At 35.1% G+C, this 72089-nt stretch overlaps 3 protein-coding genes across 3 annotated transcripts; all 3 read right to left on the bottom strand.

Annotated features, from left to right (window-relative positions):
- Positions 1–27538: 27538 nt before the first annotated feature.
- On the bottom strand, positions 27539–31306 carry LOC137735467 (protein TILLER ANGLE CONTROL 1-like). Its single transcript, XM_068474894.1, has 5 exons — positions 31237–31306; positions 31062–31098; positions 30161–30867; positions 29685–29838; positions 27539–27854 (listed from the first exon to the last, which is right to left on the bottom strand). Exons 1-5 carry the CDS (start codon positions 31240–31242, stop codon positions 27832–27834), a joined length of 927 nt encoding a protein of 308 aa, XP_068330995.1. The 5' UTR covers positions 31243–31306; the 3' UTR covers positions 27539–27831.
- Positions 31307–49720: 18414 nt separating this feature from the next.
- LOC137734362 (proline-rich receptor-like protein kinase PERK10) lies at positions 49721–51118 on the bottom strand. The gene has a single exon (XM_068473639.1). It carries the CDS (start codon positions 51116–51118, stop codon positions 49721–49723), a length of 1398 nt encoding a protein of 465 aa, XP_068329740.1.
- A 5484-nt stretch (positions 51119–56602) lies between these two features.
- On the bottom strand, positions 56603–58312 carry LOC137734361 (uncharacterized). The gene is made up of 4 exons (XM_068473638.1): positions 58103–58312; positions 57653–57913; positions 57112–57271; positions 56603–56993 (listed from the first exon to the last, which is right to left on the bottom strand). The coding sequence occupies exons 1-4, from the start codon at positions 58310–58312 to the stop codon at positions 56815–56817; spliced, it is 810 nt and encodes a 269-aa protein (XP_068329739.1). The 3' UTR covers positions 56603–56814.
- Between the last annotated feature and the right edge of the window lie 13777 nt (positions 58313–72089).

Below are 72089 nucleotides of genomic sequence, written 5' to 3'. Positions count from 1 at the left end.
CTGAGGCAAACGTTGGAAGGTTTAGGTTATGTTTTGTTTGTTTTGTTTCGTTTTGTTTAGTTTTGTTTTGTTTTGCTCGAGGACTAGCAAAAGTTAAATGTGGGGGAATTTGATAGGAGCATATTCATGCGACTTAATTAGCTTGTTCTCGTGCATTTATGTTGTGTTTACTTAGTTATTTTAGTGTTTAAGGCCACTTTTGTGTATTTTCAGATTATAAGGCCAAAGTGTGCAAGAAGATGCAAATTGGAGTATTTTGGAGCGAAAGAGGAATGAATGAGTTGAAGACTTGAAGAAACGACGAATTCCTACTCCAACGATGAATTCCTACCAAAATGAGGAATCCTACTCAAACAAGGTTTCCTACTTGAAGTCCCGTTTTGGTAACCTTTCCTAAACTTAAACGTCCGTATTTTCTAGCCACTTTGAAGGTCTTGTATGCACTTTAGGACATAAAACTATGGCCCTAGCCCACTTTAAAGCCCAAGCCGTGCCTTTGCACTTTATTTTCTTACCTTTGCCGTGCATTCTAGAATAATGCACCCTAATCTCTCCCATTTTTCCACCATAAGCCGTGGCCCCCCCATATTTTTATTTCACCCTAATAAACAATTCAAACCACAGCCGTCACTCCACACATTCACCATAATAAACTATTAACCATTCACCCTCAAAGACAAAAGATGGACTCTTGCCGCATCCACCACATAGCCCATTATTCTAATTAGCCATTCACCCTAATAATCCCATTATTCTTTTCAGCCAAAAAGACATCTCATTGCAGCCAATTCCCATTAATTGTCGTGCCTTCCACCATATTATATTTCTCTCCTAATTTCCAACCTTGCAGCCACCTTATCCACCATCCATTCAAGCCGTCCCATTATTCATTGACCCTAATAAACCCTAATTCATTCTTGCCGCAGCACTAGATCCCATTTATTTGATATTTTAATCGGCCAATCATGCTAATTATTCTCCAAAAAGCCGTGACCCCCATGATCATTCATTATTATTCAGCCATTAACCCTAATACACCTCCATTCCTCCTATAAAAACCCTTGCATTCTCATTCATTTGTCAATTTGATTCACTCCCCACTCCAACTCTTCCATTTCAGAAAATCATCCATTCACACACACAAACTCCCTTTTGTGCCGTGCCTTCCCCATCAATCCATTCTTCCATCTCCAACCACTCCCCACTCCATTCCACATACACCTAAAGCCCTAAACATCTCCTTAGACCTTGTGCCACAACGAAGAGGAAGAGAAGAGTGCCTAAACGTTCATACAATTCAAGTTTGAGTTGTTGGAATGTTTGGGTGTTTCTTTGATTTCAAAGTTATGAGGAACTAAACCCCCCCTTTAGCTAGGGGGTGATTCAAAATACATGTTTATGCTTGCAATATGAATTGATTACTTTTGGTTGGAATTTCATAAGTTGTGGATTCAATTTGTTTAACCGTTTGAATGAATACGACACTAGAATATAAGTGAGTTTCACCTAATAGTTACGAACTTATATTCACAAGTAGTGGAGGTTGCTTATAAACAATCGCGTTAAACGAATTCTTGGCATAAGTTTCATGCGTATTCCATAGTAACAAATGCCTCGTCAACACTTATAATTTTCATTGAACTTAATGATCTTTGTTGAATGTCTCTATCATGCGTATTCCATAGTTAGGGACTTTGATTAAGAATAATTTGGTTGTAATGCGTATTCCATTCAATTCAACGAATCTAGGGAAATCTGAAAGTTAATTTAAGCGGACCTAATTAACTTGGAGCATTGAGTTTCATAATTTATCAAAAGACCAACCGAAAATCAATCTTGTATGCAAGTGTAACATGTGTGGAGAAGAACCCCTTAGCTATTCCATCATCCATATTTTCATCACATTCATCTTTACTATCTGTTTTAAATTATAATCTATCCGTTTAATTTAATCTCGTCCAACCACAATCCCCCCCCCTATTTTGTTAAGTCTTAATCATTTGATTTGTCTTATTTTATGTTTTTAAGTATTTGGAGTCTTTTGAACTTGTTTTGAGTCTTTTAGTTTTTCTTAGTGTTTTAAAAGTTAGTTTTATTTATTTGAGTCAAGTGTTTAGCATCCCTAGTTAATCCCCGGTTAGAACGATCCCTACTTACATCATTACTACAATTGTCACAAATAGGGTTTAGTTTGTGTGCGTATAAATATCGCATCAATATCATAGGATCATTTAATGAAAAAAAAGAAGGTTGGAGGATTGGGGTTTAAAGACATTCAGTGCTTCAACCTAGCCTTCCTTGCCAAGATTGGGTGATGCTTGATCCAAAATCCGTTATCCCTTCTAGTGACAGTATTGAGAGATAAATATTTTCCAGGGAAAACCTTCAAGGAAGCTGGCATTGGAAAGAAAACATCATGAGGTTGTAAAGGCATTTTTGAAGCCCGTAAGGTCCTATAGCAAGGCTTAAGGTGGGTGGTGGGAGATTAAGCTTGTATCAACATCAAGGAGGACCCATGGTTCCCTAAGCCTTCCACCTTCAAAATCAAGCCAAAGGAATGCCTAGAAGGAACTATGGTCAGTGACTTAATTAACCCAACAACTAAGTTTTGGTTGGTTGACACGATTTCAAATGGCTTCAATCGGGAAGATGTGAAAATTATACGCACACAAATTAAACCCTCTTTTCGTCAAATTGTAGTATATGTATAAGTAGGGATCGTTCTGGACCGGGGATTAGGAGGGATTGTTAATCACGTGGATTTGGCTCAAAAACGTAAAAACAAAGTTAAAAACGTTCACAAAGACTCAAAGGACTCAAAACAAGTTCAATAGACTCAAAACTGCCTAAAAACACAAACTAGGCAGTTTCTGACCTTAAACTCAATGTTGGACGAATGGCTTGATTCAAACGTAAAAACACAATATGAAACACTATACTAGACTCAAAGAATGCAAAACTAAACTTTAAAACACTAAACCAAACCAAAAGACTCAAAACAACACAAACACACTCAAATCTGCCTAAAAACCACTTTCTGGGCAGATTTGAGCACAAACACAAATTTGGACGAATTTGTGTAACAAAATGAATTAAAACACTTAGAAACATAAACTAAGACACTTTCTAACTAAATTGGACAATAAAGTAAAGGGGGATTTAGTTTTGGACGAAATTAACTAAAATGACAGATTTTAAATTAAAGCATAAGGAAATAAAGTAAACACAAGATGAATGAATCAACAATTAATGTAATAGGATAGTATCAATGGAAATGAAACTAGGGATTCGATTTCACCATTGCTCAATTAAATCCATGTTTGTCAAGTTAGTTTATACTCATCCCTCTACTTATTTCTTGAGTTTGTTTCACTTAGATATGATCAGCCATATGATGTGTGGACTTGATCAAATGTCCCTAATCATGAACCTAATTGTGATGTGCAACTTTGGTTCCTAATCAAGAATATGTAATGCATAAGAAACTTTCACAAAACCAAAGGGAACACTCGGCAGGATGTTTGCAAAACATTCCCTTCATTCATTCCCATATCCACCAAGATTATGCATGATGTGTGCTTTAATCTTGGCTAAACAACCTGTGGTTAATTCAAATGATGATCAAGCACTAAAATCAACACACTAAGTCACAATTAAATTGGAGAATGAAACAGGAAATAGATAGATTAAATGAGCATTCTAACTTGATTACATGACAAACTTTGCAAGGCTAATATAAAACATGAATGAACATAGAATTAATAAGGGACCCTATTCTGAAATCAAAGAAACACCTAAACATTCCAACAACTCAAACTTGAATTGTATGAACGTTTAGGCACTCTTCTCTTCCATCCCTCATACGTACAAGCAAAGAGAATTGAATTTAAACTCTGAAATCAAAGAAACATCTAAACATTCCAACAACTCAAACTTGAATTGTATGAACGTTTAGGCACTCTTCTCTTCCTCGTTGTTGTAGCACAAGGTTTAAGGGATGTTGTTGGCGTGTTGAATGGATTGGGGAATTATGGAAATGGATGAGGAGTGATGGAAATGGAAGAATGGTGTTTGGATTGTAAGGGAGAGCCACGGCAAGGGTGGTTTATGGTCTACATTTCTGCAAATGGATGAGTGATGAATGGAATGGATGGACTTGCGAAGGGCACGGCCCCAAGGGACCAATTTCTGTTGTGAATCAATTCTCCCCTTCATTTGTGAAGTGTGCCTAGTTTTATAGGAAGGAATGTGGCTGCCAACATTCAGATTGGATCTTAGCTTTGTTTAACTCAGATGGCAGAGCTTAAGTGATGGAAATGATTGTGTTTCTGAGATGGTAGACTCACGGCCTGGACATGATCTGCAAGGAAATGTTAATGTATTCAAAGAAGCACATGCTCTTGCTGCCACAAGTGAGTGGAACCTGCAAAGATGACTTGGACCACCAGAAAATGCTTTGTAAAAATCTGGAAAGGAGAAGGGATCACACGGCATGGACTAAGAATGATTGATTTTCTGGAATAATGGGTGAATAACAAAAGGGAAAGGTGCAAGCATGGGTTTTATTTAATTGAAGTGCATGTGTAGTGGCTTTGTGGCTGAAATGATGAAGTGAGATGCATGTGAATGCAAAGGGAGGCCACGGCAATGAGTGGTGTGAATGATTGAATGTGTATGTGAATGGTGGAAATCTGAAAATGGCATAAAACAACTAGGCTAAGGGAAAGGCACGGCAAAGAGATGTTTGTTGATGTAAATGTGCAATGGTTGCAATGATGAAATGGATGGGAGTGCATGTGGATTAAAGGGGTGTGAATGGTTGTGGTAATGATAAGTGATAAGTGAATGGTTTTGATCTTCAATTTCGTCCATCTACGTGGCTTTAAGCATATGCAATCCAATCCAATCTCTAATTTGCTCCAAAAGGCTCCAAAAGGCATCCTTTTGCATACTTTGCCCTTAGAACCTGAAAACACACAAAAGAAGCATAAAGGACTAAAATAACTGTGAATTAACAACATAGATGCACGAAAACAAGCTAAGTAAGTCGCCTAAATATGCTCCTATCAAACTCCCCCACACTTAACTTTTGCTAGTCCTCGAGCAAAACAGAATAAAAACAAATAAACAAACCGACACTAAACACGTAAAACACAACCTAAACCTTCCAACAACTGTCTTAGGGATTTCCAATGCACATGACATGTTAAAAATCATCATTCTCACAGATTTTAGTCATCTTCACACTTAAGTACATTCTTACTCATAGTCACCACATACTAGTTCTCATTTAATCAATTTAAAACAACATTTGAATGTAGTAACATGCCTTAGAGGATTCACTTAATTCCTTACAAGATACTCTCTTATTTTCACACAGAATTTCTGATTACACACCCTACACTAAGTATATGTGAGAAGATTGATGTAAATATGAAACTAAACACTCACATATATTTATAACAAGGAAAGCACTTTTCTGGAATGTATACGAATATGATCTCATGAAAGGAATGCTACTAATTAGATGCGAGAACCAGGGACACCATATGCTTACATCAATTCCAAACTCCACATTATTGAAAACATAATGATCAAGATAGAAGCATAAGGGTTGTAACGGGTTAAGGGTGATTGGCTAACAATAAAAGGTAAGGATAACAAACGTTCTTTAGGCAATAACAAGCAAAGTAATGAAATTTGACACTTAGACTCACTCTTGATTGCAGAAACTCACTTAGACACACAAGGGGAAAATTCACACAACTCTTAGGGCCATATTCAACGTTTTGGACCCTTTCTTCAACTACCACAAACATGTGAGCTTATTTTCACTTATTTCATACTCTTTTTCTTTCTTTTCACAACTTTTTCTTTTCTTTTTCTTTTTCCACGAAATTTTTTTCTTTTTATTCTCACTCATGCCTTATTTCTTTTTTTTTTTAATGGCATATCAACACACACACACAAATTCCCCCACACTTGTTGTTTTGCATAATCGAAAGGATTCCCTCTAAATCATGCTTACTATGCTTCAAGAACAAGGGTATGGGTGGTCCTAATCTAGGTAGGGATGATATGGAAAAACAAATAACAAAGGCTAACAATGGCTCAATGGGGGTTATGACCTACAATATATAGTGCATGGGTTGGCTGTTTGGTTGATGGCTTCACTACACACTTCATCTTGATATATATTATGCACTCAATATCATGCTTTGAATGGAATGGATGCAATTTCTAGCATTTGGAACTAAGTGATGAAACGCCTTCTAATTAGCAACCAAGCAAGAATAATGAGATCATGCAACGAGTTTGAAAACAAGAATCACAGATTAATACTCTCCAAAGAATGTTTAAAGCTCAAGTCTCTCAGGGTTGTAATGTTATTCTAAGTTCCTTCCTTCAAGCATGTTACAAAAACGAATTTTTCTTTTATGATTGCATGTGAAGTCATATATTATAACCATAACCAAGCATATACCAAGAGTAAATCAAACTTTTCTCTATGTTTATAACTCTTTTTAACAGTCATGCAATTTACAAACCAAATCCTTATCATTGTGTTGGAAGGTACCCTAAGACACAAACACACTAAAACGACTCAAAACACTCTTTTTAGGCTTTTCAAAACATTTTCTTCAAATTTTTAAGTGATTTTCGGAGTTATAAAACAAAACACACTAAAACACTCTAAAACAATTTAAAAACACCTTAAAACAGCAAGGAACAACATTTGAAGTTATGGGTGATAAAATCCCACGAATTTGCATTAACAACATTAGTTACCCCCCCATACTTAAATCAAACATTGTCCTCAATGTTTTAGGCATAGATTCACACAAAACATAAGTAAACACACAAAAAACACTTAAACATACTAAACATGGCAAAATGTAATTAACAAAGAGGAGAGTTTAGAGACGCAAATCTGGTTGTGGAATGTAAATTCCATCTTCTCCTTGTTGATTGCATTGAGGCTTGATGTTGTTGACTCCACAGGGGTTCCTCCCATCGTTGATTTTCCTTTGTGCTACTCTTGAACTGGGCAGCAGGATTCTTTTGGTCTCCCCCGAAGGTCTGAGCTTACTCCTTTGGTCTGTTTCTTTGTTCAATCTTTCCAATTCGTATTGAAAAGGGTTGGAGGATAACTCAGCCTATGTTTGTCTCCACATGCTTCAATGTATCCTTTTCCTTGCCTTGCTTGCTCCCCTTGCAGAAGTGGTCGAGAGCAACGCTAGGTAAGCAATCAGGAATGGATTCCAGGCAGTCGGTTCCAGAACAGAAGACTGACTCCAAGTGCCTCTGATTGCTTTCGTTTTACTTTGCCATGCGAGTAATAACAAGGACAAAGGAAAGGACAGGGAAAGAGCATGATATGAGATACTTTTGCTTTAGACCTTGATGATATGAGATACCTTTGCTTTTGAAGAAACGGTGAATGAAGCAGCACATGTATTTGTTGTGGTTGTCTCCACATGCTTCGATCGACCGTTTCCTTCTGCCTTATTTGTACTCCAGGTTTCTGGTATCTTCTTTGGGGGAGAAAAAATTGAGTATTTCAAAAGGCGTTGCTGGGAGTGCGCCCTCAGAGGTGCGGAAGAGTTGGACATTTTCTTCAGGTTTGCCTTGCCATAAGAGACGAAGGTCGACATATATAGAGATAATATCAAGTGGTGGTATTGTTCTTTTACCCGTGTCGACAAACGTCTCTTCAATTTCTGAGCAAAATGGCTCTTCGATTTCTGAACGGACGCCCCTTCGATTTCTGCACAGGCGCCCTTTCGCTTTCTGAACGACACGTGGTAGTGCGGATGCGGCTCTGTCAGAGCTCTTTTGACAAAGTCGCACGCGTTTTCTGAAAAGCAGAGAAAGCGTCGCCGAAATTTACGCTTGTCGGCAAAAGTGTAGCTGCGATGATGACCTCCACGTGAACTTTTGACAAAGTTGAACGCGCCTTCTGAAAAGCCGAGAAAGCGTCGCCTAAATTACGCCGGAAATTCCGGCTTCTTGAATCGGTGGACGCGTCGCTTTGGCTTTTTATAGAGCTATCGATCACCACAACAAACATACTCTGAAGATTTCCCATTCTTGAAAATCGACTCCGGCCCTTTGAAATTTAACTCCATCCCTTCTCTTTGAACACTTAAAAAAAAAATGGCAAACCCATCGAACCTTAGCTTGGAATTGAGCCTTAGCAGTGATACGGGCGTGCCGCGTCAAGGTAACGTATGGCGCCCTTCTTTCTTATCTTCTAACGGTCCTCTTACAGGTGAAGACTCTGTGATGCAGGACGCCACAACAGCTACAATAGTAGCTAAGAACCTCCTCACTCCAAAAGATAGTCGGCTGCTGTCAGGACGGTCCGATGAGTTGGCCGTTCAAGAGTCCCTCGCACTTAGTGTTCAGTGTGCGAGTTCTGTGTCCAACATGGGCCAACGCCTGCTTGCCCGCTCCCGTCAGGTGGAATCATTGATGGCAGAGGTGGAAAGTCTCAAGCAGGAAATCAAACTTCTTAAGCACGAGAATAGAAGTTTGCTCGTGCTTGCCAACAACTATTCGACGGGTATGAAGAGGAAGCTTGATGAGCTGCAAGAATCCAATGGTCGGATGCAAAGTGACCGTCAAAGGCTTGCGGCTTACTTCCAGAGGCACATTTTTCCTGGCTCGTCCAGCGTTTGGCCAAGTATTGAGGCCTGGAATGCTCTAGCTCCGATGCCTCCTGCTCCGATGCCTCCCGCTTCTATGCCTCCCGCATCTATGCCTTCCGCATCTATGCCTTCCGCTTCTAGAGTTTTGCCCAGTAGTGGGGCTTCAAGCAAACAACCTCTGTGAAGGCTCCATCTTTCTCCATGTTTAGTATAAACTCTTTTTTCTTTTTTCTTTTTTTTTTTTTTTTTTTTTTTTTTTTTTTTTTTTTACTGAACATGCTTTGTTTTTATTCAGTGCATTGGGTTACCTCCCAAGTAGCGCTTTCTTTTACGTCTTGCAGCCGGACGACGAACCCAATCACCCCAGGATATGTTCACGAATCGGATGAGAACTCCGAGTCATGAACTAGTGCCTAAAACAAAAAAAACAAAACAAGATTAAGAATCTGGAATAAAATAAAAACAAACGAAAATAAAACAATCCAAGGGATTAGCAAATTTTCTAATCCCCGGCAACGGCGCCAAAATTTGATGCGAAAATTATACGCACACAAATTAAACCCTCTTTTCGTCAAATTGTAGTATATGTATAAGTAGGGATCGTTCTGGACCGGGGATTAGGAGGGATTGTTAATCACGTGGATTTGGCTCAAAAACGTAAAAACAAAGTTAAAAACGTTCACAAAGACTCAAAGGACTCAAAACAAGTTCAATAGACTCAAAACTGCCTAAAAACACAAACTAGGCAGTTTCTGACCTTAAACTCAATGTTGGACGAATGGCTTGATTCAAACGTAAAAACACAATATGAAACACTATACTAGACTCAAAGAATGCAAAACTAAACTTTAAAACACTAAACCAAACCAAAAGACTCAAAACAACACAAACACACTCAAATCTGCCTAAAAACCACTTTCTGGGCAGATTTGAGCACAAACACAAATTTGGACGAATTTGTGTAACAAAATGAATTAAAACACTTAGAAACATAAACTAAGACACTTTCTAACTAAATTGGACAATAAAGTAAAGGGGGATTTAGTTTTGGACGAAATTAACTAAAATGACAGATTTTAAATTAAAGCATAAGGAAATAAAGTAAACACAAGATGAATGAATCAACAATTAATGTAATAGGATAGTATCAATGGAAATGAAACTAGGGATTCGATTTCACCATTGCTCAATTAAATCCATGTTTGTCAAGTTAGTTTATACTCATCCCTCTACTTATTTCTTGAGTTTGTTTCACTTAGATATGATCAGCCATATGATGTGTGGACTTGATCAAATGTCCCTAATCATGAACCTAATTGTGATGTGCAACTTTGGTTCCTAATCAAGAATATGTAATGCATAAGAAACTTTCACAAAACCAAAGGGAACACTCGGCAGGATGTTTGCAAAACATTCCCTTCATTCATTCCCATATCCACCAAGATTATGCATGATGTGTGCTTTAATCTTGGCTAAACAACCTGTGGTTAATTCAAATGATGATCAAGCACTAAAATCAACACACTAAGTCACAATTAAATTGGAGAATGAAACAGGAAATAGATAGATTAAATGAGCATTCTAACTTGATTACATGACAAACTTTGCAAGGCTAATATAAAACATGAATGAACATAGAATTAATAAGGGACCCTATTCTGAAATCAAAGAAACACCTAAACATTCCAACAACTCAAACTTGAATTGTATGAACGTTTAGGCACTATTCTCTTCCATCCCTCATACGTACAAGCAAAGAGAATTGAATTTAAACTCTGAAATCAAAGAAACATCTAAACATTCCAACAACTCAAACTTGAATTGTATGAACGTTTAGGCACTCTTCTCTTCCTCGTTGTTGTAGCACAAGGTTTAAGGGATGTTGTTGGCGTGTTGAATGGATTGGGGAATTATGGAAATGGATGAGGAGTGATGGAAATGGAAGAATGGTGTTTGGATTGTAAGGGAGAGCCACGGCAAGGGTGGTTTATGGTCTACATTTCTGCAAATGGATGAGTGATGAATGGAATGGATGGACTTGCGAAGGGCACGGCCCCAAGGGACCAATTTCTGTTGTGAATCAATTCTCCCCTTCATTTGTGAAGTGTGCCTAGTTTTATAGGAAGGAATGTGGCTGCCAACATTCAGATTGGATCTTAGCTTTGTTTAACTCAGATTGCAGAGCTTAAGTGATGGAAATGATTGTGTTTCTGAGATGGTAGACTCACGGCCTGGACATGATCTGCAAGGAAATGTTAATGTATTCAAAGAAGCACATGCTCTTGCTGCCACAAGTGAGTGGAACCTGCAAAGATGACTTGGACCACCAGAAAATGCTTTGTAAAAATCTGGAAAGGAGAAGGGATCACACGGCATGGACTAAGAATGATTGATTTTCTGGAATAATGGGTGAATAACAAAAGGGAAAGGTGCAAGCATGGGTTTTATTTAATTGAAGTGCATGTGTAGTGGCTTTGTGGCTGAAATGATGAAGTGAGATGCATGTGAATGCAAAGGGAGGCCACGGCAATGAGTGGTGTGAATGATTGAATGTGTATGTGAATGGTGGAAATCTGAAAATGGCATAAAACAACTAGGCTAAGGGAAAGGCACGGCAAAGAGATGTTTGTTGATGTAAATGTGCAATGGTTGCAATGATGAAATGGATGGGAGTGCATGTGGATTAAAGGGGTGTGAATGGTTGTGGTAATGATAAGTGATAAGTGAATGGTTTTGATCTTCAATTTCGTCCATCTACGTGGCTTTAAGCATATGCAATCCAATCCAATCTCTAATTTGCTCCAAAAGGCTCCAAAAGGCATCCTTTTGCATACTTTGCCCTTAGAACCTGAAAACACACAAAAGAAGCATAAAGGACTAAAATAACTGTGAATTAACAACATAGATGCACGAAAACAAGCTAAGTAAGTCGCCTAAATATGCTCCTATCAATTGCTCCAAGCTGCAGGAGGAACGGACATTGGTTTCTATCAATCTGCAGTTATTGCTGAAGCGTGTGCGATCTATGACGCTTTGGTGGCATGCATTGATAATGGGTTTGATCACATAATTATTGAATCGGATGCCAAGGTGATAATCCAGATGCTTAGGATGGAGCTGCCTCATGATTTTAGCTTTGAATGCATTCTTGGCAACATAGAGATTCTAGTGCGAAGGCTGACGTCGGTGACATTTGCGTTTGTGCCTAGGGAGAGCAACCGTGCTGCTCACTCGGTGGCTAAGTTTATGTTTAAGGAGGGGCGTGCTTTTACCTGGGATTGTATTGGACTGAGATTTTTATTTAATATTCTAACTCAAGATGTAAACATTTTTATTCGTCTTTAATCTATTTCTATTTTCGAGAAAAAAAAAATATTTCGTAAAGTTATTTAATTGTTTGACCAAAAAAATATTATTCAACTGTTTTTTTTACTTAGTAAATTTAATTTTATTTCTCCTAACAATAGAATTCTCATTCACTCGGATACCTGACTATTAAAATTTAAAATGTTGCAATTTAGTGTCTGTTACTTTCTCTACTATAATCAAATATAAAAATTATATTAAATACATGTAAATATTGTAACCGAAGCTTGAAATATAACATGAAAATATGGTCTCATCCATTATTATATTGTTTTTTATGAAACTTGTGTTGTTCTATAAGAATCTAATTTGAATTTAGTTTAATAGCGTGCAGTTGATGGCATTATAATTTGATGGGAAATACAATATTTTTTATATGAACTCAATCAAATAGATAATAGAAAGTAAAACGAACTTGACATTGATATAGCAACCATAGAACAACCCAATTATTTGGATTCCCACCATTTAGCAAACAATTTAATAATTTAAAATATGTATCATCTGGAGCAGCCTATTATCTTTCTTTGTATCAAATTGCAAGTTTCATTAAATTGATTCAACATTTTATTTCGTAAAGTTTTGTTCTCTTTGATTTCCTTATAATTTGATTCATTTGAACCCAAAGTCCACCTTCGTACCACTTGCGTGTCCCATAGGGCCACGCCCCTCCATAGTCAACAACTTACAGATTTAGGTTATGGCTTCATAGAGTGATACCATCTTGTGCATCAAAACATGGGAGATTATATTCACACATCCCAAATTACTTCTCCCACATCATTTTAATTTTTTAATATTTATTTATCAAGTGCTAGTGATGTGTAGAAAATATTAAAAAATTAAAAAGATGTGGGAGAAGTAATTTGGGGTGTGTGAATATAATCTCTCAAACAGAAAAAGCAAAATTTGAGATTTAACCAAATTATGTTTAGTTAAGTCTAAATCATTCACTCGTAAAAAATAATGTGGGTGGGAGAATAGTCATGGTTCATAAATGTGAGCTAAAGCTAATGTCATGACCCTCTACTTTCACTTGTTTCGGATTAAATCATTGACATCCACTTCGTTAATTGGTTTGATTCAGTGAGTACCCTGCCATGCAAATGAACATGAAGCCTCCATAAATTACGTACTAGGTTTGGCCCTTGGATTTGGAGGGTAGTTATGTAACAGAGGTGGGGAAAATACCGGTAAACTGAAAAACCGAATCACTGAGCGCAAAATAACAGGAAAAAACAGATTAATTGAGAAATTTTGATGAAACTCAAATCGAAATCCAAACAAAATCAGCTTGGATTAGCTCGGTGGTTGGTTTTTATTCTTAAGAATTCCATCTTTTTTTAACAAGAATCAATAGTGATTTCCATTACTAAACCATAAAAGTTACAAGGGTTGCCACATAGGTAGATTCTCTAGTGACCAAATCTTTGTTCTGGAGGAAATTCACACAAACAAACATTAGTACTAATCCCTTACTTAGCTACCACAAGCACACACATTGGCACAAGCATCGGCAGTACAAATATGCCACAAAGACGGCAGACGCAACAAACCTATACTAGGGCATACATAATGTCACCATAACACAAGCGAGACCACATCAAACTATTGCTAATAAGCGGGGCCAGATCACTTGCTAAGTGAGACATTATCCGCTAGATGCGGTTCCAACAAACCTAGACTAATTTGAGAAACGAAATCCTTCGGTTAGCTCCATCGAATGCTTGGCACTCAGGCCACGGTGACCTGCAACCTCCGTTCAAGTGGAGGCCATCACTGCAAGAGTTAGAAGAATCAGTAGATCCACCAATACCGAAACTCAAGGCGCCGCCACATCTAAATGCCCACGGCATCGGAATCAACAAATTTCGGCTAAAACAGGGCTACCCATCCTTCAAGTCTAGTCACAAAAGGCGGTCATCAGCCGTATCTGAGGCCTCATGGCAGCAAAGCAGCCATGTTAGAACACCTTAGGGAACAAAAGTAGTACATCACAAGTAATTATACAAATGAAATGAAATTTTATTATTCAAATTGTTAATTTTTTAACACAAGTATCTCACTACTTATATACGGCAGACTTAACCAATCTCATCTACTAGGGTGGCGTGAACGCTAGATCCCAATGCCCGGGGTAGCGTGAACTAGATCCTAATGTCAAGGGTTATGTGACCGTCAAATCCTGCCCCCAACGCAGCGTGGCTGTCAAATCTGACAGCACGAGGTGGCGCAACCACATATACATGCCGAGGAATTGTCGGCATAACCCATACTGAACACAAAATAGGCAGAATTCAACAGCCATGCCACCCAAGGCGGTGCAAGAGCTAGATCTTTTGCCCAGGGCAGCAAGGCCGTCAAAATTAGTGCTCCAAGTTAACCATCAGATCTGGATGCACGAAGCAGCCACCACAATGTTGAGCAAACGGTGAATCTGACCTACCAATAGCTAATGAAAGCTGCTCACAAAATGGTGGGAGAGAATGAGAGTGAGATTGGGAGAAAATTGAATAAAATAAAATAAAATGAAGAGCCGCGGGAGATGGAGATGGCTGTGAAAAGGGTGGGAGATGCAAAGGGGTGAGTAGAGAGAGTTAGACTAAGGGATGGATAGATAGAGGGGAGCAAAGCAGGGAGACTACTAGGTGGGAGGGAGAGAATGAGGAAGAAAAGAAAATAAGGTGGGGTGAGGGGATGATAGAGGGGAGGCAGGGAGGTCTACCACCGACCCCAGGCCAGAGTAAGGGGCTAGTAGAAGTGGAATTTTAGATTTGGGATTTTCTTTGGGAGAAAGATTATCGGGAGAGGAGAAAGAAAAAAAAAACTAGGAGTAATTAGAATTCTCTACACTTTTTTCAATTTGTTTAGGGCTGGTTTGGTATTGTTATGCTTTGAAAAAAAACAATTTCTACTATACTGTGAGAATAAACAGCTGTGAAATAAAGTAGTAGAGTGTTTGGTAAACTTTTTTGTAAAAGTGCTTTTGAAAAAAAAAAACAGTATTATAGTGTTTGATAAACTTTTATGTAAAACAGATGTGAAAAAAAATCGGTTTTTCAAAGCTGAGTTTTGCAGCTTCTTGTTTTTGGCTTTTTTTCACCCCAAAACTGTGAAAAAAAAAGCTGAAGCTGAATGTTTAACAAACACAAAAACAGCTTCCAGCGTTTTCCAAAATCACCTCAGTACCAAACCAGGCCTTAGACTAAACATCCGTTGCTTTAAAATTTTGCTTAAGATGTTTTGATCAATTGTCAACTTAGCATTTTTCTATTAGGTAATATATATATATCCATTTAAACTAGCTAACAATTAATTTCCTACAATCTAGGAATTTTAGATTCGTGACTTTTTCTATTAAAAATATTAATTTAACTAATTTTTCAGTATCACTAGAAAAAGAAATAACTTTTCATTTCTGTTATTATATTTATTTAGTCTCTCATTCTTCATTAAAAAAAGGTCATCAATACTTTCATAAGAAATGTAACGAGCCGTCCCCAAAAATGATAGTTTTTATGGTTTTAAAATGTGAATTTACGAAAATGCTCTTCGAGGCAAAGACGTTGACTTTTGTTGACCGTCTTGTCATGTCATGTAAGATCTATTTTCTTGGCGTATTCTTGTAGTACTCGTCGCTATGGATGCGTGGGAGAAAACGGAACACAATTTGGAGTTATAACAAAGGAGTTATTAATGTTTAATGTCGGGGACATTTTAGTAAATTGATTAATTTCAAGAAAGCTCCAGATTTTTGGAGAAAAATCTGGAAAGCCACGTGTGTGGCCCAGATTAAAAGGAAGAAAAGATGGGCGGTGAAGATGATAGATAAAGGAGAGAAAGGAGAGGCAGGACAACCAATCAAAAAGAAGAGAAAGAGGGAGTGACCCAATAAGGAAGAAAGGAAATGAGGGAAAGGAGGGAAGGCACAAGGAGAGAACCAGCCAAACCCGGTTTCTCCACCCGACCCGCCAACTTGACCCGCTCATATCTCCTATGTACAAACTCCGTTTTGGGTGATCTTGGTGTCCATGGAAAGCCCTTGACGAGCCTTACATCTCTGTAGTGTTAGATTTCTCAATTTCTTTCCCATTCTTCCAATTCAAAGCCACAAAGCCCATGACCTTTCCAGCGGCTTTAATCTTTTTCCGGTGGCTCTGGCGAGCTTCACCGTTGATGACCACCACCAAAAGACTCCTCTCAACCCTAGGAGCAAGTTCCAAGCCTTGGATGCAACGTCGGAATTCGTTTTGGTGACGAATCGACAACTACCCAAATCAAGGGTTTCCGGCAGGTTCGAGTCAATTTGGAGCCTTTCCCAGCCAAATTGAAGTTGGCCACAAGTATAAAGTTTGCTCTAATATTTGGGATCTTCATTTCTGTAAAATTTGAGAATTTTTTGAAATAGTTGAAATTTTTCAGCGAGTCAGGGCTACCGATCGCCACCCACGGAGGCGCGTGCGGCGGCGTGTGGCCAGAGGGCCGTCAATGCTATTTTTAAGCTAAATTAGATGCCTTGATTTCATTTTTAATATTCGTATGATGTAGGTTTATCGTTTGAACCTAAATTCACTACGATACGTGACTTGGTCAATATATGAATTAACGATCCAACCGTTGGATCGTCACCAAACTTTAATATGTTATAGTACGTAATATTTAAGGACAATAGGAACTTACAAATCTAGAATCTGACATACAGATCTTTCCAAATTGGATTTGTAAGCTCGTAAAAATAAATCATAGACAGCCACTTGAATTGTGTTTGGCGAAGATCCGACCGTTGGATCGTAATGAAACTTTAGTATGATGTTTTAGAAGCATAATGTAGATCTTTGGAAGTTACAGATCAGAAATCTATGATTTAGATCTTTCGGATTGAGTTATGTAGGATTGTGGACCCTACAGTCGATCTTTGACCGACGGTCGACTTTTGGTCATTGGGTCTCAAATCATTCTAGAACATCCTTAGGGATGTTTTTTTTATGTAAGTTACGTGTTTTGTCGATAAGAATTCTGAGTTGTGATTTGATAATTGTTCTAGGCGCCGATCGTTCGAGACGCCTTGAGATTCGTGCTAGGGAGTTGTAGCACGGACTTCAGGTGAGTGGGCATTTGTTTTCTATATATATTACAGTTTCCAGAACATTTTTCTTAAAATGATTTATACTTTGAATGCCATGTCACAATAAGTTACATTTTAAATATTGCATTGGTATATTTGTGAATTGTATCGTGTGATGCTGTGGAGACTCAAGTAAGTTTTAGGTGAGTATTATGTGATTGAATGAGTTGTATTGCATTGGTATATATACATTTTTTGAGAGCTCATCACAGCTGCATCCCAGTATTAGTGCTCCCGCTCGGGGCTAGGGCCAGCCTTCACGTTATCATTCACCTCCCGCACCCCATGCTCATCTTGGATCCAAGTCTGGTGCCAGTCTGTTGTACAAACCACAATAGGTGGTTCCAACTCGTAGGTGACCTGCGATTTATCGCACAGCTTTCACGTGATCATAGCACTTATTTATACCTAGCTTGTCGTACAAGTCACATTAGGTGACTCCGACTCGTGTGCTAGCCTAGATTGATGAGCTACAGGTCCAGTCGTACAGGTCATGTTAGGTGACTCCGACTGGCATACTATTTTATGTTGGTTTCACACCTAACTTACACTTATTATTGCTGAGATATTATGACATGGCATATTTCAATTTTCGTTGCTCTTATGCATTGGTTTTCATACCTACATAGTAGTATTTTCTAGAAACTATATGGGCTTTACAGAGAGAGGTTAGTATTTTCAAAAAAGATAAATGTGTTTTTCTAAAGCTTTGTTTCTGCCCATTCACCCTTCTGTTTTTCACCCCTCTAGGCTTTAGCTGCTAAACTTTTGTATCGATGAGGATTCTTGGCATATCCCAGTATAGGTGGCTACCTATGATGATGGTATAATCCTTATCTTACCTTACTATGCTTTATTTTTGCTCTGTCATCACGTGTGAAATGAGTTTATTCCTGCTCACAGCGCACTCATATATTTAGGCACTTTTAGGTTTAAATTTATTCACATTTTCCACATCACTATACTTTATGGCTTCCTCACCTTCCAGGTGTCGGCTAGCACAGCTCGATTCGAAGTCCTAGTGGACATTCCAGGTCGGGGTGTGTCAAGAAAACTTCATTAATTTGTTAAAATTTTAAGTATAGTTATATATTGGTACATTCAGATTCTAAATGTATCAATAAACAAAGTCCAGAAATCTAAATGTACCATACAACCAATGTACCCATATTATAGGTAATCGAACGAACCAATATAATCAAATGATTATACAATTAAATGTACCTCTTGTAAAATTGTAGGAAAAAAGTTTAATCAAATTCTAAAAAGAAACAGATACTTAATTAACGAAATTGAAACGAGTCACCTATATCAAAACCCTGAAATAGATAAAGTTGAAAATTCGGTCCAAACTAAACTAAACCGAATGCTTTTATTAACTTTTATTTTGGAGAAATTAGGTTCTTATCCCAATTTCTTCTATTGCATTGATTAAAACCATGTTTCTTTTTACTTTTTTATCAAGGTCTCTAGCTTTTAATGAATGCCATTATTTCAGTTATAAATTATTTATATATCAACATAATTAAACTTTATTTTAAATATATATTCATTTAGTGTTAGAAACGTTACATTTGGTGTATTTATATTTATCTTGAAGCTTTGTATCATATATTTCTATTTTTAGTTTGTACTATTTTTAATTTGCAACCCTTTTTTAATTTGTACCAATTTTCTATTTAGTTTTAGTTTGTACCCATATATTATTTTCATTTTGTGCCCATATTTTTAGAATTTTTATTTATGCTCATAATTTATTTATAACGTACCCATTTACCTTTATAATTGTACCACTTTGTTATATGCAAAATGTACCAATTCTTTTTTGTAAATGTACCATTTTTTAATGTAAAATCTATTCGTTTTTTTATTTATAATGTATACATATTCCATAATAAAATGTACCCCTTTTTTAATTTTTTTTTGAACACTATGGGTACATTCATTTGACATCTATTATTTCAAAGTTATATTGTTACCTGTTTTTATCTATTTATTCAATCAAAATTTTTGAGTATTTTCTTTTTTATCGTAATCATTTTTAATTTATATGCCATATAATATGTGATTTTAAATCCCATAATATGTAGTCACTCAGTACTACAGTCTGGTGAGAGAACTTAAGTTCAAATCTCGTGGATAGAAAATTCGATACCAAATTAAGCTGCACATTGTGTGGCTTAGCCGAACTCTCCCTCTTCCTAGTGTCAAACTATCGATGTACTCAAAAAAAAAATTATTCTCATAATATTTCAAGTAATTAATATCAAACATGAGAAAATACATATCAGTAGCAATAATGAGGTGTACAAAGTCAAGAGACTTTAATCAAAAATTGAATGCTATTAAGGTTTTAGTCAAAGAATATTAGTGACTAAGGACCAGATCCAAAGTCTCCCTTTATTTTTTAAAATTCAGGCTTGATTCTATAAGCCAAACTCTATTACCCAATCATTCTGCTAGCCAAACTCATAGTTCTAATCATTTCTCTTCTCTTTAGTTCCTAATCCCACAACACAATACCAAAAACTAACCCTATTAACCCTAAATACCTCATTATCTCCGCCACTTCCCTCTTTCCATCAATTTTAAGTGCCTCTCTTTGTTTCTCTCTCTCTCTCTCTCTCCCTCCCTCCTTATGAACTCTAATACTTCATTCTCTCCGCCAATTTCTCTCTCTTCACTCCCTCAGTCTCTTTTTCCGTCTCAACCAAATCAATTAGATTTCCTCTCAAAATTTCGAGTTTAAAATCTAACAGAGCCAAGTACATGTTTTCAATTTCGTCCATGATTTTGGGTTGAAATCAAATTGAACCAAATCGTGTCTACGTATTGCAACTTCTTTTTTTCCTTTTCCTTTTTTACCTTTTCATATAGCTTTTCCTTTATTTGATCAAAGGGTTAAATTTGGATTATACTTGCAAAAATTATACCTAGAGTATACTTTTAATACTTAATTGTACATTGAGACAATACTTTTTATACATTTCAAGGAGAGGCAAAAGTTAAAACATGTGAAAAATGACATCATTACCCTTTTTTTCTCTGGAGTGTAAGTTACAAAATTACCCTTTATAGTGGAAATTTTTTTTCCATACTTCTATCTCTTCAACTGTTGCTCCCTTCTCTCTCTTTCCCTTTTCAAGAAATATTGGTTCAATTTAATTATTCGTTGAGCTATTTCTATTTGTACTAATCTACCAGTGGGATTAGATATTTAAAAAAAATAATCATTCTATTTGGAAATTTTCATATCTAAATATGTGGTCCAACTTTTATCCAATTTTTTTTTTGAAAATGTTTGGATTTATAAGTTTTAGGATTCGAATAAGGCAAATACGTAGACAACAAGGTTTATTATTACAATTGCCATTCTTTTTCAGTTTGGCTTTCCAACAAGGTTTATTAGTTAATTCAAATGTTGATAATTATAATAATGATTTAGTGGGACACCATTTGAATGAAGGGTGGATGCACCAAACTAGTAATTGGCTTTTTAATTAATGAATGAACTTGTGGATCTACGCCCTTTACCCAGCTTACCATCCCATTTTCCTTCCCAGTTGGACAATTAAAGTTTCCATCTAGTTTTAATTATTTTTTAGAAGGTTATAATTCCCTTCTTTTTCCCTTTTCAAGTTCAATGTGCCTTGAAATTGGATCAAAGAATGTTCTTGCTGCTTTATGGTATATGATATTCAAATCAAACACAATTCATCACAGATGACCTTCTTCCTTACATATCGGCAAGAAGTCTCTCAGATCCAGTTCAATTTTGTTCTGATTTCTCTTTTTTTTTCATTGATTCGACGTCTGGATCGTGTTACACGTGCAAATTCCTAAACTTTTGTACTTTACTTTCTTCCTCACTTTTTCGGCAGCTAAACAAAGCACAAACAAAAAACCATAAAGGAAAAGGAAAAGGCACATATGAATTATTAATCAAGAAGCTCTTGAAAAATTCCCAGCGAAAGGGACAAACACCGAATTGAAGCACGGCGAACTTCACGACCGACTCCTTCACCTTGAAGTAGTAGACGTTGGCACAGTTGAATTGATTCTGCAAAAATGGTCGAAGACAGGTTGAACTAATTCTGCAAAAATGGTCGAAGGTAGGTTTAACTAATTTTGCAAAAATGGTTGAGGCGGGTTGAACTGATTCTGCAAAAAAGATCAAGTATGGGTTAAACTGATTCTGCAAAAATGATCAATGACAGGTTGGATTGATTCTGTAAAAATGGTTTAGGACAGATTGAACTGATTTCGCCAAAAATGGTCAGGTTGAACTAATTCAACAAAAATGGTCAAGGACAAATTGATCGAGGATGGGTTGAACTGATTCTGCAAAAATGGTCGATGATTGATTACACTGATTCTGCAAAAATGGTCGACAACTAGTGGAAGTGATTCTGCCAAAATGGTCGACAACTAGTGGAACTGATTCTGTAAAAATGGTCGAGGACGAGTGGAACTGATTTTGCAAAAATGATTAAGGACAGATTGAACTGATTCTGCAAAAATGACTGATCACGGGTGAACTGATTCTACAAAAAATGGTGGAGGACTGATTGAACCGATTATGTAAAAATGGTTGAGGACAGTTGAAATAGTTCTAGTAATAAATTATACAAATTGATTCTACATATGGTTTCAAAACTGATTCTGCAGAAATAGTCGATAATGGATTGAGCTTATGGCACATTAATTTTGTTGGACTTGTGAGGGTTGGGGTTTATTCACAGCCCTAAAGCCTTAGGGGTATGGCTTATATTTTAAAACATTATTTCTATGTTCTTGGACTGGGCGTTAATTGTTTTTATGCTTTTGTCTCTCCTTAACATTTTTAAAAACTAGTGGAGTTCCTTGACATATAGTGAATTTTTTTTCTCTTTATATGCAAAGCTCTCATTATACTTGGGTTGTTTCCATGTAAGAAATTATTTTTCTTTACTTAATGATGTGGCATCTGACACATTTCAATCCAGAATGTCCATATGGACTCCGAATTGAGCTGTGCTAGTCAACGCCCCGGAAGGTGACGAAGCCATAAAGTGTAGTGAAGTGAAAAATGTGAATAAATTTAAACCTAAAAGTGCCTAAATTGCAAGAGTGTGCAAGTGAGCGGGAATAAACCCATTTCACACATGATGTCAGAGTATAAGTAAAGTACAGTAAAAGTAGAATGAAAATTATACCATTGAAAGTATTCTCTTATACCAACATTTGCCAAGAATCCTCGTCAACACAAAAGCTCTGCCACTAAAACCTGAAGGGGCGAAAAACAAGGGTGAGTGGGCTTGCAAATAAAATTTGTAAAACCTTCTCGAAAATGTAATAACTTTTCGCCGTAAAACAAGTATAGTTACCAAACATAGCGTAGTACGTATAGTATGAAAATACTTACCCTAAACAGTAATATCTTGAGAAAGCAATAATTCACAATATTTCATAAATAAACACATAACGTCCAGTAATCACATAATCTCACATAAACAAACATATCATTTTGAGTACTCGTCGAAATATGCTAACACATGAGTTCATGTAGAGATATTCTAACATGAGTTCACCAATACCAGAACACCACTATCCTCTTCATTGTCCCTCTACTATCATCTCATTCATCTCTTGTTGTATCGTACACAGACCCAAAAAAAGTCTGGCGGTGTTAACGCCATTTCAGCCGAACTCGAGCCACCATCATTCGCCATTTTCTCCGGCGAGTTCCTCGACCACAACTCAATTCAGAGTCTAGGTGGATATCCCGGGTCGGGGTGTGTCAACATCATTTCATTGTACAAATGTCGTAATTCAAACTATTCATTTTCTTTTTCATCATTTAAAGATCATCTCTAGCTAGAAAAAAAAAATCATTTGAATTGGAGACAATTTAGTCATTCAGATGTATGTATCAAACAAAGCAAGTGTGAAGTCCAAACTTTTTGGTTTGGCTTTCCTTGTCAACATTGTAATACGTACCACACATGGTCAAATTAGTTTTAGGACATACTCTGCAAAAATGGCTACTATTGTTGGAAATATTCACATCAAAGTTGTGGCACATCACCTCAAAGGTTTGTCATGTATGCATTTCATGTTTAACATACTGATGCATTTTGGCTAGTGACCTTGTCTTGTCAGAATTTCTCGCTGTTGTCTAGCTAGTTGGGCACGCAATTTAAGATAGCCCATATGGATTGATTGGCACCCTTTATATGGGATTAAGATTTTCTCCATTGATCTGCTCAAATTGCTTGTACATTTGACAAGTGTCTCTTTGTACCTTGTTTGCAGAAATCAAAGGTTTTGTTTTAATAGGGTTAGAGGATTTCATTTCCTTTTTTGAGAGAAAGTTCATAATTTTGAGAGGTGTTTTTCCTCTCCATCTCAGATCTCCTTAGGAGCATCAAGCATTCTTTCTGGGTAATATTCTTCTTTGAATATTTATAATTCTCTGAAAATGCTTGTTTAAATCTTTTTATATGCTCAATTTTTTTGGCTAGGACATTTTACATTTTCAAAGAGTTTTTAAAACCTTGGGTTGCCTCTTGTGTTCTTCATTAGAAACACTAGCCACAAAACCATGTTCATGCATTAAACACTCAATCATTTCATAATAAGGTTGCATTGTTATTCATGGTTTTGTTTTAATTTTGTGGTCAAGTTCTTCAAGTTTCAAATCTTTAAACTGACCCATTTTTTTTATTCTTGTTAGTTTCTCCTTTCAACTGTTTGACTGGAGAAACTGACTAGTCGTTGAATCTAGATTTGATTTGATCATTATCATCATATCATTTTGCATTTGTTGGTGTTGGTCTCGGTGCCACAAGGTTAAGAGTTCAAGAGGAGATGCCATCTTGTGAAGACTAGAGACGACTCCATTTCGGTGCCACAATGTGATGAGCTTAGGAAGAGCTGCCACTTCATGAAGATCGAAGGAATCCTCAACTCGTGCAAAGTAAGGTTGCACAAAGGTAAAACTGCTCTGTAGATTAGATCTAGGATGTGTGGATCTTTGTATGAACCTTATTTGCGTTAATGGATTGGACTAAGTGGAGAGTTTCGGGTTTTTTAACCCAACGGTGGGTTTTTCGGGCCAAAAACTTATTGCGTCTTTTGTCTGTTAAACTTGTTCACATATCTTATTCACTAGTATATGTTTCATGCATCCTTTGAGTTGTTAATTGATATGTGTTTGTGACTAAGTTTACAATGCATATTATGTGCTATAAATTGAATTGTTATTGACTGTGATAACTTGTAGTGAACTAAGTTTGATTTGTAATTTGTGATTGGTTAAATGACGAATCTATACGTAGTTGACTGATAAGCTTGACTAGTCAATTCAGCATACTTTGATTTATAATTGCTTTGTCACTATTGTCTGAACTAATAAGTAAATGTGTTCATGTTTAGGATTTGGTGTTGTGAAACTGATCTAGGCAAACTTTGATTAGTTGGATGTACTGACTAACTTGTAACTAGTTGACCAGCTCATTTGGCTAGTCTACGATGCAAAGTTAAATTTTTATTTGCAGAATATTCCGCCTTGTACCAATTTCAGCACGGGTTTTGGTAACTTGTAATATCCTAATGGTTAACTACAAATTTCTTTGAATCATATGGATGACTAAATGGTCTCCAAATCGAACGAAATTTTCTTGAGATGATGATAAAGATAATGAATAGTTCAGATTATAACGTTTTTGTATAGTGAAATGATGACACGCCGTGATGTAAGAAGAAATCGCTCTTGAAAAAAACAAGCAAAACAACAAAAGAAATGAACCCCATTAAAATAGAAAAAGAAAAGAAAAAGTGGTAGAACTATTAATTATTCATTGAGAAATAGACAGAAATAGGATATTTTCTTAATCTTAGGACAGAAATAGGACACACCGGCCATGCACAAGCCATGCACACCATGCATAAAACTAAAATTACCAAAATACCCCCATATAAATACTAAAAAATATCAACCCATTGCATCACTTTTCTCATTTGGAAGAGAGGGATGTCGAGATAGCTTTGTGAGCTTTGGGTTTCTGGGTTGAGCTCAGTCTCTGAGCTCCGATTTCGAAAAAAGGGAAGTCCAAAGAGAGGTGAGAAGAGTGAGCTGGGTTTTGGGTTGGCCTCAAACCTTTGATTTCGAACAAAGGATACGAGAGAGACGTGAAAAGAGTGAGCTGGGTTTTGTACCATATTTTTTGTTTTGGCCAGAAAGTTTTCCAGCAACTGAAGCTTTGGCAGACATAGTAAGGTAGAGTGTTTAGTTCCAAGTTCATTCATCAATGATTCATGGAATAAATGGGTTGTTTGTAAGATAAATTAATATATAATTAGAAATTAAACTAGGCTTTGTGTTTCATATTAGGGCCTATGGGTTGTGGAATAAATTTCAAATTTTGACGTGCTCAAAACTGGAATGGAACAATTTATGGTTCAGTGTTCAATTGCAGAAATTTGTGAAATTTTTCCCGTAATGTGTATGTGGTGTGCATAGCTACATCTTAATATGAAAAGTGACAATGTTCACCAGTTATGATGCACATATCTTATGCCATGGAATTTAGCAAGTATGAGCACAACCTAGTTGGCCTCGACGCAAAAAAAAAAATTAAGAAAAAGCTTAGATGACGTTAAGGGTCATGCGTGTCCATGAAATAACGACAACGAGTATCATATTTTCCATGTGCACGGTTAAGCGTGATTGATATACATAACAAGACTTTTCAAACTGCCACTGTAACCTTATATACATAACAATTATGTTTTAATTATATCCACTATACCAATAGTTTGCCATTAAAGTTTCAATCTCCAGTTCTGTGCATATCATGTGCATGTAATGTGCACATGATGTGCATGTGGTGTGCATATAGTGTATACGGTGGTCACGTTATAGGTGATGACGTCATTTTTCTAATTTCGAAGAGAAAGCTGTGAGCTCTAGGTTTTTTGGATTGGCTCATATCTGTGAGCATACCATGTGCATGTCGTCTACATACGGTGAGCATATCCTGAAAAATTCATCCAACAAAACACCAATTTTTGCCAAGTTTTAGTAAACACCATTCAAACAAGGTAGGGAATCTCATGATATAAAAGAGGGAGAAATTGATTAAATTTTGTTTCACTATTACTTCATACAGCTTCTCGGTTTATTCTCCCCTTCCCCAAATATGAAAAATCTCACTTCTTTGATCCCACTAATATGCAAATATTGGAAGGAAGAGAGCAAACAACAATTGGGTTTTCTGATTTTTGGTTAAAAACTTGTTTTGGTGGTGTTGACCCCTTATGCCTAGGATGTTCGTGGAGAAAGGAAGAGAGAGAGAGGGGGGCTTTGTTCCCAGCAGGCACCGTATGTGCACCAACAATTAATGACTAGGCTTTGTTTCCACCCTTGATGCGAGTCCAGTAGTGGTGGTCTCGAGCCTTGTTTGTTTACCTGTTGCCGAAAAATGGCCGAAAAACTCACGGTATGCTTGAGTTTTGTTATTTACGATCGAGGATGAGATTCATACAAGGCTAGGTGTTTTGGACTAGTGAGGATGAGATGAATTAGGTGGTGGCTTCATTTTGAACAGTGTTGGTTGGGACGAATGTGCATCGTGTGTGCACAGTGAGAACGAAAGAGACAATGCGTGAGGGAGAAAGTGAGAGAAGAGAGAGGGAAGGAGAGAGGTAGTAGAGAGAAAGAAATCAGAAAATGGAAGGAAATAACCCATTTATATACGAGGGCAATTAAGTCATTTCAAGGTATAGGAAAAATCTTATTTTTGTTCGATTGTTGTGCATAGCATGTGCATATTCAAAAAATCCTATTTCTATTCCAAGATTAAGAAAATGTCATATTTCTGTTTGTTTCCCTTATTTATTTGCAAAAATCAAGGTTTTAAAAGGCAACGTTAAGAGCTAGTTAGTCGGCAAGCCAGGGCTTAGCTCCTAGGTGAGGTCTAGGCGGATTTAAGTGAATTTATTAGATAACGTATAACTAAGTACCTATTTATACTTCAAAAAGTACATAATTGCATTGGAATACATAATTTGCAAAATAGAATTAACGGCGTATAGATTATAAAGTATTATAACATAATGAAAACATGGGAGATAAGCATATAATGTGTATTTATCTAGGTATTCAACAAGTCTCTTATAATTTATTTAAAAATATAAAATGCAAAATGAAAGTTATCTATTTTCTATCTAAGTGAGAACTGCAACCTAGACGGGTGCCTATGCATGTCGCCCTTTCTTAATTTTCAAATACCTAAGGATTAATCAGGGTGATGGCAACCTGCCTAACGCCGTTGGGGAGTTTTTAGAACAGTGGCAAAAATGAAGTGTTTTTGAAGCAATTTAAGCCAAACCTTGTCTAGAAACCGTGCCAGAGTATCATATTCTTTGTTGAGCGTACTACTGTTGGATCATTTTGCTACTTAAATAGATAATGCATCAAACTGCCGACACGCAAATCATAGCCTATAAGCTATGCCCCAAATATATAACTCGCATCATACTAAAGCCAAAACAAATAAGAAAAATTACAAATTAAAACAGGAATAGCATAGTTCAACAGTTACACATACGCCAAAAGCTAAATAATTAACATTGTCCTTCATATAGTGATCAGCAATAACCAAAGTACGTAATTTCCAGGAAATAAATTAAGTTTCAAGCCATATTTCAATGGACACAAGCAGTAGCACCTGCAAAAAGTTGAGCAAACATATAAGGTGGTGTTCAGATTCGCATATTTGAGATTCGCATATTTGAAACATACAAGACATGATTTCGACTTGATTAAACTACAACGGATCACCAACAGATCGATAATAATAAAAAGTGATGTGAAAATAATGTTCTTTTGTTAGATTTACGTTATTAGACATATACTTATATTATCAAATCGTAAATCAAAATTGCACTATTGAAATTATATTCAACTTAATCAATAGTTTAGATCTATTATAGTTTGTCTAACAACTAATTTGAAATGACTTCATGATGCGACCATGGAGTTTTAGAATGACAAAATACTTGACTCCGTAAAAAAAAAAAATTCTTATATACAGACTCTAATTTGATGACTATATGTACAATTTTATTTTTGTATTTTTTAAATATTACTTCAGTACCATTAGTATATGACTACATATTTAAGTAATTTAGATCCACTGGTTAAATTCTTTTGAATTGTTCAGTACACATCCAACCATTATACTTGCTGCAATCTAAAATGTTTGCTATGACATCAAAAGATATGTAATATGTAGTGCTAGAAGATGAAGGTCCTTTCGGGCCATAAAGTTAAGGAAAGTATATTTAAAACATTTATTTTTTACCTCTAACACACCTTTCTTAATTTTTGACCTTTGAGCTTCTTTAATTCACTCGATTCAATAGTCAAAAATTCAAAAGGACGTGTGAGAAATAAAAATGAGTGTGTGGATAGTACTACCTAAACTTAACACTCTGAAACCATATTTTACATGCATGATCATGCTGATGGATTAGATGATTTCACAATGATTGGATGAAGATTTGACAAATTAGCTCCTTATAGATACCCTTTAGTATTAGCAATTAGTGCTGGAATATAGAACAGATGTCAAGTGGCCACTTTCGAGAGCTATCTCTCTGGAGAACCCCTAGCGCCGCTCCCTCTCTCCCAAAGAACCCCAATCTTACCTTAGCCGCGGGTCCTTCCTTTTTGGTGGGGTCGGTGTCAACCCCATTTTTTCTTCCCTGATCCCCATTTTCTTCCTTTTCCTTTTCCTTTTCTCTAGTCTTTCGTAGTTTTGTTTGAGTTTGTCTCATTTTCCTTGAATTTTGCCTCAATTTTCTTGTGTTCTGTCTCAATTGTTGATAAATCTTGTCGCTTATTAAAGTTTCATGTCTTTTTCTTTCCAAATTGTTGTTCCTAGCCGCAAGCTACTGCCCACTTGGTTCGGCTATTCGACTCCTCGAGTGATTCCTCCATAGACTTTAGTTTGGGGCGTGCCTTTAGGGTCGGTGGCTGCCAAAGTTCAATTCTCAATATTTGGTAGGGTTATGGGAACGCTTTTAGCATGAGTGGCTTCCCCACCCCCATTTCCATTCATCCTTTCGGTTCGTTGGTTCTTCTTCTTGGTGGCGTCTTGGCGATGGTGGTGCGGCTATTTTGGTGAAGAGGCTAGTTCTCATTCTCAGATCTAAGTTTTCGGCTTAGGCAAAATTATGGGCTTACTTTTTGGATTTGTTTATTTTACTTATGGGTTGCACTTTTAGTTTAATGTTGTGAATTATCTTTGGACTTGCCTCACTTTATACTAGTGTATTTTATTTTTAATGATAGTTGCTTTGACCAAAATAAAAATAACCTTTACTACTTAGTATTATGACATTATAACTATTATGATACTGAAAAGATAATTAGGCCTTTTTTATATTATCGACTTTGGATTATTGTAATTTTCAATGGTATGTAATTTAGTGAACAAAAATATGTGGAAACTTTTTTTGTCTTTGAATTGAAGAGGGTACGCATATATATATACCTTGAATTGGAAGCAAAGAAACTGAGTCAGAGGCATCACTTTCAACATTGGTGATGAGTTCTACTTCACGGGGCTGCTTCAGGCCATCTGATTTGTGAACATTGACATCAAGCTCAGCTGGATGGATCTTCCTCTTCAACATCCTCCTCATCAGCTTTAGCATTACAAACAATTAATTAGTTACGTTTTGGGGGGTTCCGGAATTACAAATTGTTCATTAAATCATTGAACTGGGAAAAGTAAGACCATTATTAACAGTTAAAAAGTAGTTACTATAGTAAGTACCCTTTATGTGTATCTAGGACAAAAAATGTGCATCACAATTTCACTTGATAGGAAACAAATGACCCACCCCAAGTTCAGTCCCCCTCTAGAGATAAATTCAGTGTAAAATATCACTTGTATGAAAAAATAAAAAAATAAAAAGAAGGGAAACATATGAACCAAATCATAAATAATCAAAAGAAATGACTCACTCGTTGCAGATTTTTTATTGGACTTGAATCCTCTTTGACGCGAGGAATGAGCTTCTTGGCAAATGCTAGGCCACTCTTTGTTCCCACATTCACCTTTTTCTGCATTTCTGGCTGGACTTTGCAGGAGTCAAGATTCAGTTGACCAACATCATGAACATGATCAGCCTGGAATAGGTCAGCTAGGGTTATTCTTTGACCTCTCTTCTTCCTTTGATCTTCATCGGTGATCTCGGAACAGTACAGATCAGGTGACGCAATACTGATTTCATACTGGGACCCTTCAAATGGTGTAAGAGGAACACCACCAACGGTCAAGATGGCATGATCATCATCAGCTGGTTTCTCAATGGCATCAGAGTTTGACCCAACGTCCTCAAAACTGTGTCCAAATGTTTTAAACATTAAAGGATTCAGTTCTTCATCTCCAAAATTATCATCATAATGTTCATCATTGTCGTCATCATTATCACTGTGTGAAAATCCATTGTTTTCGTGATCGTCCTCTTCGCTCTCCAAAACAAAATATTCGTTCTTGTTGAAGGATTTTAGAGGATTGAAACCCAAGGTACCTATCGTTAAAATGCCCTCCCTCCAGCCGTCAAGCCCGTCAACATCAACAAGCCCGACTTGCTTGAGAAATGCTTGTGTGCCCTTGTCATTGGTTTCCATTTCCAGTTCAGTCTTTTTCACACTTCCAGAAAATCCATCTGAGGAAAACAAATTATTCTTCAGTTAGCACATAAAATAAATTCATAGAAAAATGACAAAAAATTTTTGTTAATAAAATAAATAAATAGGTACGATAATATATCAACTTAAGTGATAATACATATAACAAAAAAATCAAATTAAAGTAAGAAATTCAATTCCATATATAAAGAGAAAAGTTAAGAAATAAAACCTTTGTGATGAAGCCGCTTATGAACCCAGTTGAAGATCTACATACAGAGAAGGAAAGAAGACCAATCAGTGATATTGCATAATTAACTATATTGGTTATAATTAATAAATTCTGCATTAAGTTAAAACATGATATAATAATGTACATGGTTCTGCAACTAGTACGTACTAATTACCTTCATATTTTTCTGAGCAAAGTTGCCAACGATCAGAGCAAAGCCCCAGCGACTGAAACACAAACTGAAGAGGAATAATTATGAGTACCAGAATAAAAGGGCCGGGGCCAAATGGGTTGCAGAGTCTGAAAACGACACGCGTCCAGAGCGGGGCCCTAAAATGCACCTGTGTTTGTGGGTGCATTGGCTTCTTTGACGAGCCACGATGTTGGGTCTCTGTGGCATGATCGATGTGCCGAAATTCTTGATAAGATGTGTTTAATTAATTACCCTAATTACCCTCTCTCTCTCTCTCTCTCTCTCTCAACCACGTCCACGATGTGTTTAATTAATTACCCCCCCTTTCCCCCCCCCCCCCCCCTCTCTCTCTCTCTCTCTCTCTCTCTCTACCATGTCCATCGCCGCCTGTGAATGAAGTTCTAAGTTTGCGTAAGAGTAAACTTTCACAATAATCTCTAAAATTTGAGAGCTTTAATGAAAAGGAATTGAATTAACTTTAATTTAACCAAAAATCATCATAAACTATTACTTAATTAAAAAGACTTAAAATTTAATCATAAAGACACAATTATTCATGTATCAAGCTCTACAAACATAACAATTCATGGACTGCATCAAAAGCCCATACCAACAATAAATATTTTTTTCCAAACTTGCTCCTGGTGGAATCCAACCAAACCTGTTATCTTATTCAAATCCAACTGTGATCGAAAATTAAATTCCCTTTGTTTTTTCCATGACAAAGCATTAATGTCTACCTTGGTTTTTACACCCTCTCTTTCTCTCTTTTTCTAGGTTTTCTTCTCCAACCCTCTCTTCTTCTCCATGAATCTGCATAAACTTGTCACCAATTTGTTTTCTTTTTTTGAAAATTATTACACAGATTTAGAGCAATTTTGTTTTTTATGCCCAACAATCTAGAGGTTGCATACAAGGATTTTCATGTTGCTGGTTGTTTTTCGATATATGGAATTTGAAGCGTGGAATCTTGGTTAGTTTTCTGGGAAAAAAGTTAAGTTTGTAAATTTAACAAAGCAACCAAATTCTTCTAGGCTTTTGAGATACTTCAAATTTTATCAAAACTTATCAAAATTTCCATCTGCTATGGTAGACGGAGAAGAGGAGAAAAAGAAAATGATAGAAGGAAGAGAAGGCATGAAAATAGAAGAAAACTAAGAAAAAGAAAGTTTGTCCGTTGATTACTTTCTTTGCAAACTTCTAAGGTTGAATTGATTTTTTATAAATATTAACATAACTAGAACTTTGATTGAATAAAAATCAATTCACTCCCTTTTCAATTTATAGGATCTTCGTGTATAAAATATCTTTCAGGTAGAATTGATTCTCTGTATTTTTTTTTTTTAAGAAAAACTAATGAAAATAGTTTAAAATTTTTGAGTTTTAATGATACAAAATAAAGGGTAAAGTGAATAGTATCATGATTGATTTTTTAGTGTAAAAATATGATTTTTGATTAAAGTGAACAATACCAGAAGCTTTTCGTTAATATTCCTCTCTTTTTTTAACCCCTTTCGACCAAAAATAAGAATTAACTGACAGAGGCCAAAACAATTTATAAAAGATAATCAAATTTGAAATTAGTTGGAGTGGACATTTCAATACCATTAACATTGTGTTTGGGAGGGAAAAGAGATCAATCGATAATCTTTTAAAAGTCAGAGCCTATCATGTTAGTGGATTGAGGATCCTCTCCAGATCCTCTTTGTGAGGATTTCGAGATCCTCAAATTTTGTTCGTTCATCGTACATCGTGGAACTATAAATTATTTTAAATACTTTTATTTAAAATTAAATATGTACGGTACCTAATGAAAATTGGCCCTCATTCATGTTAGTGCATTCACCTTCTTTACCTAATATGAAAAGGTTAAAGTTTTACCCTTCTAGAATTTCCAAATTTCACTGTGAAACTTAATGTGCTCTCTTTGTAATTGAATCCAACATTGTACGTTCTATTTCCAAGAAAAGCAAATTCCACATCCAGCAATAGTGTAGGTTATTTTGTTGTAGTTACAGAAATAATGTGGGTTATTTTGCTATAGTTTCAAAAATAGTGTGGTTATTTTGGTTCAGTTTTCATAAATAGTGTGTAATTTTGCTATAGTTCCAGAAATAGTAGGTTATTTTGGATCAATTTCAGAAATAGTGTATGTTATTTTGTTGTAGTTCCAGAAATAATGATTATTTTGTTCTCTTTCATAAATAGTGTGAAATATTTTGGTTCAATCTTTAGAAATAGTATGTAAGTTTGCATTAGTTTTCAAACATAGTGTGAGTCATTTTGGCTATGTTTCAGAAATAATGTTTGTTATTTTGCTGTAGTTTTAGAAATAGTGTAGGTTATTTTGATTTAGTTTCAAAAATAGTGTGAGTTATTTTGGCTATGTTTCAGAAATAATGTTGTTTATTTTGCTGTAGTTTCAGAAATAGTGTAGAATATTTTGGTTCGGTTTCAGAAATAGCGTGTAATTTTGCTATAGTTTCATAAATAGTGTGATATCCATTAAACAAAAACACAATTTCAGGCACCCACAAATGCAACACATAGGTTTAATTCACAAATCCATATCTTTGTAATTTATCAGATCCAAGAATAAAATTCCTACAAGAAAAATAACCAACCAGAAGTAATCAACTTTTGGATCAACCTATATAATATTGTAAAGTTCTAAAGCAAATGTACATACATGATTCATGGTTTCATCTCACAATAATTTTTCTATGTAATTAGTTTAAAAGACAATTAGAATGTGATGATTCAATTCGAAATTAATTGAACGAAAGACTAAACTAAAGGGGTTTCATTACCTATTTTGTGTTTTAAATATTGCATGAAAACACTAAACTCACCACAAATTAACATATATGTCTTGAGCCAAATACTATAACTTTACGTTTGAATATGAGTATACAACCGACTATCAAAACTAATAGTAAAAAACCAACTAATCTTTTTTTTTTTTTTTATCGGACAAACCAACTAATCTACACACAAAATATTGAATCACTGACATAACATATAGCCATCTATGTGACAAAAGTTTTTAACTTTTCTGCCTTTCGGTGAAGAATTCGCAAAAGCTTCAGTCACATCAAATAAAATTTCTCCAAAAAGGTTAATACATTGCACAAGATAATGAGAACGTGTGTCCTCAATTCCTGCTATTCTCCAAGGACCAAAGGCTCATGCTCAACAACTTGGCAAAAGTTAATCAATAATAAAATGAAAAATCAAACTAGCAACTTTTTCTTAATTTAAAAAAAAAAAAAATGAAAAAGACAAAATGAAAGGGAGGTTGTTGGAAGGAGGTTTTTGACAGCTTAATTAGGACGTCTCTACAATCGTCTGCAAGATTCAAGCCAAGGCTTGAACAATCGCGGGACGAGACTTTTCGAAACGACGGCGTCCATCGTTGGAGGGCGTTGTTAAGAATCAGTGTTTCTTACGACAGAGGACGAGTCATGATTGTTATAGAAGAGAGGGGATTGAAGGAGGGTGACTAGAGAAGAGAATGACTGGTGTTGGGTTGCTGGCAACGATCTCTCATCTTTTCTCCTCTCCTTCTTAGGGAGGAGATCGTTTATCGTCAGTCGTGATGAAATGGGGGAGACACAGCATAGCTGAGATATCCATAACGAACAAAGGCTGGCCGTTAGGGACAAAACATGAAACTCATTGTTTGGGCCATTTTAATTAGACTTGTTTAGTGTTGGGCTTTGTCCTAACAATTAAATAAATTTATTGCATGGTTTTTTGTTAACATTCAAAGTTTTCAAACCCTTTTCATTAGTTTTCCTTAATTTTAATTCAATTGGAGCAATGATCTCTCTCTACCACATCCATCGCAACCTGTTAATGAAGTTCCAAGTTTTCCTTTCTGTAAAAGTAAATTTTAGCAATGGTCCCTTAATTTTAATTCAATTGGAGCAATGATCTCTCAATTAAAAATTTATAACCATTGGTCCCTTAATTCATCAACGCACAATTATGATCCTTTTCGTCAATTGCATTAGAATTTATGTCAAAATTAGTCATGTGCAATGCACATGAGGCTGGGAAAATACAGTAAACCAAAAAAATTGTAGCAATGACCATTCAACTTTAATCCAATTGGAGAAATGATCCCTCAACAACCTAATTGGAGCAATGCTCTCTCAACTTTAAACCAATTGTAGCAATGGTCCTTTCAACAGGACTCATTTTGACAGAGTTCTAATGAAGTGGACGAAAAAAACCATAGCTACATGTTTTGATAAATTAAGAGACCAATGGTCATGGATTTTTAGTTGAATGACCATTACTACAATTGGGTTAAAGTTGACGGATCATTGCTACAAATTTCTCTTTCGGTAAAGAACCAAATACAAGTAAAATTTAGAATTGGTGCATCAACTTTCACCTTAATTTAGATTGGTCTTTAAAAAAAATTCTTAAGGTAAAAGTGTACTTCATTCAAACATCAATCCAAAACGTAACATAAGCGTACATGTAGGTATAAAGACGGCTTTTGAAAGAACCTCAGCCGAGTAAAACCCAATGGTAAAAATGCCAACTAAGGCAAAAGAGGTCACACATGCAAGACAAACTTAATTCCCATTTACAGACTCGGCATGGATACAATGCATTAGCCATGAAGGCCCCATATCCACCCAAACAATAATTCTCGACAATGCAAACTATACCGAGCTAAACGTTGAGCACCGCTATTAGCCTCCCTTGATACATGATTCAACACCACCTGATTAGTTTGTAATAATGCATGTTTACCATCCACATAAACTCCTTCAGCAGCCAAACATCCTGAGTAAGCAGTTGGACGGCTCTCAAAGAATTAGTTTCAACTACAAAATGCACGAATCGTAAATCCAGTGCAAAATTCAAACCTTTCTTGATTGCATGCAGCTCTACCGCTGGAACCGAGATTTATAGAGGTGCGGGCATAGAAACAACACCTTTAAAATCACCAACTGCGTCTTGCACTACCACTCCTATCCCGCGGATAGCCTCATTGACATCAAACCGACCATCAACGTTTAGTTTCAATTTGCCTTAATTTGCTATCATATTTGACATGAACACCTCCAGAAAGTATTGTTATGTTTTTTATGATCCGGATATAGATATTTAATGACGGAATTAATATCTTTTAAATTATAATGTGTCAATCGAACGAATAATTTTTTTTGCGTTGACGAAGATGGATATACCATATAATCAATGGGGAATCTATTACCCAGTGGCAAGGTTCTAAAAACGCTAGGCCCTAGTCAAGCAACGGGCTGAGGCCTAGCAGCTAGGCAAGGCCTGAAGTAAATATATTATATTCGTATAATTAAGGGTTTGATTATACTTAAAAAAATACATAATTTCATTGAAATACATAAATTCAAAATAGAATAATATAGAGATTATAAAGTATTAGAACATAATGAAAACATGGGGAACACACATATCGTGTGTATTCATCTAAGTATTAAACAAGTCTATTACAATTTATTGAATAAAAATAAAATGCAAAATGAAAGTTATATATTTTCTATCTAAGTGAGAGTCGCGACCTAAGCAAATATCTAGGCAGTCTGGGCAGGCTAGGCAGGTGCCTAGGAGCCCTTTCTTAATTTTCAAACGCTTAGGGATTAATTGGGGCAGTTGCCAACTGCTTAGCACCAAGGCGACACTAGGCGGGGATTTTTAAAAAATGGGTATGATTATGAATAATCTCTTATGGTTAATTTGCGGTTACAAATATAGTTAGTTTTCATGAATATGGAGATGGATATGACACTTCCGTTCCCAAACCAAACTGTTGTCATCCCTAGTACCCACTAGTGAATACCTATGTATTATCTTTTAATAAAAAAAATTTTTATTGAATTCAAGAATAAAATTGAAAACTCAAAGGCCTAACGGTCAATAATATTAGCTAATTAAATCATAAGAAAATGGCAATTTGGAAACAAAAGATAACTCTTGTAATCAATTGACTCCTCAACTCATATATGGAAAGGTGCTGAGTTGAATATAACGTCAATGGACTGAGAGGGAAGAATGATCGGTGGGGGTTGGCAATGGGCTGTGCGGTGGGTTTTCTTTTCTTCATTTTATTTTATGTGGATAATCTATGAACGAAGATTTGAAAAATAGATGAATAAGAATTTTTTTTTTTAATTTTTGTTATTATTAGAAAAGCAAGGTCGAGAGAGTTCGAAATTATTACAATAATTTAGAAAATGGGAAGTTTCAAACCCATGACACATGGGTAGAAACCCAACCCTATCCACTAAGATGTTGAACCACATGCAGATGAATATATTTGTTATAAAAGAATGCAAATTGACCTCACAAACAATCCGTATTTTTTAATAAAAATGGAGATCCCTCTTCTTAAACAACCTTTGTATCTAGCGAAGAAAAAGTTCCGGATCTTTGGTGAGGGGTGGGGGTGCGAAGGAGCGGCAGTGGACAACTCCGGTTGCTTTGATAATGATATATCTAGTTTTCTTGTTTTGTTTTTGTCATATTACTGGGAACTCAAAAAAAATTAGGTATGGGGAGAAACTTTGCTTGTCCAAAAGCACCCTAACACAACACTAGGAACTAAAATCGGACGAAGAAGTGGGATAAGTTACTCTTCACAGAACTAAAAAGCAACAACCTATTAATGATTACTACTAATTTAGAAATCAAACTATGCTGATCTCTGATCTTATTGTTTACCACAAAAAAATATGAGAAAAAAATTCAATTGTTTGCATTCGACAACAAGCTATTCTAATGTTGCTTTTGATCAAGTTAAATGTACTAACAAATATGGCAGATGATTTTGATCAAGTTAAATGTACTAACAAATATGGCAGATTAACAGATACGGTAATGAACTATGCATGGCCGGAATTAGGATTGAAAGGTTCAGCTCTCCAAGACTCTCTTTTTCAGTTCTTGTGATCGGTCATAGCGCCATATAATTCATAGGAGACTTTAATTAGTATGGAATACCAGATCTCCTCCTCCCATGTGACAATCTATGACTGGGGATGCCCTCCTACCATGCATTATTTTTTTTTCCTTTTTATGACCTTTCCTTTTCCAAACCAGAAAATTAAATTCTAATTAAACTTTTAATTAGATTCTTTTTTTCTTTGAGAAAATATTGTCGTTTATATAATATTCCTAATAGTGGAATGGTAGGGACATCAAATTTGTACAGTAAATTAACAAAATTCCAAATCCGTATTAATTCTCAAGCGCTAGTTAACGTTTTAATGAGAATAAATTGAAATATCGAGTACATAATGAAATATTCAGAAGGAAAAAAATAAAATCAATTTAAAATGTTAGAAAAATAAGTAATCTAAAGAATATGGTTGTACTCCACAGCTGAATTTTTTGTAAAATTATGGATTTGAGAGTAATGAAAGTAACATTGAAAAATGCCATTTTTAGGGGCCCAAAAAGACTTATGTCTCTATTATTAATTTTTTTAGTATTTTGCTTTTTGGTAGTGTGAAAAAACTTTTGTTTTAATACATATGATATTGTCACTTAGTACTGGTTCAATGATATTCCTCTTCACTTGTAAGTGAAAGGTCTTAAATTCGATTCTTGTCAAAATCGAATTTGAACTACATTATTGTTAGCTTATTGTAAGGCTAAGTCTACCCCTCCCTCTTGGTGTAGATAATATTGTTTGTTAAAAAAAAATACATATGTAATTATCTACACTAAGATGTCAAGGATTGTGTTAAGCATCACAAACGGGTTATCCATAATAATTTGGTTTGAATTCGCCTTGGCGAGAATCGATACTAAAACCTCTCACTTACAAGTGAAGATGAATACTACTAGACCGTAATATACTAAATAACAGTGTGAAAAAAACTTTAAATAACCCTATGGTTTTAATTGAGACCCTCTTTAGAACGACTTGAGCCAATCTAGACATCTCTCGAGGAATATGGCAGCAAGCAAAAATATGACACTCGAGAAAAGAAAGATGGGAATTAGACAAATGATTTGAATGCAATTAAAACTATATGGTCAACTAAGTCTTTTTATCTATGATAAGCAATATTACTCACACAATGGGGAGGAGAAAATGTTTGAACCAGTGAAGCAGCGGATTGAAGAGAAATATCTACCCATCCCTTGTTACACAAGTAAAATATTCTATGAATCTTGAAAGAAACCATTAAAAGGGGACATTTTTTCAAATATGATTCTATAATGCTTGCCTTGTTTCAATTTTGCCCTTGCGTTTGCTTTTCTTTGTGTTTCATTTGGTCTCAAAAGTATCCCTTTGGAGAATTAAAGTTGATGGGGGATTTGACCAAGTGTGCCTTTTCATTTGCTCAAGTATCACCAAGTTAAACTAATAGTAAACTACAGGACTTGATTGACAAGGACTGGACTCAAATCGAAATCAAACTGCGGCTCAAAATTGTCATTTACTCTAAGATTTCATGCCTTCTATAATTTTATTTACTTTTCAGATTAGAGAAAGAATTAGGATAATTATACGTATGCATAGGATCTTTGTTCAGTTTGGCTTTCTGATTTATGTTTTCTTTGGTATGAGGAAGGAAATACAAGTTGGCCAGATAATTTATGGGGGCAAATAAGACATTCAAAATTGGAATGTTCTGGGGGATTGAAAAGCTTTAGCTGGAAGAGGTTTCCCAAAAGGGTCTGGCCAAAGGGAAACAAGGACATAGAAGAATCAGATGAGTTCTGTTTTGGCCATTTGCAAATTGTTTGCTTATTCCGAAGGCTAGCTAGAAGCCTAAAACCAATTTCGGATGCTAGCAAATTAAGAGAAAGATAGGCTTTCTTGGTCTCTGAGTGCTCCTTAAAGCTGAATAAAATGCTTCGGATTCTTCTTAAAGCAACCTCCATCATGTTTTTATCTTTAGAATGTGGGGTTCAGACAAGGAAAGGTTGAGGAAAGGAAACCAAAAAATGTGGATAATCTTCATATATAATAGAAATTCATGTTCCACTTCAAATCAATCTGACTTTTCTCATGTGCTATTTCCTACAAAATGTCCCACTGACATATATCTATTAGGTTACTAATGCAACCTACTATTTGCTAAAGATTCATGACAGCAACTAACATTATGCACATGTGCTCGTCAAATAACTACATAACTCTTCTCATTGGAGAAAACTTTACTTACAGTTCGGAGGGTGAGAAACAATTTGTACAACACTCATATAACAGTTATTCTATCATGCCGGTACAAGTACATTGAGATCAAATGCAGTGTAGGCATCCAATGAGGTTAATTATATGCTTTGTTTAACAACTGATCGATAAATACGTATGATGACCTTGGGGATTTCCTAAGACAGATGATGATTAATTTAGCACCCAAGGCTCTTCACGTCACATTGGTTAATTCTTACAACCATGCAAATCCATGCATTAGTGGCCAAACCACCACTACTTAAACTTTTATTGGGACCATACATGACCATCCCGCTTTTGGCATCCCACCTCTTACAAAGTCCTTTTCTGATCACTGGAACAATTAAAGTTGAAATTTTTCAAAGGAAAAAGGAGAGCATAAATAATTCTTTTTAAGAAAAAATTGAGAGCCAGGCAATGTTTCCATGGTGATATCACAAAAGTTATAATTTGCATGATTAAATTTATGTTGAAGTATGAATGGTCGAATAGATTGTAGATCATATTCTTCTTTACTGGAGTTTAGAGTTTTGGGCTGGGGGTTACTTGGCAAAGCCTATCCTTCTTCTTTTTTTCCCATAATTATTTTTGCTTTACAAAAGAGGAAATGGAAAGTTCTTTAAGCACTACCAGAAATTGATAAGCTAATGTTGGAGTTTGAGACCCTCTTGTCTCACATTGGTCAATAGTATTTTTTCAGAAGCCTTTATATAGGCTTATTCCCTTTTCTTAGTAATTAGAACTTGGACCATTTGGAAATGGATTGAAGGCTTGGGCCTTATGGTTGTGTGGATTAGGCTTGAATATAATATAGTCTAAATACAATTAATATTAATTAATCAAGACAAGCCAATAGAGTAAAATGAAACTGCTAAACGGAAACCTAACCTAGTTGATTGGAGATCCCATGGTCTAGGTTCAATAGGCAAACTGGTTTGGCTAGTTTCAAGAAGAAACGCACTTACATACCCATCTTGAATATAATATAGTCTAAATACAATTAATATTAATTAATCAAGACAAGCCAATAGAGTAAAATGAAACTGCTAAACGGAAACCTAACCTAGTTGATTGGAGATCCCATGGTCTAGGTTCAATAGGCAAACTGGTTTGGCTAGTTTCAAGAAGAAACGCACTTACATACCCATTCCTATGATGGAAGAAGTGTGCTGACTGCTGATGATGTAGGATACATTAGTTTAATGATATTGATACTGGTAAATCAAGTGGAATAGTAGCAGCCTATTCTTAATCAATATCACCTATATGAGAGTAAATGTGGGGTCGCATTTATGAGAATTACATGGCTACAGTCTCTAAAGCTCTCATGAATCCAGGATTTGTTCAGGACCAAAAAGAACACAAACGTATGAATTTGTGATGTGTAAATGTGGCATATGTTTTGCTTATTGTCTTGGTTTACTGCGGAGATGAACAGTTCAAGATTTTATATTCACTGCGTCATCTAGTAAATCCGATAAGTATATACTAAGGTAAGTTCAAGTCCAAAAGACACCTCTCCTGATGTATGCCACATCTATTGTTTACTCTCGTATCTTAGTGTGTCTAGGACCAAAGAGTCGTCTCAAATGTGGGGTATTGTTGGAGTTTGAGACCCTCTTGTCCCACATTGGTAAATAATATTTTTTCACAAGCCTTTATATAGGCTTATTCCCTTTTCTTAATAATTAGAACTTGGACCATTTGGAAATGGATTGAAGGCTTGGGCCTTATGGTTGTGTGGATTAGGCTTGAATATAATATAGCCTAAATACAATTAATATTAATTAATCAAGACAAGGCTTGGACCATTTAAAATTAATCAGATTCATTAATTTTAATTTTCGGATTAAGTTTTTAATTAATTTATTAATTAAAAAAAAAACGTTTTGATTAAAAGACACAGCTATTAGAAAGAGTTGTGTGTTTTCAAATACACTGAACATGTATTTGAAAGGGTGTGAAACAGCCTATATATTTGCCATCACAGTATCCAAGTGAGAATCATCTTTTCTTCCTCCTTATCTTCTGTACAAAATTTCCAGAGAGTAAACACACAAAGCAATTCGCTAGAGTTCTATAATCCAGTGCGGGTTGTAGAATTTGGTAGTTGTATCCTGGTCGAGCAGACGTTGTAGAACCACAAGCACAAGAGTGGGACGAAAATACTGTTCGAAAGACATAGCTTTTACGCTAGCCTCTACCTTCTGTGATCAAGTTAGTATCATTGTATTTTTATATTAGTTTATGTATTTATTGTATAATTTCATTCTGCACATCAAGTATATTTGGTAAATAAAATATTAGAATTTCAAGTTCTGTTTATTTCTGTTATTTTTGTTTATTTCTGAATTGTTCTCCAACAGCTAATTAGGACCATAAAATTGATGCATCATATCTATCATGCAACGACTTTACACAACACATAGACCCACTGCAAACATGCCATATCATAAGTAGGCCTGGCAATTTTTGACACGACCCGATAACCCGACACGACATGACACGAAATTAACAGGTGTTTGGGTCGACACGATAACGAATCGGGTCTTATCGGGTAACCCGATAAGCACCTGTTAAGATAACGGGTTGGGTCGGGTATACACGTGGGTAAACACGATACACGATAAGCAGAATATTATTTTTATAATTTTATAACCTTAAAAAAATACTGTAATAATTATATACATTAATTTTACAATTTTATACCCCTAAAAATTATAATAAATATATATATATATATATATATATATATTAAATTAACTATAAAATTTATAATAATTATAATAATTATATATACTATAATAATTATACCCCCAAAATATTAAGTCTATCTATACTAATTATATATATATATATATTAAATTTTATAAAAACTATAATGCATATTAATTAATAATTTAATATGCATGATCATGCATTTGCCAACTTGCCGCCCTTTTTGAAAAAAAAAATGGAGGGAAAATGAAAATGTTAAGAAAAGTTGAAAATAAAACAAAAAAGTGAGGGAATTAGGGAAAGATGTTGGAGGGAAAAGTGAAAATGATAAGAAAAAGTTGAAAAGGAAACAAAAAAGAGAGGGAAAAATGAAAATTAATAGAAGTGGTGAGAAATTTTTTTTTTTTTTTAAGTTATTAACTTTTTATCACACACATGACTGTCATGACATATCTCACTATTTTTATAATGAACACGTGACACGTGATGTATGTAATATTCCATGTACCAGTCAATTATAATTTATACGTACAAAATAAATAGATTTAAATCTACTTAATAAATATATATATACACACACACACACGGAACTTGATTGATGGCATACGAATTCTCCAAAACTAATTTCAACGATCCAAACCGTCAAAATTGTTTGTATATGCTTGGAGATCACATCAGCAAAAAATCACAAAAAAAAACATTCAGAGGTCAAGTAACGGGACAAAGTTTTTCAACGGTTATAAACGAAAAATCACGATTTAACGGTTATTTTAACTCCGATTTTGATGATTTTTTATAACTACACTCCTTGACCCTATATGAATACAATGAATAAATTCGATCTTCAATTTAAAATATTTACACAAGTGGATACCACAAAATCTTATGTTATACTTAATAAAAGTATAAATAAACTCTAAGTGTTAGTCAATCTATCGTTTTACGAATTCTCCAAAACTAATTTCAAAGATCTAAACCGTCAAAATTGTTTGTATATGCTTGGAGATCACATCAGCAAAAAATCACAAAAAAAAAACATTCAAAGATCAAGTAACGGGACAAAGCTTTTCAACGGTTATAAACGAAAAATCAAGATTTAACGGTTATTTTAACTCCGATTTTGATGATTTTTTATAACTACACTCCTTGACCCTATATGAATACAATGAATGAATTCGATCTTCAATTTAAAATATTTACACAAGTGGATACCACAAAATCTTATGTTATACTTAATAAAAGTATAAATAAACTCTAAGTGTTAGTCAATCTATCGTTTTACGAATTCTCCAAAACAAATTTCAACGATCCAAACCGTCAAAATTGTTTGTATATGCTTGGAGATCACATCAGCAAAAAATCACAAAAAAAAAACATTCAAAGATCAAGTAACGGGACAAAGCTTTTCAACGGTTATAAACGAAAAATCACAATTTAACGGTTATTTTAACTCCGATTTTGATGATTTTTTATAACTACACTCCTTGACCCTATATGAATACAATGAATGAATTCGATCTTCAATTTAAAATATTTACACAAGTGGATACCACAAAATCTTATGTTATACTTAATAAAAGTATAAATAAACTCTAAGTGTTAGTCAATCTATCGTTTTACGAATTCTCCAAAACTAATTTCAACGATCCAAACCGTCAAAATTGTTTGTATATGCTTGGAGATCACATCAGAAAAAAATCACAAAAAAAAAACATTCAAAGATCAAGTAACGGGACAAAGCTTTTCAACAGTTATAAACGAAAAATCACGATTTAACGGTTATTTTAACTCCGATTTTGATGATTTTTTATAACTACACTCCTTGACCCTATATGAATACAATGAATGAATTCGATCTTCAATTTAAAATATTTACACAAGTGGATACCACAAAATCTTATGTTATACTTAATAAAAGTATAAATAAACTCTAAGTGTTAGTCAATCTATCGTTTTACGAATTCTCCAAAACTAATTTCAACGATCCAAACCGTCAAAATTGTTTGTATATGCTTGGAGATCACATCAGCAAAAAATCACAAAAAAAAAACATTCAGATATCAAGTAACGGGACAAAGCTTTTCGACGGTTATAAACGAAAAATCAAGATTTAACGGTTATTTTAACTCTGATTTTGATGATTTTTTATAACTACACTCCTTGACCCTATATGAATACAATGAATGAATTCGATCTTCAATTTAAAATATTTACACAAGTGGATACCACAAAATCTTATGTTATACTTAATAAAAGTATAAATAAACTCTAAGTGTTAGTCAATCTATCGTTTTACGAATTCTCCAAAACTAATTTCAACGATCCAAACCATCAAAATTGTTTGTATATGCTTGGAGATCACATCAACAAAAAATCACAAAAAAAAAACATTCAGAGATCAAGTAACGGGACAAAGCTTTTCGACGGTTATAAACGAAAAATCAAGATTTAACGGTTATTTTAACTCCGATTTTGATGAATTTTAACAGCTACACTCCTTGACCCTATATGAATACAAAGAATGAATTCGATCTTCAATTTAAAATATTTACACAAGTGGATACCATAAAATCTTATGTTATACTTAATAAAAGTATAAATAAACTCTAAGTGTTAGTCAATCTATCGTTTTACGAATTCTCCAAAACTAATTTCAACGATCCAAACCGTCAAAATTGTTTGTATATGCTTGGAGATCACATCAGCAAAAAATCACAAAAAAAAAACATTCAGAGATCAAGTAACGGGACAAAGCTTTTCGACGGTTATAAACGAAAAATCAAGATTTAACGGTTATTTTAACTCCGATTTTGATGAATTTTAACAGCTACACTCCTTGACCCTATATGAATACAAAGAATGAATTTGATCTTCAATTTAAAATATTTACACTAGTGGAATTTATATACTTAAAAACAAAAACTCTTTATCCTTGCACATTTAATATTTGTAATAGATTAGTAGTGTATGTATTATTTTTTTTTATTAGGCTTTCATTTTCGAGTGTAGATATAGTACTTGAACGAGAAATGTTTTAATGTTTTCAAGTAATATTTATGTCGCAATGTGTGGTATGTGCAAATTGTAAAAAAATATATTTTTTTCTTAACGGGTCATAACGGGTCGGGTCACTTTACCCGTTGGGTAAAGTGACACGACCTGTTAAGGACCCGTTAAGATAACGGGTGTGACACGACACGACCCGTTAAGATAACAGGTGTTACACGAAAACGACACGAACACGACAAACACGACCCGTTTGCCAGGCCTAATCATAAGCAAGCCAATGGTTGATATGCAGGCTAAATACATGAATAAGGGAGCTAGTATATAACACATTTTGACCCATTTCTATTGGATTGTTTATGCCTGAAGAATTTAGTGGGATCCATGCAAGTCAAAAAATGAAAAGAAAATAATGGGATATATTTCGGTACAATGTTCTGTACAATTATACTTTATACGTGTAGGTAGTGCCTTGGTGGCCACTCTATCACTACATGTATGTACTCCCATTTTCAATATGAAAAATAATGAAATTCCAAAAAGTATCTAACCATTTTTGTTATACTTCTTGAATGGAGACGGAGATAAATATATGGCCCAAAATATTACCCTAAATTCAAATTGTAGTCAATACAAAACACACCAAGAATACCCAAAATGAAGTCGAACTGTTTTGGTAACTAGCTAGGCTGTGCAATGCCCAATTTCAGCTACGACTTTGATTTGGTTTACATAGGCTTTGACCCCTCCCAAGTGTATACTTTACTTCAGGTTTGTGATCATATTGTAGGGTTAAGTTCTTTGTTTTGGGCCTTGGCTTCATATTCATCCCAAAAAAAATGCCAACTTTTTGAATACCAAATCACTAGCATGGATTCAAGCCCTATTCACATTTTGTTATCTTCATTTGAACCTCTTTTGTCTTATAAGTTTAATCAAATTTAAATTAATAATTTAATCAAATCATATAAGTCAAATGAGGCATATATCTTGGTTTATAAGTTTAGTGCTGCTTTTCTTTCTAATGTTAGAAAAATTCTAGTTCAGATTCTGCATCATTGTTTATCAATAAGGTAAAAGGAAAAAATATTAACGTCATTGACACTCTATTTCAATTAAAAAAATGATGTAATGTATAATGTAAGCATAAGAAAATTACAAGCCATCCATTCAAAATGTAAGAAGCTAAATGGAAAATGATAAACCCTAATGCGAGCTATACTATCTTAAGCAAGACTGTTTGCTTCATGAAACAAGTTTGTGTCGTGAAGCAAACACAATTTATTTCGTATTTTTCCTTTCATGAAAATCTCTCTAATTCAACATGAGGATCAAATAGAGTAATTATGTCTGGGCATGTCACTCCACGCATGCGTACTTGTTGGATCGTGTGGTTTTTCTCTGTTTAAAATTTTTGTTTGTTAGAATTAATTATTTTATTTGAATGAAATGATATTTAATAAGTTGTAACCATTCATTAACAAGATTGTGATTGATAGGATTTTTATCACATGTAAAAGTAGGGACAAAAAACATAAAAATACTTGTCTTCACAAGGATTGAATGAATAATTTGTATCAAACCAAATGTTAATTAATTACTTAAAACAAAGTTTAAAAAAAAAAGGTGATTTTGTGATTTCAAATAATAAAAACGAATTTAATAGAAAATAATTAAATAAAGTGACAAAATAAAATAAACTAAAAGAAAATAGTTTTTGAAAATTAAATTGTAAAAGCCTAAGGTTCCGCCGTCACCTTAACATTCCTATGTAGTTCTTCCAATTACTTATGAATTACACATGCATATTTTGAAGGTTAGGTTTTCCTAAAGTATGTCTACTTGGACTCACAACATAAAACGTATTTTAAACATGCAACCTGTCTAGGGTATTCAGATCAAGTCTAAACATGCATGACTCACTAAGCTTTGTGAAATCTTTTGAAAAACCATACAACCCTTAAGATGTGGTATTCATCCTAAGTGAAATTGCACATATTAACCACAAGAAGCCTTCGTCAATTTCATGGACTGACCTCCGACCAAAATTACATCAAATTACTTTTCTAAACACCATAATGGTAGCTAAGCATTAAGACAATTAGATAGTTTAAACCAGTGATTAATAATTCAAAACCTGCATGCATAATATCATAAGCAAATTGAAAAGAAACTACATATTCTTGCTAAAGATCATGGTCTCACCCCTATCAAACGGAATTAGTTACAAACAATCATAAAACAAAATATTATTAAAAATAAGGATAGAAAACACCTTGAAATATAAATCATCAAAGCCTAGCAAAGTTCTCCAAAATATTATGCGTTCTTCTCTTCCCTCTCCCCTAGAAAACCCTAATGGCTAAAAAGCCTTATTTATACTACTACATAATTAAAATCCTTACTAGAAAAATGTCTTCTAAAAGCTAGAAAACATAATAGAATAAGATAACCAGGAAATACATTCCTATTCTAACTTTGGAAAATCTGCCCAGTCACAAATCAACCATGTTTTTGGACTTCCAAGCCTCAAACAGACCCAAAATAACTTGAATTAAAGCTTGAGATATCCCCAAACATAATTGAAGAAGGCCTTGAATCCAAGAGACATCATCTTAGATGCCAAAAAGCCCAAATAAACCCAAAACGTCACTTCAACAACACTACATGCTGCTTCTTTATTTCATCGTCATAAATAAACCACTGGGTAGAAAATTATGAAACTTTGGCACAAACAAGTTGAGAGACACATGAACGTCCTCCAATTTGAATCACTCCAAAATTCGTCCATTTGATCATGTTTTGCTCCAAAGAAAATCGAATGTCCTACATTGAAAATACATAACAAAGTATCAAAGTTCACACAAAAAAACCAAGAAATTAATACTAAGACTCATCAGTGATTGTTCAAATTCAAATGGAAATGACTTTCGAAAATAAGAAACAAACAAAATAACTAGAAAAATAGTAACCTGGGAATTTAGCATTATATTTTCTATTTGCAAAATTCCGACGAGCTTAGCTTGTCGACTGGTCGCTCCGACAAGCCTTGAAACTCTAAAAGCCACGGATTGAACCAATTGGTCAAATTGCGTATGGTCTTATGACTAATCTTTCATTCAACGAACTTCTTCGTTCCATCAATAGGTCGTCCAAAACATAACGAGCCAATTTTTACAAGAACGTTACAAAGTCTAAATTTACAATCGAATAGTAACACTAACTCAAGTGATAGGAATTGATAGCATTGTGATATTCATAAAGAGGGCAATAGCCCGTTTTATTATCAAGGCAAAGGCATTGATCAACAACCTTCAGTCACACTCCCACCCCCATCAATGGGTAGTGGAAGGCTGACCATGAAGACGTACAAATCAGATCCCATGCCCTCTTTTTCCCAACACTCACATCACGACCTCCATTTTTATTCTTATTTCACCAGAAGTTATATCCATATAACCCTAACATATTCAAAACACAAAAGCATAGTGTTTGACACTTGAATTTAATAATCTTTTTTATAATCTCTCATCACTTTTTCTCTCTCTCAGTCTAACTGTTTCGGCCATTGGCATGGTGGCTCTTGGCCTCAAACCCTTCTCCGTTGGGCTTCCTGGAGAAAGCTAGGTGGACCCCAGGATCATGGTGAGTGAGAGAACTGTTGTATACAATGGAGTTGTTGATTCCTTGAACATTGCTGTTCATGAAGGCACTTGTAGGCTTTGATGCTGCAGCTTTCCCTGCTCTGTGACTTTTATCTTTGCTTTTGTGCTTGCCTTCTTCACCGCCACTGTCGCTGCTGCTGCTGTAGCTGCTCTGATCGGACTGATTCCCCATTAGGGTTTTGCCATTGCCCTTCTTGTGAATGTAATGAGAGTGCTCCCCACTTCCATGTTTCTTTGGAGATTTTATGAGTTCCATGAGCGCTCCTCTATTTTCCCCTGCAACGGTGATAACCCTCATGCCAGCTGCCTCGTGATCGGAACTAGACGGAGACTTCTTGTGAGGTATGAGTCTCTCTTTTGTTTCTCCTTCGTTTTTTGAGCTGAGGGAGTTATTGCTAGGCTTGGGGTACTCGCGAAAGTCTGCGCCTTTCGAGTTTCCGGAGGTGAAGCTGCTGAACCATGAATTGGGTTTCTGTTGATCAATGGTTTTCTGTTGGACCAGCACTGTCTTCTGCGCCTCAATGGGAAACTTGGGTTGGTCAGTTTGATTATCTGAAGTGTTTGGCCTTAGCTGAGATAGTGGAAGAGTGTGAGGAGATGGCGGTGGGGCGGTTTGTTTGAGCTTTGGTGACTGAGGTGGGGTTTGATTAACGGCCGGCCCGATGGTTTTGGGAGATTGGTTGTTGTAATTATTAGCCTCCCTAGCAGTGGATGAAATGGTGGTGGGTTTTGGTGGAGAATAAGTGTGTGGTGGGAGTGGTTTATAAGATGGAGGAGAATTTGCAGCGGAGATGGCAGGTTTTGGCGGAGAAGTGCTGGGAGTTTGTAGTTTGTTAGCTGGAGAATTTGGCACTGAAGTAGTAGTGGAAATAGTAGTGGCTTTGGTTCTAGTAGGAGAAGGTACCCCTGAATATGATGGGGCTCCAGAAACCCTGGTTGCAGGGGATGATGGCACTGAAGAAGATGCAGCTTTGTTTACTGGTGATGACGGAACTGATGAAGTAGTCACACGAGGAGGAGGGGGAGGTGATGGAGAAGCTGCAGGCGGTGGTGGTGACGGTGGAGCAATGGCGTCAGGTGGTGCCACTGCAGCAGTAGGAGGGGGCGGTGGAAGAGCGGTGGTGGTAGGTGGAGGAGTAGGCTCAGGAGCAGGAGCCATTGGCCTCATTGAAGGTATAACCATGGGGGCGGGGGCGGGCGCAGGAGTTGGGGCAGGGGCTGGGGTGCTGACCGGACGGACAAAGGAGGCCAGCCGGAACCACGGACGAGAAGGTTGGGATGCCATTGTTGATGACAAGATTGTATTTCTAATTCTAGATTAGTAATGTAACCCAAAGAAAATTGAACTTAGAACAAATGAAGAAACATAGGAAATGGAAACAATGAGATATAAGTTGATGTGTGTGTTGTATTTATAGTTGGGACAAGTTTAACTACAAGCAATTTCAGGATTTGATACAAAATGTTAGGGGAGAAATTTGAAATAATAAAATAAAAAATAAAAAAAGGTCATGAGAAACATGCTGAGAACAGAAAGAAAGGCATCAGATGCAGAAGAGCCACTTGAAGTAGTTGAGCTCTTTTGTGGAGGGAAAAAGCAACAAATTAAATTTGACATTGGAAGATTGGTATCAATTAATAAAAAAAGTAGCACCCCCTAAAAAAGTGTCCTTAATAATAAAAAAAAAATGTGCTCTTAATGATAAAAATGGTTGTTTAAGAATTTTTGGATAAGCTTTTTGTTAATTTTTTTGTACTTTTTTTTGTGTGGGATGACCTCCTTCTTTGTCATAGGGGGATTCTTTGAACCAAAAGCAATATCTGCAACAATGTTAATGGAGAAATTATTGTTACACTACTTGATAAACAATATTAATTGACAGCTAATTGGCAACATAAATTATACCATTTATTTCCAAAATGTTCTCTTCTTCTTGGGATACAGGTCTTCGGTGCTTGAGTGTTGCAAGAATAGCATCTCTCTTTGTTATGAAATCAATTACTTTTTAACCCAACCGTTTCTGGTTTTTAATTAATTGTTTGTCTAAGGTCAGATACCTTTTCATTGGAATTTGGAATTAGCACAAATGTTTAAGAGCATTACCAGTTAGGTGTTATGAGAGCTACCACCAATTTTAGCACTTTTTATTACCGGTTAAATTTCAACCGAAAGAGAAAAAAAGCACGTAAACAACTCGCCGGGGTCGTTAAAACACATTTTTTACATCTTCAAGTTTGGGAACCCTCATTTAGCTCCCCCATTAGAGCAAAAACAAATCATAATGAACTCCCATTTTTCTACCCGGAGGCGCATAGGGATTAAAACCAGTTTTAATTCACCAATTTCCAAGTTTTTTTATTGGAAATGTTCTAACATCATGCAATATTGTTCAATAAAGTGCTACGATTGCCTTCCTCAAACACCTTGTGCATTTCTAGGGGGATGCAAATAACGTTGTTACGCGGAGTTAATGCGCTCTTCAGTTTTAATATTAGCATGTCCCCATTATCAAATCTTATTTGCAATTCAAAAAGACAATCACACACTCTTCTTCTATGAGAGAACAAAAGAGTGTGGAGCTAATTTTGAATGTGATTATATATATTGCAAATGAGAATGTGATTATATCATTTCTGTTATCAATACAATCACTCTTTTACGTTGATGTGGAGCTAATTTTGAATGTGATTATATTTATTGTGAATGGGAATGTGATTATTCATTTATGTTATCTGTTATCAATACAATCACTCTTTTACGTTAATGTGGAGCTAATTTTGAATGTGATTATATATATTGTGAATGAGAATGTGATTATTCGTTTTTGTTATCAATACAATCTAAACTCTTTTACATCGATGCGTTTCCTAAATGTATGATCAAATAAACATTCTAACAACATAAATCTAACAAGAAAATATGGCCTTCTAAGTTATTGATGTCACCTCAATTGTCATTTTCATAGATGCAGTTTCGAATGTGCAATTGGCGGCTCACTTTGTTGATTATATTGAAGAATGGGCTGGCTAGCAATTGCAATAGCATATGACCTCTGCGGTTCTCATGAGTCCTAAATGTTGGCTAACAGCAAAAAGACGCACTAAGTACACGTTGTTGGGATTCTTCTACATTCTTAACGATCACAAAACAAAGTAAAACATTACTACTATTCTCATTTCTCACTGTAATTTGATTCTTCAAATCTTCTAACGATTTAATGTCCCATGCACTAATAAATTAACGTCTGCGTCTTGCACTTGACTTTGCTTGTGGTGCTATTGTTGGCTGCTTCTTCTTTCACTTTTCATTTCTCTTCATTGTCTCATTAGATTCTTCTACTCACCAAGGGCCTTTCATTACTGTACGGTTGGTCATTTTGGTTAAGAACAATATTTGGCTACTCAAAGATGAGCAAAAACTCCAATTCAAAATTGTTCGCTGTCAATTTATAGAAATTCGTGTTTATAATCAGAACCATTCATATTATAAATCACCCTATAAAAATCGCATATGCAAAAAATCAATTAAAACTAAGGTTGTTTAGTCATCAAATTGTTTAAAAATAAATGAATGGTTTCGGTAAAAGCATTACAAACCGTTTATGTATTTGCTACAATAAATTGACTAAATGCCTTTAGTTTTAATTTATTTTTTGTAGAGATGATATTTACTGTGTGATTCATAGTATGAATGTAACATCTCACATCACCGAAGGGAGTGGATCCTGTAAGCCTATATTCCCATCTCTACCTACCACGAGGCATTTTAGGAGCTCACTGGCTTCGGGTTCCGTAGAAACTTCGAAGTTAAGCGAGTTCGCGCGAGAGCAATCCCAGGATGGATGACCCACTGGGAAGTTGTCATGTGAGTTCTCAGAAACAAAACCGTGAGGGCGTGGTCGAGGCCCAAAGCGGACAATATCGTGCTACGGTGGAGTCGAGTGCGGGTTGTGGTGGAGGCCCGAGCCGGGATGTGACAATTTGGTATCAGAGCCAATCCCTGGCCGGAAGTGTGCCGACGAGGACGTCGGGCCCCTAAGGGAGTGGATTGTAACATCCCACATCGCCCAGGGAATGCAAGCCTATATTCCCATCTCTACCTACCACGAGGCCTTTTGGGAGCTCACTAGCTTCAGGTTCCATAAGAACTTCGAAGTTAAGCGAGTACGCGCGAGAGCAATCCCAAGATGGGTGACCCACTAGGAAGTTCTCATGTGAGTTCCCATAAACAAACCCGTGAGGGCGTGGTCGGGGTCCAAAACAGACAATATCGTACTACGGTGGAGTCAAGCCCGAGTTGTGGTGGGGGCTCGGGCCGGGATATGACAATGAACAGTTCTGATCATAAGCACAAAAATCAATGATTAAAACAATAAGAGTTTTGAGTAAGAGTTTCATCTTTAAGTGACCAAGTATTGTTCTTTGGTTAAATCCCCTGAGCAGAAAGTAAGAGGCATCTTATTCTCTTGTTCGGAGTTATTTCTCCTTACCACCAAATTACAATTTAACATGTCTGTTGAACTTTTAGTTTTGTTATTTTTGTATACGTGTTATGCTGTTATTTACATATAAATAAAATTGACTCATTAACCATAATGACTAAAGAGCTCCACAATCTTCCTTTTTTAACTAAAGACTCTGGACATCATGGGGCAGATGAAGAAAGACAGCATTCTAGTTGCTCAAGAAGCAAAAATCATTGTTCAGATGGCGACTGATTCCCACTATTGAAAAAGTAGGGAGTAAAAGGTAAAGGTTGCGATGCCCGTAAGAATATATGTCTTTGCCTTTCCGTTTTCTTTTTAACTGGGTACTTTGGACGACAGTTCTGTCAAACTCCATTGTCTTCGCCGATTTCTTCCCGAATTTGGAAGAAATTGTCAAATTTTCTCTGAATTTTAAGTTTAGTTAGTTACTCAATTTTTATAATTGGTCAATTTCCTTTTTAATTTTAATTTTAGTCAATTACCCTTGAACTTTTATAATTTGCCAATTTTTTTCTTGAACTTTAAATTTAGCCGATTATCCTCTGAATTTTTTTAATTGGCCAATTTCTTATTGAACTTTATTTTAGCCAATTACTCCTTGAACGTTTATACTTGACTAGTTTCTAATAATGAATTTGTTGAGATGAGTAATTATTTTTGCCATGTGCCGTGCACAACGCACGTGACTAAGATGGATAAAAATTGGATGAAATTTTTCAAAATCTAACTCCGAAGGAGAAATTGGCTAATTGTAAAAATTCAGGGAGATAATCGACTAAAATTAAAGTTTAGAGGTAAATTCGTCAATCATAAAAATTCAGGAGGTAATTGGTTAAAATTAAAATTCAGGGCACAAGTACCACTTGTCTAATTAGATGAGAAAAACTCCCATTGAGACGGTCACAATGCACCCTGCCCTTCATAGAAATGGAATATAAGACCTACAAACTTCCATAAATCCCTTTTTTTTAACTGATGTGATGGCTAAAATGTGATCATATGAACAATGCCTGAAATGTATAGAAGTGGTAATGGAATTAGGCAAAGTACAACATAATTTTAAGCCAACATCCTTTAGGAACTTCTCCGATACTACATTATTTTGGAATAGGGTGAAGTGCCAATTTATCCCTGAATTACTTGAGTAAAAATTAGGTCATTGAATTATTTTTTCGGTAAGTTAAGTCCCTAAATTCATTAAAAATTGTTAATTTCATCCCTACTATTATATTCAAAGCTATTTTATCCAATTTGTCATCAACTTAAGTCAGTTGACGCACTTTAGAGTGTAATACCGTCATGTTCTCGCCTATAAGCTCTAAACATTTCATATAGGCTACGAATCTAACGTCTAATTTATCATCCAAAGCTAACTCCATACACTATTTCTTTATGAAAAATTACTAATCTACCCTACAATATGTATCACATGCACGTAACATGACTTAAATTGACAAAAAATTGAATATAGTAACTTTAAATCTAATATTAAAGATGTAATTGGCAAATTTTTATAATATTAGAGACTGAAGTGGCAGTTCACCCTTCGGAATATAACCTAATATCCTTGCCTTTGATCTGAGGGAAAGGCACAAACTGCATCTGCATGCTAGGAATACCTTATACGTACGTTATACCATGATACCTTGAACCTACTCATTTATGTATCCGGTAACCCTGCTTGAAGAAACGACGTAGTTCAGATGTCATATTTCCATCTCTCTAGCTATTTGTCGTTCTTGCGTTTCAAGATTATAAACTCTCATTCATATACATTCACAGCCTAGTTATTGAGAGTAGAAAAAAAGATGTAAATATGCTCATAAATTGAAAACTAATTTCAAGTAGTAAAGAGTAAAAATGGTTACTAATATGCTACAACGGAATGATTTTGCACTCGATGGTAGCAGATTCAACTGTGCTGACTTTTGTGACTCGTGAGGATTGGCGTGCATTGATATTATCTTATGTGATTTAGCTAGAACAAGAAGCGTGTCAGGAGGAAATGAAGTGAACTATGAACATCAATGCAGAAGAATACGTTGGTTCCGGAGTTTCTTTGGATACTAGGAAGAAACAAGCCATTCCCAATGCTGCAGATATTAAAGGAAACACACTACACGTTCATTTCATCGTTGATGATTTCGAATGAAGGTTGAACATAAGGGTAAGAAATCGAAAAAAAGAATATAATGTCGTTACGGTAGTCAATCAATACTCTGCTCTCAAACGTAAATCGGTACTAGGCAAGGGAAATATATCTTAGTATATTTTGTGGCACTGTAAAGCATAGAGTGAAATTCTCCTTAACATATACAAAAAATTAACTGGAATGGACACAACATCCAATGCTTAAAAGTAATTCTTAGCACCTAATGAAGATAATTTTAGGCACAAGGCTATGAAAATTAGCAGAGGAAAAAGGGAAAGAACATAGGTTGGAAGTGCAGATGGTAGCTGAAATAGTAATCTCACCCTTTGGAATGTCTGCAATTCAAGGCCATGTAGTGAACTCGAACATTCTCAGAAGTATCTCCCATCCAGTAGGTATTTGCCATACGAAAAGCAGAACGTTTATCGTATTCAATGTAATGTGAAGGCTTCTGGCTGTCTCACTTCCCTTTTGCATTGCAGGCGTAAGAGCTGCCGTCGCTGCCCATAACACCGTGATAGCTGTTGACAACAAGGAAAACCAACTAAGGTCAATGAAGCCTTTACTAATGATGTTCGGGCACATGATTTCTTTAGAATTATATTGTTTGAGCTTTCCAGGCAAAAATACAAACTTTACCTGCTCCAGCAAACAAATGGGGACCTGGAAATAGCTTTCCTGTCCTAAACCAAGTGTTAAGTCCTCCACCAACCGACTCAAAAACTCTGAAAGCTAACAATATCGATCCTGCATTGAAGTGTTTATCCCGGTAAGACCCTTTCACCAACTCCTTCCTTTCCTGATAAGGAAACACGGATACATCAGACACTTTCACGGAGTAAAACATTTCATGATATATGCCACTAAATTATGTGGAAATACCAATTTTTGTGCACCAAACTTTGCACAATAACGAATGCCACACACATAATCAAAATTAATTTACATGTATATATTAAAATTGTTCTCAGTTGATCTCATTAATGGACATGGTTGATTGTTTTAGGGTATAAAACCTTATACTATAGGTTCGAGTCTCTAGCTGGTTGATCGCTTAGATTTTAAGTTTTAAACCGCCCTAAATTTGATACTTCAAATCTAAAATCGAAGTCATAAGTGAGGTTTTCTTAAGGCGCCCCCGTTTTTCAAAAAGACAGGTGTTTAAGACAAGGTGTCCTACCTCAGTGAGCTGCTGAATTTTGAGTGCAAGAGGAGATGGGGGAGCTTCCGTTGGAGTCCCCTCGGGTGTGACAGGGGTAGCCTTCACCTGCTTCTTGAGCTCATTAATTTCTTCCTGGATTGTCCTCACTCTCCTCCATTGCCAACCCAAGTAGCATGTCCACAATGTGTACACAAACAGTGCTCCCATCACAATTGGGTGAATCAGTGCAAATGTCCTTCCCTCCAGTATCCCAAACTCCCCACCTGCAGCAAGTGCATTCTAATCCACACCCCCAAAATTCAAAAGAAAACAAAAAACCTCTCAAAAATCCAAATTAGAAAGGAAGAAAATGCGAAAATGACATGGAGAGATACGAATAAGGAGAAAACGGTCTGCCAAAATCACTTCCTATACATAAATAACATTGGGAAAGTTCTCATCTTTATTTAATTACTAAATTGCACTTGCCTTGGTGTCCAACAAAAAGGGCAATGTGAGAGCTGTGAGTGGGAGAGAAGTTGACTTAAGGCGGTCAGTGGTGGTTGTGAGGAGTTTTGTTGAGTCCTTGGCATTGCTGGGTTTTGTTGGGATTGATGAACTCTGTTGGATTTTTGAGAGGCATTGAGTGGACTTTTGGGGAAGAATGGGGAGTCTGAGGAGGCTGAGTGCGGCTGCCATGCTTCTACCTCTGTTTGCAGGGCAGAGAGAGGACAGCAGAGCAGGATTCTTAAAGTGGGAGGCAAATTCTCTGCCCTCCCACTTCTCGTGCTATTCTGTTTGTGTGGTCACGGTTAAATCACGTCAACATTTTATATTACTATTCTTATTTATCTTATTATTTTTATTAAAAAAATAATATAAAATTTTAACGTGGCTTAATCATGATCACACAAAACAGAAGAACACGGGAGGGGAAGAAAAGTGAGAGGGCAGGGGGCGAAGATAAGGAAGTGAGATTGCAAGATGGGGATTGTGTCCATTTGGTTTGCTGTGTTTTGCAGAATGTGTGGAATGGGCCCCCCCTTTCACTTTCACTTTTATGGAAGGAACGAGTACGATCGATCCACAGCCTCAGGAAGAAAACTTAACTAGTGATTACTTCTTTGTTTTGTTTACCTTTTACATGTGGTCACACTTGAATCTCATCTCCATTTTCTTTGACTACAAATTTTGAGCATGCGACCATTAAACACTTCCATCTTCAGTATTTGAAAAGGTTTCGAGGTCGACTAGCATGACCATATATGTTCATTCTAGTCTTCAATCATTATCCACGATAAGTTGATAATTCTAACTGTGTATTTTTTTTCTCTTCATTCAAAATCGAAGATACTCAAGTTGCATTACGCGGTCACGAATGACAGTCAAAGTGATGGTCTAGGTCAATGCTCTAACAATTTAATGGGTTGATTTCTCACTGGTACTCGTGATTAAAGCAAAAGATCTGTCACTCCATACATACCTACTGCCCCCACTTGATGCCAGCACAAATTTTCGACAGCCCAACAAGATCCTCTTCAGATCCTTTTGGTGAGAATCTTGGGGATCTGTGAATCGTGTCCGTTCATCGTACATCATGCGGTCAATTTTTGTCAGGTACTGTTTGTGTTTAATTTTAAATAAAAATATTTAAAATGATTTCTAACCATACGATGTACGATGAATGAACACGATTCACGGATTCCTGGAATCCTCATAAAGAGGGTCCGACGAGGATCCGGATTCTTCAACGGCGAACATGTAGTGGCGTGCCTCGTGAAAATGTAACAAGGGCCGGGCTGGGCCGGGCCTAAAAGGTCATACTGGATTCTAAATTTTTGGGCCCTATAAATTAATGAGCCGGGTCAATCCTATATCCATTATGTGAGGCTTTGGGCCAGCCCACCGGCTTAAAAAATTTGGGCTTATGAGCAGGCCCCCCATCTCGGCCCAGTTTTTGGCCATTTAACTATTTGATATTTGTTTGGTTAACATAGTATAGTCAATTAAATAAGTATTAAAATAAAGTTAATTATTTTAAAGAAAGTTCAAAAGTATTTATATTACGTCGGATCATATAAGGTCCAGCCTAAGAACGTGGTCGTAAGGCCCAAGCTTATGGGCCAACTCAGAGCCTAAAATTCAAAGCCCAGAGCCTAAACCCATTTAAAACCAATCCAGATAAAACTCATATTGAAAGAACCTTACAAAAGGGGCATGATTTTTTTTGTACTGCTATAAAAGCTTTTTTTTCCCTTTTTCAACAAAGCTACAATAGAAAACTAATGAAAGAGTCTCAAGAAATAATTACCTAAAATCACCTAGTGAACTTTATTTAATCGCATGGACAATAGAATGGTGGAAGTATCACAAGTAAGTCAAAGTTTAGACACGATGATAATATTAGAATTACATTTCAATGTAAATCAAAGTTTAGACACGATGATAGTATTCTTAACTACATTTCAATTTAGTAGTATGGGCAAGCATATAATCATTTCATATGTCGCAAAAGAAAATATGTCCGGTGACCGAATCAAGAGCCAATGAAATTGAACAAGCATATATTAGGGCCACCTTGATGGATTGAAAAGCCTAGGGAACAAGTTGTGTGAAGCCTTGACAATACCCAATATTTTCCAATTCTACCTCACCAAAATGAAAAACATAAAATGAATATCCAAAGGTTATAGTTCAACTAGGTGAATCGCACGATAGCGGTCAAAAAGAGGTTGAAATATCTTTATGAGTCTTTTCGGCTCTCGAAAATATAGACTGTCATGTCAAAGCCACTAGCTGATCCTCTTTTTTAAAATTAAAAAAAATAATAGTTTATTCGAAAATGTCAGAAACCTAAAAAATGCGTACGTTTATTGGTTCAAGAAGTTCATGAAGCCTGCAATGTGAAAGCTACAGCACGAAACCTTAAGCCAACAAATGGTGTGTTCCTCATTACATACACGTAGACTTAGTAGGTATATATACAAACATAAAACTGAATATACAAGAAATAATTTTAATTTGTCTATAATATATACGTTGTTTCCTTGTTGGTTATTTTTTTGTTTTGTTCGTAAATTCCTAATGTAATGGTATTGGGTAGGTAGTATTTGGTGATCATTCTACATCCACAGCTACTCCAATTTCGACAACTCCCTTTTACCATATATATTATATATAACAACAGGATGCCAACTTCACAATATATGATTTGTTTTTTCATCAACTATGTGATTAACTAACTTCATTAATATCGGCTTAGTTAATTAATTTATCAATTTTCTTGAATTAGTCCAATAATGCAAGTGTCAAGACGCTCTAAACTCCAACCTAACACTTGAGATTAAGAGCTTATTTGAATGTGCTTTAATTAAAGCGTTTGTGGTGAAAATATTTTTAAAACCAATATTTAGTAAAGATGTAAGTAAATCATGGAAAAAGCACTTTAAGTGCTTTTGAAACTCAAAAACATTTTCTCTAAAAACGCTTTCAGTCATTTTAAAAGCACATTCAAACGAGACCTAAATCACACTGTGTAATATAAATTTCTTATACAACCATTGGTTGCATGTAATAAATTTTTATTAGCAAATACCCAAAGTTATACATGTGAAGAGAGAGAAAATCTATTGTGCCACCGAGGACATATGTCTCGTTGTAAGGCAAATTCTTTGGTAAAGTTATAGGGTAAACTCTTTCGTTCTCTAGTAAAAACGATTTACATGTTACGCACAACGATGTTGTCGGTATTAACACCAACAATTACAAAAAAATAAGTCAATAATTCAACAACTAAAGTAGGAGAATAGTAGGGGTTGAACCAAAAGTATAGTTCACCAAAACAAACAAACAAAGAATGAACAAAAAAAAAAAAACAAAAGTATATTAAGTTGACAAATAAGGATTCTTGACAAATAAGTAGATTAGATCCAAAAGCAAATGCCGTAAACAGTGAAACGGAGGAGTTTGAAATTATTGCATGGAAAGCTTGTGCCTTGTTTATACCGCGTGAACGACGTCTTGACTGTTATTAAGGGAGCCACACCAAGTCTAAAAACGTGTCTAATCCGCGTCTAATAAGATAATCAGTGAAAATTACAAAACAAGGGATTTGGATTCTATCCGGATTCAAATAGTGGGGATACTAAAAATCATCACATTTTAATCATTCATCGTACATCATGCGATCAGAAATCAGTTGAATTTTTATATTTAAAATTAAACACAAATATTACTTGACAAAAAATAGTCACACGATATACGATAAGCGGTTAAGATATGAGAATTCTAAGAATTCCGACAACGAAGATTCGGAGAGAATCCTCTTTCCAAATCAAGGCTTTACCAAGTCAGGCCCTACTCCTACTCCTAGCATTTAAAAAAAAAAAAAAAAAAAAAAAAAAAAAAAAAAAAAAAGAGCTCATGCTTAGTTATTTAAGCATACATCCTTGTAGAGAATATATCTCCTTAATCACATGCCATATATTAATTGGAAAAAGAAAAGTAACACACTGTAGGAAATTATTTTACCATATGGCGTCAAACTTTTATAGCTATTTTATAAAGGGATACTTTGATCGAGGTCTAGAAATTTAAGCTAATGTCGGATTTAGTCAATTAATTATCTTAATTTATGTATTTTTACTCAAATTCTAATATGAATAAATATAAGAATCTAACGACTTTCATGACAAATAGTTAAAAAAAAAAAAAATATATGTCATTAGATGTGGTAGCTATATCATATGTTTATAAAATACATTTAACATGTTATGGAGGAATTTATAAAAATAAATAAAAATTAATCTACCTACAATCCATAAAAATAGTTCAAAAGAAAATTTTCTTTTATATATTTATAAATCCATACCATAGTATATATACAGATATATAGAGTACCTACAACATAGATTAGTTAACATGGTTAATATGTGATGGAGGTGGAAGAAAAAATTGAGATACGAATTAGGAGCAGTAAAAAGGAAAAACGATATTGAATTCTTATAATTAAAGGAAAACTAATAAAAAGGATATGAAAACTTTGAGTTTTAACTATAGGATAAAATAAATGGTAAAGTGAATAGTACCAGGATTGACCTTTTAGTGTAAAAATATGGTTTTTCGTTAAAATGAACAGTACCATAAGCTTTTCGTAAAAGTTTCCTATAATTAATCATAAAAATGAGTAAAAGATAAACTTATAAATAAAGGATGACATTTGTCACAATTTAATAAAAATTAATAAAAAAAATGAGGTGAATAATCAATGAATAAACCTAATCCAACAAAATGCATTAAAACTTTTGTCGTAATTATTTTTTTCTTCAATATGGTTGTATCACCGTAGCTTGTTATAAACAGAACTTTTTGAACAAGAAGGAAGTAGTCAAACACAATGAAGAATTGAATAATTCAATCCAACTTCAAAAATACTAATCCATGAACTTTTTCACACGTAAAAAGTTCAACTCGAGGTTTTTCTTTACATTTTTTGGCAAAAATACTCGTTGTTTGCTCAATTCAATAAAAAATGGTTACAATTTCAAATTTAACTAAACGTCCTCACGATTAAAGATGGAGGCCTATCGACCTAGACTAAGTCGTTCATCTCCGCTCCATGGTGCGTCACGATAAAGTGTGTCGCTTCATTTTCCGATCTTGTAATTGCAAACTTTACCCTTGATCACCCTTCTTCCTTTATAACATACCATTATTCCAACAATATTAAATACACTAATCAAATACTAAATACAAGCAATCTTCACTTTTGGTCTTTGTCTTCTTCGTCCCAGTCTCCACGGAGAGTGAGCGACAGAGACAATAAGAGGGGTTCCAGAATACGTGAGCTTTCAATTTTGCGTTTCAACAAATCAAATTTGAGGGGATGAAGGCGTGGAATTATTTAAAAGGAGGGCAAATTCGTAAAATCATATGTCAAAATGAGTATGTTTGGTTAAATTTGAAATTGCGAGTATTTTTTTTGTTTTATTTTCCAAGTGAGTATTTATTATTGAGTTGGAAAAAGAGTAAGTATTTTTGCCGAATATCCTTTTCTTTACGCAGTGAGATCATTATTTTCACACAAAGTCAATTAAAACTTTGGCCATCTATTCAATCAACTATAGTAAATAGATAGTCATTTTGTAATACTATAATTGATTGCCTAAATAAACCGTTTATCTACTTGCTACAGTTAATTGACTAAACAATCTTAGTTAATATTTTTTTACACATATTATCTTTATAGACTATTTGTAAAATTATGGGTTGCAATCATAAGCATGAAGTTCTGTAAATCAATCACGAAGAGTTTTGAGTAAGAACTTCTACTCATCATTGGGTAGCCAAACATTAGATCATTTTATAAATCACTTTACAAATATCATCTCTATGGTTTTCGAATTATGTAATTTTAGAGATGAGATTTTTTAGAAAGAACCTAAAAGTGAGTCAGTGGATTTTTGAAACACAATTTGAAATAGGGAACTTTAACGAAAAGTTCCCGGTATTGTTTATTTTAACGAAAAACCACATTTTTACACTAAAAAGTCAATCATAGTACTATTCACTTTACCCTTTATTTTGTCTTTTTCGTTAAAACTCAAAGTTTTTAAGCTATTTTATTAGTTTTCCTTTTGAAATAATCCCTACAACAGCACTTCTCAAATAAATCCTTCAACCAAAGCACACTATATATACAACATATTTATATTATATTAGCATATGACCACATAGAAAGTGTGTATGAAATTTGTTTTTTTTTTTTTTTTTTTTTTTTTTTTTAAATAGGAGGGAGGAAGACAGTGAGAGAAAATGTGGGAGTGGGGAGAGAGGAGAGAGTGCTTTAATTTTATTTATTATTTATTATTTTTATTTTTTCATTAGATATATTAGAATCACATGTCGATGAGGCTTTAAAAAAAAGCAAAATTTTGGTTGGGCCAGTAAAATTAAATTTCTACTTATATTTCTTATTCATGTTTAGTTTTAATTAGAAAGTTAAAATGAAAATTTCATAGGATTTTGGTTAACAATGAGAGTTCTATTAATATTTAGTGTAGATTAATTATTAATATATATATATATATAAAAGAAGAAAATGGGGCAAAAATCAAAAGGAAAGTTGGTGACTACAAATTTTGAGCATGCGACCATTAAACACTTCCGTCTTCATTATTTGAAAAGGTTTCGAGGTCAAATTTTGTGGGAGAAAATGTGGGAGTGGGGAGAGAGGAGAGAGAGCTTTAATTTTATTTATTTATTTTATTTTATTTTTATTTTTTAATTTGATATATTATAATTACATGCAGGTGAAGCTTTAAAAAAAAGTAAAATTTTGGTTGGGCTGGTAAAATTACATTTTTACTTATATTTTTTTATTCATGTTTAGTTTTAATTAGAAAGTTAAAATGAAAATTTCATAGGATTTTGGTTAACAATAAGAGTTCTATTAATATGTAGTGTAGATTAATTATTAATATATATATATATATATATATATATATATATATATATAAAAGAAGAAAATGGGTCAAAAATCAAAAGGAAAGTTGGGCTAAATTGGCTTTTGGAAGTCTTCAAAGTGTGTAAGTTAGATACTTGTTTGTTTGGTTGTTGACACGTTACATATACAAGTAAAAGATCGTACAATTGTATACATATTGGGATATTTTTATTAAACTTGCATAAGAATCTCCATAGGTTGGTATCTCCAACTAGCTAGGGACACTTGGCTGATGATCTTCTTCGAATGAATCGATCAACCGAAAAACAACATTCAAAGATGGCAAATTATGTTAGGTAATGTGGTTAGCTGGTAAAAGAACAAGAAAAGAATATACCAATACGTATACATATAGCATAAGTTTGAATCAACTTTGGGGCGTGGCATCAATGCTAAGTAATATTTAGTGTTACAAGTGTTTTAATTGTTATATTTGATTTTCACAACTATTAGATCATTTATTTCAATTTCAGCTATTCATTTTCAGTATCACTCAATGCTGCATATGCATAAAAAAATTGTCAACCTTGTTTCAAATAATGTTTCTATTGTTTTCGTTTTTCCATTTCTTGGTTCATCTAGCGTTATACATTTTATGCTACTATGCACTGTAAACTATCTCTCTTGTTTTATTTTGAGCGACAAGGATTGTCACTATTATTACCGACTAAGTATCGGCATCGCATGGGTTGTGGGTGCATGCATCTCATGGCTAGGGTTGTGGGTGCAAGTTGGAATGGAGTTTTCCGATCTCTCCATGATAATTTTTTATCCAAACCTAAAAAAAATTAATCCCGAATATTGAAAAATATAATAAAAATTAGAGTGCATTTATATCCTCTGAATTTTCGTTTCGAAAATTTCCAAATTTATTTCAATAAAAATATATTCCGACTTATTTCAATTTTTATAGTTATTTGTTGGTTGAAAACCTTGGTAAGTAGCAATAATGTCTCATTTTCAACTAAAGATGAGTAGATACGCTAGTGAAAAAAAGGAAAGAAGTGAGAAAGAGATATGCAACAATATACACAATAAATTAAAAATAAAAACTAATTATTCCTATCAATTAGCATCTCAAATCAATTTTCTTGGAAGGTGAGAAAACTCGTTGTATTATCATTAACCCTTTTTCTTTTGGAGTGATTAGCATCTCAAATCAATTTTTAATAGCCAATCTGGTACGAACCAACAATAATTACAATTCGAATCCGAATAAGATATTGTTTTAGTACGTAGTCTGAGTTGGAAATTTAATAAATTTGTGGATTGATAAAAGTTATTCCCTATATATATAGAGAGACTATGGTTTCTATATTGGTACTAAATACATGGTAGAGATTAGAGAGATCCATACGCGCGCACACGAAAATGAAAATTTTAAATTAAATTTGTATTTAACGAGCTTTGTAGTGTGAACTTGAAACTAAGTAGAAGATTAAAATAATTAGTTGTACGAAAAATTAAGTGAAAAACATGATAAATTCATTGTCACTTTAAGCACGTCCTGAGTCCTGAGGTTAGTAGCAAACCATATTGTTATCTCAGATTAAAAAAAATAAACTTGGATTTAAAAAAAATTAAAAATAAGTAAGTAAACAAAAAAAGTCGCGTTTAGCTAATAAAGAAAGATTAAAGTTAAAGATTTTTTTTTTTGAACAATTTTCATGGTGATTAAGAAGGTTAAAATTAAAATCTCATTATTCCATTTATTTATTAACTAGCCTCTCCTCACGCACTCACGCGCATGCGAGAGGCATTTTTTCATCACGGGCACTATGCGCCCCTTAAAGATGGGGTCTAGTTTAGTTATGTTTCTTGATGTTTAACATTGTTGTTTCATAAGAAATTGTTTAATGAATTGTGCATGAGAGAGAGGCTTTTACCTATTATTGATAAGTGCCCCCTAAGATATGTACTCTCTCACACACAGCCAGTGCCTTTGCCTATCTTCTCTAACATTACCTTCGCAAGCATGTTATATGAACTTCTTTTCTTTAATATTACATTCGCAAGCATGTTCCTAACCCTTTGAGACTATGGATCTTGAAATGCATTGAAGTTTCAAATAATGAGAAGATGTGTGACATTTACTAACATTTAACAAACAATATTGTATATATTTACCATGAACGTAGTACAATATAAGCTTACACCTTAATCCACATGATAAGGAGTAATATTTTACAATATAAAGCTATCAATCTCATTGTTTATTTGAACCATCTCTCCATAATTGTTTCCTGTACAAATTTATGGATGATTCTGCAATTGAAAAACCCAAATGTGTAGTAAAAACAACCAAGAGAAAACAGAAGCTAAAAGATATCACACTAAAAAAAAAAAAATCAATTGAAATTAAGCAATCACTGTGGACTTGATTAACCCTAAAGTGACGTACAAATGCCAATTGCCAAAAAATTTAAGAAACCATTTTGAAATTAAGCAGACATTGTTGTAATAAGAAAAAACCTCAAATATGTAGTATAATTGAAATTAACTCCATTTGGAGGGAATTAAAGAAAACCAAAACGACAATAATTTCATATTACATTAAACATTTTGACTAATATGTTATAAGCACAACTAACTCATCCATACTAAGAACCCAACAGAAACATAAACCAAATGATGCAATCTGCCAATTAATTGTTTCACGCATCAACTTGTGAACGAAAGGAAAGATATGAACAGAAAATAAATTCAACAAAACTGGAAAAATCAAGAGAAGAAATTCCACAACCGACCTAAGTATTTATCCTATACAGCATTCGTTGTCAAACTCTTCAGTCGAAGCTCTACACATTGCTTATATCTGTGAGATGAATATGACAAACATTTGAGGTTGAATTAGTGAATCTCAAATACATTGGAAAAGAGAAAATGCAAACCACATCTTGATCAACAAAATTACAGAAAATGGTAGATAAAAAACAGAAAGGGAAATCAATTAGGTACGCATGATTAAAGGAGGATTAGAAATTTCATTAAAATAAAAAGAAGAATTGAAAGCAAAATCAAATGTAGAAGAAAATTCCATTAGTTGATAGAACACTCACGATTTGTCCAAATTCTTACAGCCGTACATGAAGTTTTACACTATGCACTTTTTTTGCCCGAAGCAACAAAAGGCCCACTCCTCACATCATGATCTGCCACAATTTAAAGAAGTCGAAGTAATAGAAAGTCTTGGCAGAACAAAATTGAAAACATAAATCATAAACCCAATAAGAGTCATAAACTAATGAAGAAAGAATTTGAAAATTTTCAAACTACTAACCCTACAATATTGTCTTGCCCACACAACACACATCACATTTGTAACATCCCACATCACCCATGGGAGTGGATCATGTAAGCCTTATATGTATATTCTCATATCTACCTAGCACGAGGCCTTTTGGGGGCTCACTGGCTTCAGGCTCCATTGGAACTTTGAAGTTAAGCGAGTTCGCGCGAGAGCAATCCCATGATGGGTGACCCACTGGGAAGTTCTTGTCTGAGTTCTAAAAAACAAAACTATGAAGGCGTGGTCGGGGCCCAAAGCGGACAATATCGTGCTACGGTGGATTTAAACTTGGGATATGGTAGGGGCTAGGGCTGGGATGTTGACAATTTGGTATCAAAGCCAATCCCTAGCCGGATATGTGTCGACGAGGACGTCGGGCCCTTAAGGGGGTGGATTGTAACATTCCACATCGCCCAGGGGAATGGATCCTGTAAGCCTTATATGTATATTCGCATCTGTACCTAGCACTAGGCCTTTTGGAAGCTCACTGGCTCCGGGTTCCATTGGAACTCGGAAGCTAAACAAGTTCGCGTAAGAGCAATCTCAGGATGGGTGACACACTGGGAAGTTCTTGTGTGAGTTCCCAGAAACAAAACCCTGAGGGCATGGTCGGGGCCCAAAGCAGACAATACCGTGTTACAGTAGATCCAAGCCTGGGATGTGGTGGGGACCCGAGCCGGGATGTGACAACATTTATCTCCACTGACTGCACCGATGCAAATGATTTGAAACCTAATGAAAAAAGCATGATAAATAATTGGAAAATGGATTAATATAAACAAAAACTCCCTAGAGCCAGTTTCCTTGTAAGCATAAGAAGCTCACCAACATGCTTCATTGGAATGTAACGAATGTAGAGGGAAGCATAAAGACACTTACATGGAGAAGAAACAAATCCAAGTTTTTCACTCAAAAGAAAATAACCAACAATCATACATGAAAATAGAAGGAAAAATGAATTTGGTTAATGGTGGACAAGCACTGGAAAGAATGCAGAGATCATGGAGAATCCAAGATTGAAAGTTACCTACGATAAAAATCAGTCGATGTAGAGGAAGAATTTTTGTCATTATATCTATCTGTCTGTTTCTCCCTCCCCCTCGTTGTCTTCTCCTTGATTTCTGCACGATTATAAATAAATTGCCAAAATTAATATGAAACTAAACTTACCCAGTGAAATTTGACCACAATGAATTACTTCTCCAGTAGAGTTCATTTCCAAATCCTACTACTTTGAGAGGATTTTTAAACCCCCCCCCCCCCCCTTTTGTAAAAATTTGGAATCTCTAATAACTGAAGAATCACACTATGCAAAACCCAAGTCATTTATTAGGACAAAGAATCGCAAAGGCCCCGGAATTTGAAATCTCATATTTCAATGTAATTTCTCTAATTGAAAACCCAACAAATCCATTCGAAATTAATTGTAAAGACAAAAAGCAAAGGAATTTAGGAAAAATCACGTGAAATCTTGTCTAAATCAAGTGTGGATGCCGAAGGAACTTCGAAAAAACACGAAGAAGAGGGGTCTATGCGGAAGACAAAAATGGGTTCGTTTCTTCTGATGTATGACTTGTTGTTCACTCTAGAACGTGTAGTAGATGGCAGTTCCATCTCCTCTGGTGTTTACAACTGTTCCGGTTAGATGTGGTGTTCGAGAGTCCTATTCTTTTGTGGAGGTTTTTTTTTTTTTTTTTTTTTTTTTTTATTTTGACATTTTTTTCTTTTGGAAAGATAGGACACAATGCAGTATTTGTGGGAGGATTAATCCAAGGGTCAAAATGAATTTGAAGTGCAAGTATTTTCATCAGGTGGTTGTCAATTGTTATAGTTAAGATGGGCGTTTATATTATTAGCAGCGGATAATTTCACTTTTTATAATAACTTCTAAATTGTACGATATTACAATTTTGACCCTAATTTTATTCGACAGTTAATGTTGGTATAAGTAAGAAGTGAGGGCATTTTTGGCATTTTGAAAAGATTCACCTATTTGGGTTTCTCACTTTATATATTGTTTGAGCCCAAAATAATATCGTTGGGCCGAGTGTAGGTTTATGCTCGGCCTAAAGCCGTTTCAAAAATACTATGGGCTGTCTGGTGATCCCGGGCCATTCAGCAGGGATAGTCGAGTCCTACCACAAGGAGGATGATGCGAGAATTACTTGACACTCAAATTAAACCCTCGTTTGACAATTGTAGTAGAATGGATAAGTGAGGGATCGTTCTAGACCGGGGATTAGGAGGGCTTGCTAAAACCTTCTAAATTGACTTAAAAACATAAAAACACAATATAAAACACTATTTAATGCTCGAAGAAAGCAAAACTAAAAATAAGAAAGATTAAGACTAAGACTTCAACGAAATAGGGGGGAATTGGATTTGGACGAATTTAAACTAAAATGAATACTTGGAAACAAAACAAATTGTAAATATGGATTTGACGGAAATGAATGGATGGGAAGCTAGCTAAGGGTTCTTTCTCTACACATGATATTTATGCATATGAATCAATTTCCAGTTATTCCTTCATTGAATTATGAACGACAATGCCCCAAATTAACCGTGACATCACTAGTTAACCCTTAGATTTTCCTTATATTATTGGATTGGATGGCATCATTCGACAACCCAAAACATTCTCAAAAGTTCCCTACATGTCATCATAATAGAGATACAATCGAAGATCATTAAGAATAATGAAAACCATAAGCATTGACAAAGCATTTGTAACTATGACATCATGTTACTCATGCTAAGAATTAAACTTAACGCGATCGTGACAAGCGACCTTCACTACTTTCAAGTATAAGTTAGTAACGATTATGTGAAACCTTCTTAAACTTTTAGCCACATATTCATGCATGCTAATTAAGTGTCGACCCTCAATCAACAAACACAAATAAGTTAATCATCAAATAGTTAAGCCAATTGCATTCACGAATCAAGAGTTCATAACCGGAATTCATCAATTCATATCACATAAATAAACATGGTATTGAAATCACCCCTAGCCAAAAAGGGTTTAGTTCCTCATAACTTTGAAATCAAAGAAACACCTAAACATTCCAACAACTCAAACTTGAATTGTATGAATGTTTAGGCACTCTTCTCTTCCATTACAAAACAAAGAGAATTGAATTTAAACATTGAAATCAAAGAAACGCGTAAACATTCCAACAACTCAAACGTGAATTGTATGAACGTTTAGGCCTTCTTCTCTTCGTCTTCGTTGTAGCACAAGGACTAAGGGATGTTGTTGGTGTGTTGAATGGATTGGGGGATTATGGAAATGGAAGAAATGGAGGAGAAAGGGAAGGGAATGGTGCAGAAAATGGAGAGACTCACGGCTAGGGAGAAGATGGAAGTGTTTGTGGTGTGTTGTGTATGAAAATGAGATGCTAATTGAATGGGGAGTGAATGAATGAATGCTAGGGTATTTATAGGAGTAGTGGAGGGAACATAGGGCTGTTTGTTTAAGATGCAAGTGGCTAATGAATGATGGAAATTAGTTAGGAAAGCATGTGAAAGCTGGAAATGCATATGGGGTACACGGCATTGATGCTTGTTGGTGCTGAAATTGCATGTGTGTGAGGTGTGTAGGTGCTGAAAATACATGTGAATGCATGGCATTTGAAATGATTGTTGTTTGGAAATGAATGTGAAGACATGTGAAAGCTGGA

Source organism: Pyrus communis, chromosome 5 (assembly GCF_963583255.1).
Source record: "Pyrus communis chromosome 5, drPyrComm1.1, whole genome shotgun sequence".
NCBI classification, from domain to species: domain Eukaryota; kingdom Viridiplantae; phylum Streptophyta; class Magnoliopsida; order Rosales; family Rosaceae; genus Pyrus; species Pyrus communis.
Note: the sequence above shows the minus strand (reverse complement) of the source record. Positions and strands in the feature narration are given on the sequence as shown.

What these genes read in the sequence shown, in the direction of transcription:
- LOC137734362 (XM_068473639.1), bottom strand. Translation starts at nt 51,118, where the DNA reads ATGGCATCCCAACCTTCTCGTCCGTGGTTCCGGCTGGCCTCCTTTGTC.
- LOC137734361 (XM_068473638.1), bottom strand. Translation starts at nt 58,312, where the DNA reads ATGGCAGCCGCACTCAGCCTCCTCAGACTCCCCATTCTTCCCCAAAAG. An exon ending in CCTTTTTGTTGGACACCAAG is followed by an intron (nt 57,914 to 58,102) that starts GCAAGTGCAATT and finishes GGTGTGGATTAG; the next exon opens with AATGCACTTGCTGCAGGTGG. An exon ending in CCATTTGTTTGCTGGAGCAG is followed by an intron (nt 56,994 to 57,111) that starts GTAAAGTTTGTA and finishes TGTTGTCAACAG; the next exon opens with CTATCACGGTGTTATGGGCA.
- LOC137735467 (XM_068474894.1), bottom strand. An exon ending in CAATAAAAAATCTGCAACGA is followed by an intron (nt 29,839 to 30,160) that starts GTGAGTCATTTC and finishes GTAATGCTAAAG; the next exon opens with CTGATGAGGAGGATGTTGAA. An exon ending in TTCTTTGCTTCCAATTCAAG is followed by an intron (nt 27,855 to 29,684) that starts GTATATATATAT and finishes AACTTTTTGCAG; the next exon opens with GTGCTACTGCTTGTGTCCAT.